The sequence below is a fragment of the Conger conger genome, chromosome 9 (genome assembly GCF_963514075.1).
Source record: "Conger conger chromosome 9, fConCon1.1, whole genome shotgun sequence".
Taxonomy (NCBI): Eukaryota; Metazoa; Chordata; class Actinopteri; order Anguilliformes; family Congridae; genus Conger; species Conger conger.
Window position 1 is genome coordinate 56,785,709 of NC_083768.1, and position 72,089 is coordinate 56,857,797.

The following is a 72,089-nucleotide window of genomic DNA, read 5'->3' on the forward strand; positions in this document are numbered from 1 at the left end:
CCTATGGTCCTAGCGGTCACCAGCCACTAGACTCACTCACTGAACTGAAACCTGGACATAATCAAAAAGGGTTTATGTATTGTATGTGTTATTATCCATATTCTAAAGGTTTGTACAGGGGGGCTTGCTTAGATTACTTTTAGATTTTTTTTTACAGATTAGATTTCTATTCTGGAAAGTTATGCAAATTAACACATATTTTAAGTAGATAATGCATCATTTGCATATTTAAACATAAAAATTCAGAAAACTTTTAATACAAAATATAATAGTCTTTATGTAAGTAACCAACTGAGGAAGTTTTATGGTGATATCTATTAGGTAAAATGTTTTACCCTTTTTAACTTTTCTGGTGGAGCCAAAAAAAGTCCCCTGCTATATTTTGCTCCCCTTCGCCTTATTTGCTCGTAGCTCGGGCTGTGGTTGGGCTGTAGTTCATAGAGACATGTTCTTTATGCGCCTGAGTCTCCTGAACACGGAGAGACCAACCCCAAGTCGATCAGAGCTTCCTACGCTGAGCTATGGTAACTTTCCCGCACCTACCGCACAATACCTCCGGAAAACCGCAAAAATGAGGCATTCACCGGTAGGGGGTAGGTGCGGAAAAGTGACTCAGGCGCATAACAATAACTGCGGGCTCATGTCTCTAGCACCCCCACAGCCCGACCCACAAGCGAATCATGCGAAGGGGAGCAAAATATGGCAGGGGACTTTTTTTGGCAAAACCGGTTTTGAACGAAAGCAGTCCATACCTTTAGGAGGTGATAACCACTAATAAGCTGCCAAACCCAAAAGGTCTATCATATCAAAACATAATCTAGGGATGTATAGGACTAAAAAAATCACATCTAGAATTTGTCCACCCAGATGGTACTGAAAAATGGTTTGGCCCAAGGACTAATTAAATAATTTCCTTATTTCCCTCTTCTTTATTCTAGATTACTTCCTAGGTTCAATGAAAAAGACGTTGATACTTTATTCTATTTGAGCGTGTAGCTGATACTTTGTTCGAAGAACACTGATGCTTCAGTGTATTTTTACTGGGAAGGCTCAGGAAGCGTATTCAGCACTAACATCTGAACAGTGCTCTAACTATAACATCGTCAAATCTGCTGTTCTAAAATCCTATGAATTAGTTCCTGAGGCTTATCGCCAAAAATTTAGGAATTATGAGAAAGGTGCAGGGCAAACGCACGTTGAATTCGCTAGGGAGTCATTAAGTTTTATTTATTTATTTATTTTTATTTTTTTGACCGCTGGATTAAAGCATCCACTGTTACTACATTTGAACAATTACGTGATTTACTGGTACTTGAGTAGTTTAAGAGTTCTGTTCCCGACCGCGTTGCTACTTATGTTAATGAGCACAGTGCAGACGGCAGCGGACGCGGCTGTGCTTGCTGATGAATTTGTGCTGACGCATAAAAGTGGGTTTGGAGACCACCGTTTTCGTAGCAATGCTTGTAACAAAATTGACTTGTCAATCTCAATCAGAAGATTCTTCTGGTATTGGTAATGATGCAAATGCAGTTGAGAAAAAGATTGATCGTAAATCAACTGGGAAAGAGCATAATGGGGTTTGTGCCTATTGTAAACAAAAAGGACACTGGATTAGTGATTGCCCGGTTCTTAAAGCCAAAAATAAGTCCGCTCAATTTAGGGTTGTTGCTTTAGCAGCCCCTGTGCCATGCTCAAGTAATTTTATTGACACTCCTAAGGTGACCCATTGGAAAATTCAGGATCCTGCTCATCTATAGAGGTTACTCCATGTATAGAGTTTTCTCCATTTCTCACTAAAGGTTTTGTATCTCTTGATGGTAACCCAGTGAAGCAGGCTGTTACAATACTGAGGGATACAGGGGCAACTCAGTAATTTCTTTTGGAGGGTATTTTGCCCCTTTCATCAAACTGATATTGGACGCAGTGTGTTGATACAGGGCATTGAATTAACCTATGTGAACGTTCCATTACATGAAATTAATCTATCTTCTGATTTGGTCAATGGCAAGGTTGTAGTGGGTGTGCGCCTCTCCCTGCCAGTCGAGTTACTTTCCTTTTAGGAAATGATTTGGCTGGTGGAGCTGTGTGGAAAGATGTACAGCACCCTCTAGAGTTTGTCTCTGTCCCATGCATGTTTACGGAGGTGGATGTGAATGCGCGGAGGTACCCAGAAGTGTTTTCGGCTTGTGCCATTACTCGGGCTATGAGCCGTAACAGCATTAAGGCCCCTGTTGACCATTTAAAAAAGGAGTATCCCTGTTCATTGATTGATCTAAGTGAGACCTTTCTGGTAGACCCAGTGGAAGCAGTTTCACCTGTGGACAAAGCCTGAAAGAGCGAGAACTGATCTGGTAATCAGTCCCCTGTCTGTTTCTTCTCAGGAGTTTCTCTGATCAGAAAGCCAATTCCTCATTGGCTGTCTTGTTCGGCAAAGTTTTTTTCTGAGGATGAGTTGAATTCTAGCTCCCAGGGGTATTTTTTTCCAAGATGCCATTTTGATGCGGAAATGGAGTCGGCCAGGCTTTTCTGATGAGACAATTAATCAAATTGTAATTCCTTCTAAATTCCGAGAACAGATTTAGAAAATTTCCCATGACGGCCTTGCGGGTCATCTAGGTGTTAGAAAAACGTATGACTGCATTTTACGGCATTTTTTTTTTGGCCAGGGTTAAAAAGGATGTAGCCTTTTTCTGTAAGACCTGTCACACATCCCAAGTTACTGGTAAGCCTAATCAATCTACTAAGCCAGCACCTTTGTATCCTATTCCTACAGTAGGTAAACCTTTTGAGCACCTAATTACTGACTGCATTGGACCTGTCCCATGTTCAAAATCTGGCAGTGCAGCTTGCTAACTGTGATGTGCCAAGCCACTAGATATCTGAAGCCTATCCGTTGCGTAATATCACCTCTAGGTCTGTAATGAAGGCTTTGATCAAGTTCTTGACCACTTTTGGCATACCTAAGGTGATCCAAAGTGAAAGTTAGGAAGGCTTGCCTTGGTTGATGGCTGCCAGGGAGGTTTCACAGGAGAGCACAGGTTTCAGTCCAAATGAGCTTGTGTTTGGGCATATTGTTCGTGGTCCTTTGGTCCTTTCCCTCTTGGCTGGCCTCCCAGCGTCCGCCATCAGACCCCTCCAACTTATCCAGAATGCAGCAGCTCGTCTGGTCTTCAACCTTCCCAAATACTCACGTCACCCCCCTGCTTACTTCCCTCCACTGGCTGCCTGTCATGGCTCGCATCAAATTCAAAACATTGGTGCTAGCCTTCCAAGCAGTTAAGGGGTCTTCCCCAGCTTATCTACAAAAAAATCATCAGACCCTACACCCCTGCCAGACTTCTTCGTTCAGCCTCCACAGGCCGCTTGGCACCTCCCCCTCTCCGAACCTCCACCTCACGCTCACGACTACTGTCTGTTCTGGCTCCACGGTGGTGGAACGAACTCCCCGTTGAGGTCAGAACTGTAGAATCTCTCCCCACCTTCAAGCGCAAGCTGAAGACACACCTCTTCAAGCAGCACCTCTCCCCATCCCTCCCTACCTCCCTGTGAACCTTAATTGTTGTCTCTGTGACTTGCTTTGTGTATCGGTATTTTTAGTTGGCTAGGTAAGCAGTGTTTGGATAGTTAACTTTGGTCACTTTTGCTCTGTTTGTTTCTTTGTTACGCAAAAAAAAGAAAAAAAAAAACCTTCCCGTAATTGGTTCTGCTTTTCAGGCAAAATTTGTTGTTCCGTATATTATTGACCGCTGTGTTTCAGATCTGGATTATTTGATTCTAACCCCAGATGGATAAAAGAAAAAACAGCTTTGTTACATCAATTTATTGAAGCCCTATTATCAATTTATTTTTGGGGTCTACAGATGGTCTTCATGCCCCCATCATGTGCATCTACGTGGGTTTACTGGTTGGCAAACGCAATATGAGCTCAGAGAACGGGAATATAGGAGGACCTGACTACACCACTAAAGCCACACGGGAGGGAACGATTCCCAACCTTGAGCGAGACGTGCAGGGTGCAGAGGCAGTAAAGATCAAGCGGACCGGGAGGTCTCACTGTCTGCTCGAGGCATTGAGGGTGAGAACGAGAAGTAAAAGTGTGGAGAGATACATCAGGATGTGGCTGATGAAGCAAAATAAATGTGTGGAGGACTGTGTCATGTGATCTGTTATACTCTGTAAAGTGTCTTCTGTGGAAAAAATACCACATTAAAGGAATATTGTAAATCATGCTGTACCTTAACCTTCATAATTTGTTAGAAAGTCACGAACACCTTTTGTGTTGGTGGGTTGAATTTGTTCCAATACTGTTTCTTACCTCATACTGTAATTAACTTATATCCATTCATAACCCTACAATCACTTCCTAAACCATGTGCCTTACAATATACCACTCATTTTTAGGAAGAAAAGTAAAAAAAAAAAAAAAATAGGCCCTGGTCCTTATCTTTGTTGTACAGGTAGCAGTTGAAATTGTACTTCCCTCTAGGGCACAGGTGTCAAAATCCAGTCCTGGAGGGCCGTAGTGTCTGCTGGTTTTTGGGGTGTTCTGGGTCCATTCAAGTCATTGAATGGTTAAAGTATCCACACGCCTTGTTCTCAAGGCCTTAATTGGCAGCTGATTGAAAGGAAACCACAAAAACCCACAGACACTGCGGCCCCCTGGGGATTCAGTTTGACACCCCTGCTTTAGGGTCTTTATAGAATATTTTCCCTAGTTATTCTATGTTTACCTTATTAATCAGTATGCTTATCTTTTGTTATTCTATGTATCAGTATCTGTACTACTTTGCACTAACACAACATTGAAGAAGTACACTGAAGTATGATATTTGCACTGTATTGTATTCTTTTTTCTATATTCCCAGCATTGATATTTGCACTGTATTGTATTCTTTTTTATATATTCCCAGCATTGAAGTACACTGCACTGAATTTGTATTATTTCTGCTGACACTGAAAATCCAGCAGCATATCTGGAGAATCAGCTCAAAAGATGACACACAATGACATTACATTACATTACATTATTGGCATTTGGCAGACGCTCTTATCCAGAGCGACGTATAACAAAGTGCATACCCATAACCAGGGATAAGTTCGCTGAAAGACCCTAGAGGTAAGTACAATTTCAACTGCTACCTGTACAACAAAGATAAGGACAAGGGGCTTTTTTTTTTTTTTGAACAAACAAACAAACAGAGCAAAAGTCACCAAAGTTAACTATCCAAACACTGCTTACCTAGCCAACTAAAAATACCGATACAATGACAAAGGGAGATTACACAAGACTTCATCATGTTGACCATTTGCTCTGCCATGTGGCCATGCTCCCTCCTGTGAAACCGCAAAAAGAGGAAAAGAAACAAGAGACAAAAAGACCAAAAAAAAGAACTCCAGCGAAAGCTGTTGTAGCTGCAGCTGGAGGAACTGAAAAAGAAAATAAGCACCAGTGATGGCAGATTTCATGTTTGAAGAAATGCCACCGCCTATGCCCCGGAACCAGGGAAAGGGGGGTGGAGATGGACCTGTGTCCAGCCTCATCTACAACATTTTAGGAATGCCACCTGCATTTTTACAGGGGCAGCCCCCAGGGGGTCTAAATTGGGGAGGGCAGCAGGCCCAGGGGGGACGGCCCTACCAGCTGGGACAAGGAGGTAATAAAGGGAATCAAGGCAACAAGAACCAGAACCAGAACCAGAACCAGGGACACAGAGGGGCAGGCCAGGGAGGGTCTCCAGTGTGTTGGGGCTGCAACCAGCCAGGACACACCAGAAGAAACTGCCCAACAAATCCCTGGGAAGAACAAAATCAAGGAGGAGCCCCACAACAAGGGAGTGGAGGAGGTCCGATGAATTATCAAGGCACACAATAGGGGTGCCCAGAGAACCTGAAGGAGGTAGGACAACATGTGCTGATGACAAACAATTCCGCTCAAGAGCCAATTATAAATGTAAACATTACTGGAAATTGGGTGCCCATGATGATAGACACTGGAGCCACATGCACGTGTATAAGATCACAACATGCTGATGACCTGCCTGTCACATGTCAGGAAAATATGTTAAAACAGTAGGGTTCTCAGGAAAAGCACAACTGACACCAATGACACCTCCAGTGTCTGTCCAAATAGGAGACAAAGTGACAAACATCCCGTTGCTGGTGACGCACAATGCACCAGTGAATTTGTTAGGTAGGGATGCAATACTTGCATTAGGTATTAAGGCTGGAGTGTACAGAGAGAGGGATAGACCTAACAAATTTTAATAGCCAAATGCCAGTGTTGAATCAAAGTGACGCAAAGTGAGGCTCACAAATAGAAAAAACATGGGCAGAATGGGGAAAATATGTTGAAGCACAAATACCAGAAGCCTACTGGCCCCAATCAGAATTGCATTGCACTATGAGATTTGATCCAGAGCTAAACAAGAAGAGAGAAGAAAAATGGCTCAAAGAAGCAAAGGGCCCACAACAGGTGAGGTCCAATGCGCTGATAATAGGGCCTGAAGGAGCTGCCCTTGTGGTGCACAAAACAGACTGGATGAAAAAGTGGCACCAAGTTCCAGGAGCATCTCCTCATGTCACACTCAAGATCAATCCAGGATACCAGTCGAAGGATTTGGGTCCAATGACCAAAAGAGCAGAGACTACAGAATTCCTGAAAACAGACAATCTGAGAATCTGGCTGTCCAAAGATGGAAGCATGATAAAAAATATACACGGACACAGAAATGACAGGAACACCAAAAGAAGTGCAAGTCAAAAATCAGGAAAACAGAGAAAGTAAAGACTATTACAATGCCAAGCTGCAGAAAGTGATGAACTTAAGTGCAGGAAAGACAAAGGCAGAGGATAGGGACCTATCCTCAGTACCAGAAGTGCTCTGGTCACAGCATGACACTGATGTAGGAAGGGTAAAGTCAGCTAACCCAATTGTAGTGAAATTAAGAAAGGGCTGCAAAGGGGCTTGGTGACCGCAGTATCCATGGAAAAAGGAGGCAGTTGAGGGAATAAGACCGACAATTGAGGGACTGTTGGAGGCAGGGGTATTAAGAGAAACAAAGAGCAATTGTAATACTCCATTGTTGCCGGTGTTAAAAGCAGATAAAACAAAATGGAGATTGGTACATGATTTGAGGGCAGTCAATGAAGTAGTGGAGGATTTTGGGGTGCCTGACCCCCATACGTTATTGACAAATATACCAGCCCAAGCAGAATATTTCTCTGTGATTGACTTGTGCTCAGCCTTTTTCAGTGTACACCTGGACCCCAAGAGTCAGGAACTATTTGCATTCCAGTATGGAGGTAAGCAATACACTTACACTAGAATGCCACAGGGATTTAAACACCCACCACATGTGTTTAATCAGGTGTTAAAAGATGATTTGGACGGCTTAGAAGCTGAAAGTACAATCTTACAATATGTAGATGATTTGCTAGTATGTTCTGAAACCAAAGAACAATGTGAGAGGGACACAATTAAGTTCAAACAAAAATTGCAAAATTGTCAACCAAAAGTAGAGTATCTGGGTAGGGAGATCGAGAAAGGTAAAAAGGGAATAGCGAAACACCAAAGAGAAGCAATAGTCAAAGGGCCCAAACCACAAACAGTAGGGCAGATGATGACCTTCTTAGGAATGACGGGCTTTAGCTCAGATTGGATAGAGAGCTACGCAGAAAAAATAGCGCCACTCTGAAAAATAATGAAAGAAGCAGGGCACACAGAGTTGAAAAATGTTTTAAAATGGGATGAAGATGCTACAGTGGCGTTTGAAGGGATAAAAAAGGAGCTGGTGATGGCACCGACCCTAGCTCTATCAAATTATGAGAAAGAGTTCCATTTGTATGTGTCAAATAGGGAAAATGGATTTGCAGCAGTGATATTGTTACAGGAAACATGTAAGTGGAGAAAGAAGCAGCCAATTTCTTATTATAGCACTAAATTGGACGACGTGGCACAAGGGTACCCACCATGCTACCAGGGGTTGGCAGCAGCGTACTATGCATATGAAAAGGCAGCTACAATAACTATGGGTTATCCTGTAACAATATACACACATCACAAGATAAGTGAACTAATTGAGCAGGGAATGTTTGTATTGACACCAGCAAGAATAAGCAATTATCGACTGTTGTTGACGTACCCAGACATGACCATAAAGGAATGTGCTACAAACAATAGAGCAGATTCCATGCCACTCCCACATGAGGGAGAGCCCCATGATTGTGTTGCTGAGTCAAAAGCGTTCTCCAAATAGAAAAGACTTGAAGTCTGAACCATGGAAACGAGTGACAAAAGAACTCTGTTTGTGGATGGATCATGCTATAGGGATCAAAGAGGCAATCATGCAGGGTATGCAGTGGTAGAAAAAGTTGGCAACAGAATTATACCTTTGTTGGCAAATAGGTGTGAACAGCCATGTTCAGCACAGCTGGCAGAATTGAAAGCACTAACACAGGCATGTGAGGCAGCAGAAGGCCAGCAGGTAGACATATATACTGATTCAGCGCATGGAGTGTGTCATTTGTTTGGAGCAGTAAGGAAGCAGAGAGGATTTAAGAAAAGCAATGGAGAGCCAATTCAACATAAAGAGCAGATATTGGATTTAATAATGGCAATGCTAAAACCAAAGTCATTGGCTATTATTACGTGTCAGGCACACAAAAAGGGAAATGACATGGTAACTGAGGGAAACAAAGCAGCAGATGAGCTTAACAGGCCTCTCTTAATCACTCACTCACTCACTCACCATCTGATGCACACAATTTCTCACACACACACACACACACACACACACACACGAGGAAAAGGGAAGTGAATGGAGAATGTTCACTTGGTCTCCTGTTGTGACTATAAAAGAGACACACGAGCGTGCTTCTTCATCTTGGGAATGTAGACAAACTGACGCACACAGGTGAGAATGTGGCTTTGCACAATTTCTCTTCATTCTGAATGCATTAGGTAGCTACCAGATCGATGTTACTGATCGGTTGCTTCACATTATCAAGAGAAGTTTAGTTAAAAACAAAACTTATTCATATTCACAGTTGTGAATCTCTATTTTGCCTACCCTTGTAGCTAGCTGGTTTTGCAAGTCAAGTTTTTTTTAATCTCCTCAGCACTGAACCCATGTTTTGTACGCAGGTTTCCCAGAGGCTCCAGAGCACTTTCCTCTGCCTCCTTGGATTCCTTCCTTTTTCCAGACAGACAGACGGCGAGTGTCTGAGAGATTTCTGCGTTCAGTGTACATCAGTCGGGTTTATATTGTCAAAATAACTGAATATCGCTCAATTTATTTTTGGGGTCTACAGATGGTCTTCATGCCCCCATCATGTGCATCTACGTGGGTTTACTGGTTGGCAAACGCAATGTGAGCTCAGAGAATTGGAATATAGGAGGACCTGACTACACCACTAAAGGCACACAGGAGGGAACGATGCCCAACCTTGAGCGTGACGTGCAGGGTGCAGAGGCAGTGAAGATCAAGCGGACCGGGAGGTCTCACTGTCTGCTGAAGGCATTGAGGGTGAGAGAGAGAAGTAAAAGTATGGAGAGATGCATTAGCATGTAGCTGATGAAGCAAAAGGAACTTGTGGAGGACTGTGTCATGTGATCTGTTATACTCTGTAAAGTGTCTTCTGTGGAAAAAATACCATAGTAAAGGAATATTGTAAATCACGCTGTATCTTAACCTTCCTAATTTGTTAGAAAATCACACACCTTTTGTGTTGGTGGGTTGAATTTATTCCAATACTGTTTTTTACCTCATACTGTAATTAACTTATATCTATTCATAACCCTACAATCACTTCCTAAACCATGTGTCTTACAATATACCACTCATTTTTAAAAACTGTAAAAACTGTACAAAATTCCAATGATCAAATAGGCCCTGGTCCTTATCTTAGTTGTACAGGTAGCAGTTGAAATTGTACTTCCCTCTAGGGTCTTTCAGCGCACTTATGTATTTCTAACTGCAATAAAACAACTAAAAAGTGAAGCTATAGGTATCTTATGTGTGAATCTTGAGTGATCTAAACAAATGTTCCTATAGTATTTCACAATTACTTGAACCAATGAGTTTGGAAATGCTTCTTTGGTGTGTTGGGCTTATGCACGTACGGACAATTCCAAGTTGATTTTGGCTTTATAAAAGGAAATTGTGCACCGGTAGGTGTACGCAAGGTTTTATGAATCAGAATATTTTTTTAGCGTACACATACTTCCTCATTTCGACGTACGTCAATATATAGTATGGAGTTTTATGAATGAGGCCCCTGGGCTTAGGAGTTCAGTCCACAATTTTAAACAGCTGAACTCAAGCAGCCTGGTCTGGAGGCTCCAGGTGCAACAGAGGGACGGAACATTCTATCAAAACACCTTTGCAAGGGGGGGGGGGCTCAAGCTAGGTTCTGAAACAGGTGGTAGCTGGTTGACCAATTAGACCAGCTCTATACTCAATACGCAGTAAGAGCAGTCGTCTGGCAGTCGGAAACTGACCCGCAAAAGCCCCTTCAACCCTGGTTACCAGTTGAGGTGGAGTTACAGCAATACCTGTTGTGCAAGATCATCCCCTGGTCAGAGGCCCTGGTGACTAGGAATAGCAGTCAAGTGGGTGCCCGTAGTCATATATACACTCAATGAGCACTTTACTAGGTGTTTTTTAGACTTCTCCTGCTGTAGCCTATCCACTTAGATGCGTTGTGTGTTCAGAGATGCTCTATCTGCATACCACTGTTGTCATGTGTGGTTACTGCCACCTTCCTGTCAGCGTTGGCCAGTCTGGCCATTCTCCTCTGACGTCTCTCATTAACAATGTGTTTCTGTCAGCAAACTGTCTTTGCAAACTCTAGAGACTAGCGTGCGTGAAAATCCCAGAACAGCAGTTTCTGAGACAAACAACAACAACAGACAACAAACCCCGAAGAACAACAACACGCAGTGATTAAAATAGGGCCCAACTGAGGCACAAGTGAAGGGCAGCGCACCTGACCTCAGGTAGACGCTGGAGCCAGGTGCGGGTGTCGTTCCAGGATCAGGTGAAGCAGCGGAGTAAAACGATCTCTTCCCTGTCCACAACACCGACCACGTCACGGCGCCCGGTCACGACTCCTCGCCTCGTAGGTTTAACGGCTCCCCAAAACCCGGGCCGGCAAGGGGAGGAGGGCAGCGTGCAAGCTCCTCGTTCTCGCCCAAAGACGCGCGCGCTCCACCGCCATCTCTTACCCCCAAAACGCACTGCTTACACCTCGGAGAACACAGACGCCGAATCCAAACTTCCCCTTTTTTCTCCGGCTCTGAAGGTTTCTGAGTTCTCGGACCGGGAGTCCTGGGAGCGTTTGCATCGCCACGGCGACTCGGCCGTCGTGCCAAGGCCCAGTCCCGCCCGACTCACCTGCTGGGGGCCGGCGGGTCGGTCCGGTCGGGGTACGGGCCTGGTGTTCGAGCTCCTCTGCCGGGATGTGGTCAGCTGACCGAGCCTCAGTATCCACTGCTCCCTTCACGGGCGGGTGCACTGGTCGCTTCAGACTGACTAATGGGAGGAGTGACTCACGTTGTGTGTGTGTGTGTGTGTGTGTGTGTGTGTGTGTGCGTGCGTGCGTGTGTGTGGGTGGGTGCGACCTCGCCCTCCCCTGTCTGTTCCTGACAAGTTCTCCGGTTCCTGCTGGATACCTGCCTGCATGTCGGGGCTGCTCCCTGATTGGCTGGACACACCTGTGCAGTCTTGCTCGCTCACCACCACACCTGAGAGAGAGAGAGAGAGAGAGAGAGAGAGAGAGAGAGAGAGAGAGAGAGAGAGAGAGAGAGTGAAAGAGGGGGGGTAGGGTGCAGAAAAGGAAAAAGGGATAGAGGGAAAAGAGGAGAGGGGAGGGGAGAGAGAAGGGAAAAGGAGAGGGGGATAGAGGGAGGTTGGGGAGAGAGGAAAAGGGAGGGGAAGGGTGTGTTCTGCATTTGGCGTCCACATGGTCCTAAAGCCTGACCTGGGGCCTTGATTGACAGCAGGAACATGCATTCTTCTTCTGTAGTATTTTTTTTTCCTTTACTGTTGATACAGGTGCCATGACGTTGATTTAGGAGCTTACAGAAGTGTCCATCATGTGTCCCAAGGTTAGTAAATAGGCCATATGTTCTTTAATTCACAGGCAACGCTCCAAAGCTCTGCTCACAACACAGCACACAGAGTGCCAGTGATGAATTCTCTTTGCTGACCGAACACTGTCATTAGCATGACTAAAGATTAAATGTCAGGATAGACTGGGGTTAGACTGCCTTACCCCGTTCGAGTTCTAAAAGAGGCCGAATGTACCTGCCTTTGGGATAAATTATTTATTTTATTATTTTATCCCTATATTTTGTGTGGTGTATGTGAATTCCTTGGATCCAAACTGTTACATTTTTTTTATTTTTTATAAAACTGTCACTGTAAATGTTTTCTTGTAATCAGGGCTCCCCCGAAAAAGAGACCTTGGTCTCAGTGGGACATCTCAGCAATAAAGGTTTCTGTCCATCTTCTATCTAAAGACTCAGGATCTCCACCCTGGACTGCAGAAAGAAAGGGGTTAAAAAAGTGGGGCATGGGCCTGGAAGTCCACACAAGGGTGCTTCTGTACTGGGAGGAGTGGGAATTCTGAAATGGTCATTAGCATCCGGCATTCCGACAGTGGGAATTCTATACAGGGCAACGATGGGAGGTAGTCAATGAAGAATGATAAATTACACTTAGGCATTTGGAAGCAGACCTGGGTCAAATACGTCATTGTTTTGGATTCAAATACTTCTCGGTGCTTGGTTGATCTTGCCTGGCACAGCTGAGCCAACCAAGAGGTTGCTCCACAGGTTCCAATATGCCAGACCAGCTCAGTAAAGTACGGAATCCAAGTCAATGATGTATTTCACCCAGGTCGTTGCAGAAGTGACTTGCAGAGTGACTTACACTGAAAGCATCACATAGGAAGCAAGCTAAGCAAGGAACACAGAAAATGCGAGAAAAAATACGATTTATACATCCGTTCCCTAAAAATATGCACCGGATAGGAAAGTCGCAATGTGGAGTTAGGCTTGCATCTGCCAGATATCTAGATAGTACACAATTTATAGGGAACACCAATAGGTTGAGAAAGAACAACACATTGCATCTGCGTGCGTGCAGAGCCTGCCCCCTTGTGGCCACGTAGGAAAATAACCACTCGATCTATTTTGCGTAAAGCATGATTTCACCGTTTGGATTCACACAGAGCGGCAACGTTTTAGGTGTAAAAGGCAAATTAACAATGCAAAGGGACTACTGGAGATATGGGCCTACATTATGCCTCGATTATTTGATTTCAGAAATACTAAAATTAGTAAGTCGTAGGCTAATATGTAAAGCAAACAAGGACATAAAACAAACACATCACAAGCATACTGCAAATCAGGAACGACAAACATGTTCAAATACACTTTTTTTATTTTATAGAACTGTGCTTCTAAACATTTTTATTGGCCTTGCATTCCCATGTACAGGAACAACCAACACGTACAATTAAGAACGGATTCATTTTGATTGTCCTGGGTCACGTAAACCAAAAACTCAACTGGAGTCCCAGCTACCCTGTTCAATACACCTTACCGCCCTTCATTATGGGGGGGACCACTAATCCACGAAAACGACGGTGGGGATGGGGGGGTTGTGAACAACGTGCCAATATAATATCCGTGTTGTTGACAAAACACGAGAAACCTGACGTTTCCAAACCGTCGATATTTGCGACGAAGATTCCAGATTTTGTTTTTTGTAAACCCTATGCTGAGGATGTGAAGGAAGAATGTTTTCAGCTATCTGGCAACCCGACCTAAAAGCACGCTCGCTTGAACGTGCAGTAGGAGATTCAGACCGAGATTCAGATCAAAGGAGTTATCAAGCGGGGTGATGTCGTATTTGGAAGACGTGTACACTGGTATGGTGATTTTTGGTACACATAAATATTTGGTTAACGACACATCAAAACGATACATCCATGTACGTAAATTTGAACTACAGTATCTGATAGTGACAAAGTGAACAATGAACATAGTTTTTTTTTTTTTATAATTTGAAAAATCAAACAAAACCGACTTGGGATAATTACCATGCGAACATGCTAATGCGTCCCATTGGTTCCAAATCAGGCACATTAAATCGTACACTTCAAATCCGTACCAGTTCATTAAACTATAGAGATATTCATCAATAAAATAAAATGCCAATAAAAAAATAAACCATATTATTATCATCTTATATTTTCATCTAAATATCAAGTTCGTATGTAATAATATTCAGGATTATCAAACAGATCAGTTATTTACACAAGAGAGCTGATACAATGTAAGCATGACGTGGAAATTCTTGTGAGACAAATTCAGAGACAGATTCCATGAACTATTTCCATTTTAGTTTCATTCTGGAACAGCAATGAAACTAAAATGTAGGCTATGTTAGCGGTTAGAGGGAACATATATGAGATCACTGGCAGCTGGTTGTTAACCAAGCAGTTACATGGGTGTTCCCTGTCCTTCGACAGAGCCAAAATGGCTGTCCTGATGACACCATTGCGGCTCAGCAGTTTCCTCAAGATTGTGTGTCCTTCCCGGGCTGGTCCACTCCCAGGGACACCCTGGCACAGATAATACGCTTCACAGTAGCTGCTAAGAAATTCAGACAGTAATTGGGGGGGGGGCTTTTGGTGGAGGGAGGGGTGGGTCATACAACAGGAGGGCTCAGGGGCGAGCGGTAGATCCGAGGGCACCGATTGGCCGATTTATGGGCTGCTGGAGGGCATTCAATAAAAAGGAGGAGGGGGCAATCAGAGCTCTCCCATTGGGTGGTTCAGATGGGGGCGGAGTTTGCGCCGTTATAAAAGGGGGCGTGGTATTGCACGGTATTGGGGGCGGGATCAGAGTGCCCCCGGGGTCCCCCCCTCCCCCTCCCCCTCCCCCTCGGCGGAGGCGGCCATCTTGTTGAACTTCTCCAGCAGGGCCTGGGCGCTGATGCGCGGCACACCGTTGTCCAATGGGCAGCCCTCCACCAGGCTGTTCATGGGTGTGGGCGGGACCAAGCCCCCACACCCCTCCTCCTCCTCCTCCTCCTCCTCCGTGAGTCCGCCCACCCCACGCCGTCGCCGTGGCAGCGGCTGGGCCTCGTCGGGACCTTCGTCCGGCTGCTCCCCCTCCTCCTCCCCCTCCTCCTCCTCCTCCTCCTGCAGGTCCCTCCCCTCCGGGCCTCCCGGAGCTCACGGTCCCGCAGGAAGTCCTTGAGGAGGGGGAGGAGCTTCTTGCGCGAGGCGAGCGTGTTCCGCTGCAGGTAGGCCCGCACGTCTGCGTACGGGCTGCTCACGGGCGCCAGGCTGAGGCTGGGAGTCTGGGCCTGCTCCAGGGCCCGACTCACCTGCAGCCACACACACACAGGGTCACACACACACACACACACACACACTCACACACACACACACACACTCACACACACACTCACACACACACACACACACACACACACACAGAGTCACACACACACACACACAGGGTCACACACTCACACACACACACACTCACACACACAGGGTCACACACACAGGGACACACACACAGGGTCACACACACACACACACACACACACTCACACACACGCACACACACACACACACAGAGTCACACACACACACACAGGGTCACACACACACTCACACACACACACTCACACACACACACACACACACAGAGTCACACACACACACACACAGGGTCACACACACACACACACAGGGTCACACACACACACACACACAGACACACACACACAGGGTCACACACACACTCACACACAGGGTCACACACACAGGGACACACACACACTCACACACACACAGGGTCACACACACACACACACAGGGTCACACACACACACACACAGGGTCACACACACACAGGGTCACACACACAGGGTCACACACACACAGGGTCACACACACACACACACACAGGGTCACACACACACACACACACACACACAGGGTCACACACACACACACACACACACACACACAGGGTCACTCACACAGGGTCACACACACAGGGTCACACACACAGGGTCACACACACAGGGTCACACACACACACACACAGGGTCACACACACACACACACACACACAGGGTCACACACACAGGGTCACACACACACACACACACACACAGGGTCACACACACAGGGTCACACACACAGGGTCACTCACACAGTCACACACACACACAGGGTCACACACACAGTCACACACACACAGGGTCACACACACAGGGTCACACACACACTCACACACACACACACACACACTACTGGGGACTCTCTCTCACACACACACACACACACACACTACTGGGGACTCTCTCTCTCACTCTCACACACACACACACACTACTGGGGACTCTCTCTCTCTCACACACACACACACACACACACTACTGGGGACTCTCTCTCTCACTCTCACACACACACACACACACACTACTGGGGACTCTCACACACACACACACACACACACACACACTACTGGGGACTCTCACACACACACACACACACACACACACACACACACACACACACACTACTGGGGACTCAAACACACACACACACACACACACACTACTGGGGAATCTCACACACACATACACTCTCACTAACTCACCCACATTTAACAGGCTGATTCTCCACAAGGGGGAGCCATTAGCACTCATGTATGACCGCAGGTGAAATACCAGAGGTGCTACACAAGAGTGGTGCTTTGAATCAATGACAGTGTTTTCATCGTAAACAGATTCCGAAATAAATAGGAAAATGCTAGTCTTGAGAGTGGGAAATCCTTCATTCAAGGCAAGCGCTCAAAACTAACAGTTACGAGTTTATACTCGTAAAGACGTGACTCGTGGGACGATGCTAATTATCTCGTTAGCGCCCCGTCTGATTGGGCATCTGTGACAGGGTAATAACGAGCATTATCCCTAACGAGCGCCGCACAGTCGTAAGAGAGCCAACATCACTCTGAAGAGTGGAACGGAGCCCAAGCCAAGGGCGGGACAGTTGATAAGGCCGGGTTTAGCAGGCTAGCGTGGGCCTACATTCAAAACTCAAAATTAACTCAAAATTAACATCAAGCTCCAGTTAGATATTCTTATTTAGGCATGCAGTGATGTCACTGTCTGAGTTAAAATAACATCATGGCTCCAGGCCCCAGAGTCCAATGATTATTATTTAACAACAGCAATTTTACAAGCCGCCCCCCTGGCCTGTTTTTGCCTTCTAGAGAATACCCTGAACACCACACAAGGCCACACCCGAAAAAGAACCAGGAGGTTATGTATTTAAATGGCGGCCAGGCTGCAGTTCATACCTCCTCCCTGTAGAGGGAGCTGGAGCTGTAGACGGCCAGCTGGCGGAAAGGCTCGTTGCTCTGGCTGAAGGAGATTGTCATGGCGACCAGCAGGTTGAAGCGGTGCTTGTGACAGAACTCGCAGAGCTCCTGTTGAAGACCCCGTCGCTGGAGAAAAGCCTGAAGGGGGGACGGGGGGCAGGATTAAAAACCAACGGACACACACCTCTCCTTTCTGCCGGCCGCCGGCACGGAGTCGCTCCAGATGGCGGCAACGCGAGACGCGGCTTTGACTCCCGCAGGGGAACGCAGCTTCACACGTGACCTGCGGAGAGGCATTTCCTGATTTAAATCAGGCTGTACTATGTGTGCAGACGCTGGAGGTCTCAGCTAGAGGCGGAAGGGTTTGGGTTTCTCATAGGAGCACACAACGAGAGCTTTTACACATCTTTTCAGGGGAAAAAAAATCATATCCCTGTATGATTTAAACTTGCAAGAAGCTAATGTCAGAACTAAAATTACTACTGCCGATGTGGCTTTTACAGAGAGAGAGAGACAGAGAGAGAGCAAGGAAGAGGTTCACAGACACACACACACGGCATTAAGGACGGCAAACTCACGTCCAGGGTCATGTACACCACACTGACGGCCAGCTTCAGATCCCCTCCAGACACCGCCTTCATGTCCTTCAGCAGCATCTGCTCTGTCGTGAGGCCTGAGACACACACAGCCGGGAATTTCACCTGCTTGTGGGGACTCTCCCCTGCCTACCAGAGCTCCCAATGACACACACACACACACACACACACACACACACACACACACACACGCAGCCGGGAATTTCACATGCTTGTGGGGACGCTCCCGACTCCTAAATCTCCCGATCAAATGTCAAACACTCTGTAGGTTGGCAGTGTGCTCTATGCTTCACAGCTGTCACAGACACACACACACACACACACATACACACAGACAGAGACACACACACACACACACACACGCAGAGACAGAGACACACACACACGCAGAGACAGACAGACACACAGACACACACAGGTTGAGCTGGTACCGGAGATGTCGAGCTTGGCGCTGTGCAGGGCCTGGAAGAGGGGGGTGCGGGGCGGCAGGGCGGGGCAGAGGGACTCCAGCAGGCGGGCGAACTGGCTGTCCTTGGGCGTCACCTTCCCCGCCTCAGGAGCCATGTTCACACAGTCCAGGATTATGGAGCCTGCAATCACACACACACACACCCACACACACACACACACCTGTGAGCCTGCAGTCACATATGCACACACACACACACACACACACCTGTGAGCCTGCAATCACACACACACACACACACCTGTGAGCCTGCTGTCACACACACACACACACACACACACACACCTGTGAGCCTGCAGTCTCACACACACACACACACACACACACACCTGTTGGCCTGCCGTCTCACACACACACACACACACCTGTAAGCCACACACACACACACACACATACACACACACACACGCATACACATACACATACACACACACACACACACACACACACACATACACACACACACCTGTAAGCCTGCAGTCACACACACACACACACACACACACACACACTCACACACACACACACACACACACACACACACACACACACACCTGTGAGCCTGCAGTCACACACACACACACACACACTTGCTTGCTTGCTGCTGTCCATCGTTGCCGAAGATGACGTCACTTCCTTGGGGTGAGTGGTGGAGTGTTGTGGCTACCGCTGCTGACGGCGGTGCCATTGAAGACGGCTATGAAGCCCAATCCTCGATCCACATGCCCTGCCACAGCTGGGGCACGTGAGGGCTGAGTCTAGTGATGCTAGGGGTTGTTGCGCATGGTGATGCCTGCGCTGTCGTTGTGCTTCTCTCTGGAATGTGCGTTTTGATTCTAGTAGGGCGACGGTAGTAGGGAGGTAGTCCAGACATGGCGGTCCATAGCAGTTGCTTCAAGATCCCCTGGCTTTATTCCGCATTTCTTGAGCATGTCCTTGAGATGATCTTTGAACCTCCGTTTTTGTCCTCCAGGGTTCCTGCTGTCCATACAGGGTTTGTCTTGGGAGGCGATGTTCAGGCATCCTAATTACATGCCCGACCCAGCGGAATTGGCGCTGTACTAAGGCTGCTTCCACACTGACTGTCTGGGTGAGTTGAAGGATGGTTGTATGGGGTATTCGGTCCTGCCATGTGACTTTTAGGATGCGCTGGAGGCACTTTATATTAAATGCCTCCAGTTGGCATATGTGACGTCGGTAGGGGGTCCATGTATCAGCACCATACAGTAAGGTGGAAACACAGACTGCTTGGTAGACTGCTACCTCAGTTGGTAACTTTAGGTTGTTGTTCTCGAAGACCCGAGAGCGCAGTCTGCCATAGGAAGATGAAGCACGATTGATTCGTGCTTGGATGTCATTGTCAATTTGGCAGTTTGATGCAAGGATGCTGCCGAGGTAGCAGAATTGGTGGACCACTTTTAGTGGTGAACCGTGGATATTGAACACTGGGGGGGTGGGTACAGGAGCTGCAGACTGGACAATAATTTCCGTCTTTTGGGTGTTGATTTGAAGGCCAACAGCACAGTAAATTTCTGTTATTGTGTCCAGTGCATGTTGCACTGCGGCAGGGGTGTGAGCGATGAGGGCACAGTCATCTGCATATTGTAGCTTGTGTATAGTGATGGTTGTAGTCTTGGTGAAGGCTTGTAGACGGTGGAGGTTGAAAAGGTTGCCATCAAGGCGGAACTGAAGCTGGATCCCATCGCCATCGGCTTGGAGAGACTTATGCGCAAGGAGAGTTACTGCTGCCAGAAAGAGGTTGAAAATCACTGGAGCAAGTACACAACCTTGCTTTACCCCTACCTGAACGGGGAAGGGTGGGGATTTTTGTCCACCGATGAACACACAGGCTTGCATGCCAAAGTGTAGCTGTTGAAGGATACTCAAAAATTTGGGTGGAACCCCAAACTTTGTGAGGATGCTCCAGAGTGCCTGCCGGTCAACTGTGTCGAAGGCTTTGGCTAGGTCCAGGAATGTACAGGTTTTGATTTTGCTCTCTAGCCTTCTCTTGGATCTGCCTAGCGATGAAGATCATGTCACTAGTGCTACGGCTTTTCCTGAATCCACATTGGGTTTCAGGAAGAATGTTTTCTGTGATGTGCTGGGTCAAGCGGAACAGCATGACCCGTGCTAGCACCTTCCCAGCCACAGACAGGAGCGAAATGCCACGGCTGTTCCCACAGATGGCTTTATCTACTTTCTTTTCATGGATTGTGATTATGTTTGCGTCTTTCCAGGTTTGGGGGACAGTTTCTTGAGACCATATTGCTTGTATGAGTTTGTGTAGGTTAGATGTGAGGAAGTAGCCACCTTTCTTTAGGAACTCGGCAGGGAGCTCATCGGGGCCAGCACTTTTATTGTTTTTGAGGCCTCTTACTGCTGCAAGGACCTCAGAGAAGGTGGGCGGATCATCCAGTTCTTGTACTGGTGGGAGATTTGGAAGTTTGGCTATGATAGAGTGGTCTGAGGGGTATTGTTGGTTAAGGAGGCCATTGAAGTGTTCGGCCCAGCGTTCAATAATTCGTTTTTTGTCCTTATAAAGTGTCGAGCCATCAGTGGACCTTACTGGGGAGATGGCATGTCTTTGTGGTCCATAAAGTGACTTGACTGCTTGGTAGAAGGCGTGTGTGTTATTGGAGTCTGCAAAGGCTTGGATCTCATGAGCCTTTTTGAGCCACCATTAATTCTCCATGGTTCGGAGCTGCCTCTGGGTCTCCGCACAGATGGCTTTCCACCGTGAGAGGAGGGAGGAGGACTGTGGGTTTGAGATATGGGAAGTATAAGCCTTACGTTTTGTTTCCAAGAGATGTTGAATTTCAGCAGAGTTGCTGTCAAACCAGTCCTGATGGTGTTTTTTGGTGAGGCCTAGTGATTCATATGCAGCTGTGTGTATGGCTGAGCTGAGGTTAGCCCAGGCACGCTCAATGTTGAGGGTGTTGCTGCAGGGGTTGCTAGCTTGGGGGGTGGAGAGACCTTCGTAGAGTTTCCAGCGGTAACTCTATTTTTCGGCGGGAGGGTTATTTTGGGCGGTGAGGGCGGATCTTTAACTGGAATTTTGAGCGGATTAGACGATGGTCTGTCCAACACTCAGCGCCACGCATGGCCTGAGTTTTGGACACGTCATGCTGGTTCTGTTGACGAGTGATTATGTAGTCGAGTAGATGCCAGTGTTTAGATCATGCGTGCATCCATGATGTTTTATGCTTGTTTTTCAGCTGGAATATGGTATTGGTGATGATCAATTGATGTTCAGCACAGAGTGAGAAAAGCCTTAGGCCATTGCTGTTTGAGTTGCCTATGCCATGTTTTCCAATAATTCCTTGCCAGAGTAGATTGTCGGTGCCCACTCTGGCATTGAAGTCTCCCATAAGGATGATTTTGTCGGAGGAAGGTGTCATTAGGTCATTAGTCTTTCGCTGATTCCCTGGGGTGATTCTGGGATGTTACGAAGGAGTTCGGTTTTTACGGCAAAGCCAACTCCGTGTAGTCATCGGGTGTCTTCTGGAAGGCCCTTCCAAAAGAAGGTGTATCCTTTCCCAACTTCTGTGAGCGAGTCCTCTCCTGAGAAACGGGTCTCGCTCAGGGCAGCAATGTCGATGTTGTATTTGCCAAGCTCGTGGGCAACAAGTGCGGTGCGCCTGTGGGGTCTTGAAGCGTCATCCAACATATCCAAGAGAGTTTGTACGTTCCAGGTTGCTAAGTTGAGATTCATTATAATTTTGGTTTTGCGACCGCGGTAAGGGATGCCTTGACGACTGCGGTTTGCCGTCCCGGTCAGGGGGGAACAGACAATGTTTAGGTCGCCTTTTCTGGACCCGTCCCCTTTCAAGGGGTATGCAGTGTGGACCCTGAAAAGGGCTGCTCAGTCGCACAGGTAGCTGCCGAAGTAGGATGCTGTTCTCAAATCCCATCCATACAGCGACCATCTTGCCTGTGCCGCCTCTGTGCAAGGCTCGAGCTAGAGGCTACCAGTCTTCATCCACGACCTGCCCCCACCGCTCTGCCTAGTCGCCAGAGGACTTTACAGTGGAAGTGATAGCTTGCGCAAAAGAAAGTGTGTGTGTGTGTGTGTGTGTAATATCACAGGGTGCTGTGATGCGTCTAGTGCAGCATGCTAGTGAGCCGTTGCATGTAGGGAAGCATGTGACCCCCCCTCCCTTAGCCCCTGCCGCTGGCCAACCCAGCCTTGGGTAAAGGAAGCCGAGTACGTAAGTGTTCCGAGGCCAGTACATAGCCTCTCCTGCACCAAGACTCCTACCATGCCTCCTCGTGGCAGCACACGGTAACTGGCAGTCTCGTGACTCCAGGCTAAATAGGTAGGGGATCTCGGAGCAGCAGTGGGCCCCAGAGGTGAGGTGTACAGGCCCACAGCCATGTGGACACGCCCTGGCACCCACCAGCCACTGCCCCACTGCCATGTGGGTTAACCCGGGAGGGTGTATGGCTATGGGAGTTAACCCCAAAAGAAAACATCTGTGTCCGGGAGCACACAAAAGGCAGGATCGACAAAAGCTTTGGAGACAGGGACTGCGCACCCCTCCTTCACGTTAAATCCATTCACACACACACACACACACACACACCTGTGGGCGGCTGTTAGCCAAAGGCAGCGTAACATAATAGTTAGGGAATTTGAAGTCAAAGTTTGTGGATATATTATAGTGGAGAACATAGTTGAATCTCTTCAGTAGCCATCCAGCCGATGTTGATTGTTTGTAAAAGTGTACCAGATCATCGGTAAAGGTGTCGTAGTTCATTTTCAACGGTCATACCAGTGAGGGAACAATGAGCAGGCTACTAGTCTTTTATAGATAAACCAGCTAAACAGTCCCGAAATGAGCATAGTTGAAGCAACTCTTTCCCACAATGCAACGCAAACCTGCAAACAGGTTTCCGGCATTGTTTGGAGACCCAACAAAGTGTTCTCCTTCAGTTTCCGTTTCCTCCACGCCCCTGGGACAGGAGTGTTATTTCGAGACGAAGAAATATTTCCCGAAACGCACGAGCCAAAGCAGCCCCGAAACACGTCGCCGTGGTTACCGTAGAGAAGCAGGGCCACCTGTCCGTCCACAATTTCCGGAGCCTTCTGCACGATGCGTTCGGCGACCAGGGTGGCGCAGGAGCCCACGGTCTCTATGGTTACGGGGCAAGAGGGGGAGGGCACCCTCTCCTGGAGGTGGTGGTCAATCACCTCCACTACTGCCCCCTCCAGGTCACTGTCAGTACTGCAGAGGGAGAGAAACATTAGCAGGGGGGCAGTGGGAATTGCACAGTATCTGGCCCGATTCTGATCTCTATATTTCAATGTCATTAATTAGTTCATTTGACAAGGTCACTGCACCTTAATAGCATTTCTGTAAATGCGGCTGTTAGCCAAGGGAGGTTTGTTTCCATTTGTAGACCTTTGGCTACACATCTCTGGATTAGTGGAGGAAACCCGTGCACACCTCCGCAGCGTGGTGACGTATCGCGACGTGTCACTTCTAAAAGCACACTTTCCGAACCCAGCTTTCCTACCGCTGCCCAAAAGAAAAGCAGGTCTGCGAAAATACCATTTTGTCGGCTTGCTCGTCTCGGGAAAGGTCTAAGCAATGTACCCACTATGTATAGGCAACTCAAATGGCTACTGCCGCTCCTATTTTGCCATTTTTTAGCGTGGGCTGCACTCTACACTGCGGTTGTACTTTCAGTGCTTGATTACTAGTCTATAGCAAAAGTGAGATGTCACGGTACGTCACTAGGCAACAGAGATCCGCAAGGACCCTGAGCAGATCCTTCAGGCGATCGCAGACCGACACCGGGACTGAAACCCAGAACCTCCTTCTCGCAACGTGTAGGATCTCAAATATGTGACTAGAGCAATCTCAACTGAGCATTCTAGCACTGATGTCACAATCACTACCGGCGTTCTAGAACACAGACTTGAAACGTTCCAAGAACGAAAAAAATAAAAGAAAATCATGATGATGCTTATTAATGACAGTGTCCATTAACTGGAGGCATAAGGTGAAGACATGAACTGGGGCGTGACATCACGGGCGTGACCTTTGACCTGGGCAGCACGTCGTGGTCCACCAGGGTGAGGGCCAGCCGCCCGGCGCGGTGCAGCCGCGGGAGGTCCACCTCGTCCCGGAACACCAGGTCCTGCTGCGCCAGCCCGCTCTCCCGGAGCAGGAACACGCTGTCCGTCCGCAGCGGGAAGTCCGCCCGCGGGATGTTCAGCACGGGCACCGGAGTCCTCCCGGCCGAGCCGGACGTCTGGAGCGAGGGCCGGAGGTTAGACATTCTACAGACGCGGTTCAGCCCAATCACATTACCGTTATTTAGCCCACGCTTTTCATCCAAAGCGACAAACAGTCGGTTAGACGGAGCAGGGGCCAATCCCTCCGGGAGCAATGCGGGGTTAAGGGCCCTGCTCAAGGGCGCAACAGCTGCACAGTGTGCCAATCAAGCAGTAGGTCATAGGTTGCCCCAAAAGGATTTTAACACGTGCGAAACCTTTTAGCACACGCAAAACCAATAACACGACCATTGGTCATGGTATTTGTTCGCAACCAATCAATGGTTGTGCCATTAGTTGTGCGCGTGCTAAAAGTCTGAGTAAGTCTGGCCCTTAAGGTGCAGCAGAACCCGTTGAACCTGGCTTCTGCAGACACGGGTTCGACCCAGTTTGGGTTCTCCTTCCAAGGGCGTTTCACTGTGTCGCTCTCCCCAGCGGGATCTCAAGTTATCCGGGGTCTCATGAATACTTAACGAGGCCAGAATGTAATGCGCTGTGATTAGTGGACTTAATGGGCACGTATCCATGGCGATAGGCTGGAAGGGGATCTCTCCTCATAATTCCGGAGTGAATTTTAGGAAAACGGGTCTGTGTTGGGTCTCCGCAGGGACGGAAATATTTCACAGCAACAACAACGAAAGCGTTTCAGCTGGGGGAAAAAAATCCTTTTAATTGTTTTTTTTTTTTTTAGGTACACAAGGCACAGATACAGTGCCCCAAACTCCTCCCTCTCCCCAAAGTCAACGTCCTGTTCTTCTGATCCCGTCAACAAAAACAAAACTCTTTGCAGTCTTATTCCAGCTGAACAGAGATTTGCTCTTCGTGAAGTTTAAACTGTTGTCGACAAATTTGAAGCTTCGCTCCTTGTCACCCATATTGGCTGCTCCCTGGTAGTTCAATCACTAAGACCACCATCTAATTCTAATTTTAAAACACTTGTGGTTTCCTAATCTTCTTAATGTTATTTACCCTCACATTCCCAGAATGCACTGCTCCGTCTCCCCGTCATGTGGATCTATTCTACTCATCTTAGTTTCCCTTTCACAAGAAGGCTTTTAACATTATATCCATCGCAGCTCTAGCGCTCATGCAAACAGGCAGAGCAAGTAGAATGAGCTTCCCAATGCATTCTGGGAATTGTAGGCAGACGGAAGACAGGAAGTGAAAAGCATTAGTGTGCGACATTCAAAGTGAAACGGAGAACAGTATTAAATTATTAATGAAAACTAAATTTGGAGGAAATAATGAGATAGGAAGTTCCTGCTTTGCCATGAAGCCATCTTTAAATCATTGTGCAGTGAGCCAAACCCACCTTAAAACAGGAAGTAAGCAAAGGAGAGAGTGGAGACCATGGAGTCGACATCACAAGCCTCGTTTCCAAGGACGACGTGGAATCCAGAGTGATCCTCTGCACTGCGCTGTGGAGGGGAGAGAGAGAGGGAGAGAGAGAGAGAGAGAGAGAGAGGAAGAGAGGAAAGGAGATAGATGGGCAGACAGGGGAGAATATTACATTACATTATTGCCATTTGGCAGACACTCTTATCCAGAGCGAAGTACAATTTATTAGACTAAGCAGGAGACAATCCTCCCCTGGAGCAATGCAGGGTTAAGGGCCTTGCTCAAGGGCCCAGCGGCTGTGCGGATATTATTGTGGCTACACCGGGATTAGAACCACCGACCTTGCGTGTCCCAGTCATTTACCTTAACCACTACGCTACAGGCCGCCCATAGAGAGAAGAGGAGAGAAGAGTGCTCCGTGTCACTTTGTCTTTAGTTTCGGCACCTCAGGGCGCAGCTCTGTCACAATGAGTCGCCTTCAACTTCAGCTCCACTGCATTCCATCCCACCCAGCCCAGCTCAGCCCAGCTCAGCCTAACCCAGCCAGGCTTAACTCAACCCAGCTCAACTCAGCCCAGCCCAACTCAGCTCAACCCAACTCAGCTCAGCCCAGCTCAGCCCAGCCCAGCCCAGCTCAGCCTAACTCAACTCAGCCCAGCTCAGCCTAACCCAGCCTAACTCAGCCTAGCTCAGCCCAGCTCAGCCTAACCCAGCCCAGCCTAACTCAACCCAGCACAGCTGTACATAAAATGTACAGAGCATAAACATAACGCAGAAACCTGTCTCTTTCTCTGCTACTCTCAGTTTCAGTTGTGGTTCAATCAGTTCTGTTTGCTTTTTAGTCACACATATTGTGACCACATATTGGCCACAGTAAACTTTTGTTTTGGTCATGTGGATATTGGAATGACGGCATATTTACAGTCCACAGATGAGAAATGTTTTTTTTGTTTTTTTTTTTATTTAAGAGAACACCAGTTTGTAAGACCCGACATTAGAGGGAAACCTACTTTAGAGACTGAGTTAAACCTGCAATTGATGTTTGAGATAACAGTATCTGAGCGGAGTCCGAGAGTTTGCACCAGGATGTGTGGAGGGTTTCTCAGAACCCATAACAGTGTGGATCAGATAGCAGGATCAGAACCCATAACAGTGTGGATCGGATAGAGGGATCAGAACCCATGACAGTGTAGATCGGATAGCGGGATCAAACCCATCAGAGTGTAGATTGGATAGCAGGATCAGAACCCATAACAGTGTGGATCGGATAGCAGGATCAGAACCCATAACAGTGTGGATCAGATAGCGGGATCAGAACCCATAACAGTGTAGATCGGATAGCAGGATCAGAACCCATAACAGTGTGGATCGGATAGCGGGATCAGAACCCATAACAGTGTGGATCGGATAGTGGGATCAGAACCCATAACAGTGTGGATCAGATAGCGGGATCAGAACCCATAACAGTGTGGATCAGATAGCGGGATCAGAACCCATAACAGTGTGGTTCGGATAGCGGGATAAAAAAAAATCACTGTTTATTAAAAATGCAACATGAATCAGACACATTGCTCACAGAGAGTCAGAGTCAGGCCCTGTTCCTCTCTCACAGAGAGTCAGAGTCAAGTTGTAAACGGAGATTGTTAAAGGTACAATAGGTAAGATTTTTGTGTTAAAACATTGTAGCAAGACCATTGTAAATCCCTTCCTATCATTGAAAAAGCCTCACTGACGTGTTGACTCACCCTCTGCCTGTGTTTATAGTCCTTAAATTTGGGTTTCAAAATATACAGTTGACGGCCCGACACTCTGTACCAAAACAGTGTATAACTGTACAACAGTTGAAGCTCATTGGTTGAAAATTGGTTCTAATTGCCACAGCCAATGGTGTTTCAACGTCAGCACGTTTACCGAGAAGGGGGAAGGATAAACAGTGTTGTGGTTTGAAGGAGTTTGTTGTTGCTATTCCTCGCTTGACTGTTAGAAGTCAGAGATGACCTACAGTCAGGTCCATAAATATTGGGACATCGACACAATTCTCATCTTTTTGGCTCTATACACCACCACAATGGATTTGTAATGAAAGGGACAAGATGTGCTTTAACTGCAGACTTTCAGCTTTAATTTGAGGGTATTTACATCCAAATCAGGTGAACGGTGTAGGAATTACAACAGTTTCTATATGTGCCTCCCACTTTTTAAGGGACCAAAAGTAATGGGACAAACTAACAATCATAAATCAAACTTTCACTTTTTAATACTTGGTTACAAATCCTTTGCAGTCAATTACAGCCTGAAGTCTGGAATGCATATACATCACCAGACACTGGGTTTCATCCCTGGTGATGCTCTGCCAGGCCTCTACTGCAACTGTCTTCAGTTCCTGCTTGTTCTTGGGGCATTTTCCCTTCAGTTTTGTCTCCAGCAAGTGAAATACATGTTCAATCGGATTCAGGTCAGGTGATTGACTTGGCCATTGCATAACATTCCATTTCTTTGCCTTAAAAAACTCAGTGGTTGCTTTCGCAGTAAGCTTCAGGTCATTGTCCATCTGTACTGTGAAGTGCCGTCCAATGAGTTCTGAAGCATTTGGCTGAATATGAGCAGATAATATTGCCCAAAACACTTCAGAATTCATCCTGCTGCTTTTGTCAGCAGTCACATCATCAATAAATACAAGGGAACCAGTTCCATTGGCAGCCATACATGCCCACGCCATGACACTACCACCACCATGCTTCACTGATGAGGTGGTATGTTTTGGATCATGAGCAGTTCCTTTCCTTCTCCATACTGTTCTCTTCCCATCATTCTGGTACAAGTTGATCTTTGTCTCATCTGTCCATAGGATGTTGTTCCAGGACTGTAAAGGCTTTTTTAGATGTTGTTTGGCAAACTCTGGTTTACATCTTGTGATGAACCCTCTGTATTCACTCTGGTGAAGTCTTCTCTTGATTGTTGACTTTGACACACATACACCTACCTCCTGGAGAGTGTTCTTGATCTGGCCAACTGTGGCCCGTGGTATTCCGGGTCTTTTGGTGTTGCTGAGCTCACCGGTGCTTTCTTTCTTTTTAAGAATGTTCCAAACAGATTTGGCCACACCTAATGTTTTTGCTATCTCTCTGATGGGTTTGTTTGGATCTCATTTTGAGAGTTGACAGCAACAGATTCCAAATGCAAATTGCACACTTGAAATGAAATCTAGACCTTTTATCTGCTCCTTGTAAATAAGATAATGAGGGAATAACACACACCTGGCCATGGAACAGCTGAGCAGCCAATTGTCCTATTACTTTTGGTCCCTTAAAAAGTGGGAGGCACATATAGAAACTGTTGTAATTCCTACACCGTTCACCTGATTTGGATGTAAATACCCTCAAATTAAAGCTGAAAGTCTGCAGTTAAAACATATCTTGTTCGTTTCATTTCAAATCCATTGTGGTGGTGTCTAGAGCCAAAAGGAGGAGAATTTTGTCGATGTCCCAATATTTATGGACCTGACTGTATTTAAATTCGAGAGATGTGCCCTCTTGCCTCATCCCCTCCTGTTTCGGACATGTCGGTACACTTGTCGCTTGTCGCTGACCTATTTTCAGAAAAACGGAAGTGAAAGAGTTGTTTAGAATCCTATCGCCAATTGTCTGCACACCCTGCTGTGACTATAAGAGTCTGCAGACGCCCAATATCGTTCTGTTCTTGGGAATGTAGACAGCTTATGCGTGTACGGACAATTCCAAGTTGATTTGGGATTTATAACAGGAAATTGTGCAGGTGTACGCAAGTTTTTATAAATCAGAATATTTTTTTAGTGCACACACATTTCCTCATTTCTACGTACGTCAATATATAGTATGGATTTTCCGCAGAGTTTTATGAATGAGGCCCCTGGGCTTAGGAGTTCAGTCGACAATTTTAAACAGCTGAACCCAACCAGCCTGGTCCAATTTGTTAAAAAGTCACCACACACCTTTTGTGTTGGAGGGTTGAATTTGTTCCAATACTGTTTCTTACCTCATACTGTAATTAACTTATATCCATTCATAACCCTACAATCACTTCCTAAACCATGTGCCTTACAATATACCACTCATTTTTAGGAAGAAAAGTTAAAAAAAAAACTGTAAAAACTGTACAAAATTCCAATGATCAAATAGGCCCTGGTCCTTATCTTTGTTGTCTCACAAGCAGCAGATGTACATCCCGCTCAATTGGGTCCAAATATAACTGCAATTTTGAGTCATGTGCCCCCTTATGGGCAACACCCTACTAGATCGAAGGCCCTGTTGTACAGTTACTATATGAGATTAATACGAGCCTCAGAGACAATTGGGGATGGGGGAATAGTAGCCACAACCTTAGCAGGAAGTGGGAATTTCGGTGGCAGTAGTAAAGACAGCTTAGAGGCATTAATGGGGGTGGCTCAGGCTATCAATTTCAATTCCATCAGTTCCCCGGTGTTCCTGATAATATGGAATCGCGCCGAGGATGAAATGGGGAGGTTGTATCGAGGCTGTAAACCATATCGTATGCCTTCTCAATACGCAATGCAAGCTGAGTACTTTGAAAAAGGCACTGAACCGACAGATAAAATAGAAAGAAAATTGTTAAATGAAATCTGGGATATGGCCTATCCAGGCCTATCCAGGCCTATCCAGGCCTAGGAGGGCCAGGCGATTCCAGAAGGGCCGGAGGCCGGAGGAGGGACTCCTTGATTTCTATGACAGGGCTCAGAGAAGACCTTGAAGACTGGGATGGAATAGCCCCTTCGGCGCCTCTTCCTGATCGGTCTGAACATCCCCCTGGTTGGGAGGGGATTCCCTGGCATTCACTCATACAAGGAAGGAGGAGCCGCATAAATCCTACCAGCACGGTTGGAGGAGCACAAGAATCTGACCCCGTCGGAGATGAGTGGGATGAGGATCCTCAGCTAGGCCCCTGCAGATTGCAGCCTGGGGCCTTAGTAAGGCCAGGGACTCCATATCCAGGACCGGCACCATCGGCGTTAGGGCCTGAAGGGCAACCTCACCCCAAACCACCAGTCCTACCTAAGCCTAGGGGCATACCCGTACTACCACTACTACCACCACCCCCTCCATTTAATCCTCCCCCTGATGATCCAAACGACGGATTAACATGTCCACAACCTTTACCTGACACAGTGAACAGGCAATTAGAATCCCTACTACCCTTCACACCCCTAAATCCGAACTCAAGAGGCCCTGAATCCCTACAAAGACCAAACCAAACCAAACCAAACCCACATACAGATGAAGAGGAGGACTCCGAGCCAGAACTGACTAACGTGTGGCAAACAATCCCTGTTCAGCGGATGAAGGGCCGAATTAGACCCAGAAAATCATATGATTTAGGTGAAGCTAGTAGACCCTATGCGGCTGAGCCTGAACCAGGACCAATTTTAGCAGAAGGGGGAAGCTTTATGTACCCTCTCCGAACCCAGCGAAGATGTGGCTATCCCGAAGACCACCCTATCAGGAGCGTAGGCCCACTTTCCCGGGTGACAGGGAAAATAGTAGTCCTTCAGACACAGGCCCTACAGCTTATGTGTTTACCTGAGCAGGAAGACATGTGACTGGCCGGCTACACTGATAGGGTAATAAGAACTGCAGTCGAAGGAGGATACAGCCACCTGAGAGGAGTAGTTAGAGACGCCATGGATAACCCAATCATAGAGGAAAGAGATTCAGATGGAAGATATAGCAGGCAACGCCTACCTTCTGATATTCAAGAAAGGGAGTATGACAATGATCCAAGTCCCCCTGAACCTCCTAGCGAGAGAATATGGAAAGGACCTGAAACCAGATCAAGAACAAGAGAAAGAACGAGGGTAGGATTCCTAGATCCAGTCGAAATACCTAGTAGGGAATTTTTAGGCCCAAACGAAAAGGAAAAAGAATACCGACACTCTACACCTCAGGGAATTCAGATGAGCAAGTTTGCCCCTTTTCAAACTGGTGAGTTGTTGAGTCAGATAGACAACTGCACCAATGTACTTAATGAAATCAAAGCTTTAAAAGCAGAAAAGGGAGGGACAGCAAACCCCTCTGCACCCAGAACTCTGTCAAACCCAATACCTGAACATCTCAGGAGAAGGGAAGATTCCTCACCCGCTCAGGCTAGATCAGACCCAGGGTCAAAAAGAACGCAATATCAAAAATACTCTGACGAGGAGTGGGCTGCTCTTACAGTGGAGAAGAGAGCGGAAATCCGGGCCCAGAGACAAGCAGCTTTAGAAAAACGCCGGCAGACGGCCCCCCAATAGGAAATTGACAAGGGCATGAGCCTCCCTGAGAAAGAGATCAAACATTACACAATAGTTGAGAAAGATAATCTACCCTATGTACAGATTGATGGAGTTGAGTACCTAATCGATACTGGTTTTATGAATGTAACTATGTGAGAGGGCATGTCCCTGATTATAAAGCACGAGCTCAACCCATTTACAAAGTGCCCAACCCATTTACAAAGTGCTCAACCCATTTACAAAGTGCTCAACCCATTTACAAACTGCTACAGCGAGATCCATTTGAATGGAAGGCAGAGGACCAGGAAAATTTAGAGAGACTGGTCAAAGGTATCAGCCAAGCCAAAATCACCGTGGCTAGAGATCCCACATTGAAACTCAGAGTAGAGCTGAGAGCAGGGATAAAAATAGGGTCTGTAATTCTAGCAAATGATGGAGGCGAGATCATTTCGTATTACACCTCTGCCTTCTCACCGACAGAAATAAAATATACTGCAGAAGAAAAGATACTAACTCTTATGAGAAAATATCAGCTTGAGATAATGACCATAGCTCAAGGAGCTAAGACGGTAATAGTTACCTCGTTACCCGCAATAAAAGGAATTATGAAAAAGGACATTGAAACTGCCCGAGCTTATAACTCCAGATGGGATGCCTGGTCTGCAATGTTGGTAAACACAGATTGGGAATATGAGACAGAAGAATTACCAGAACTGTATATAGAGGATCAAGAAACGATTCCCCAATATCCTCAATTTGAAGGAAAAAGGATAACTATATTTTCAGATGGAAGTAAGACTCAACAAATGGGTGATCAGGCGCGAGCAGAATATATAATTAAAAGCGATACAGAGGAACTCGACAGGAAAGCTTTTTCTGTGATAGGAACTGCACAGAAAGCTGAAGTAGCAGCAGCCGTTGCTGGAGTAAAAGCAGCTGTACAGATGGGGCATAGGAAGTTGCGATTGTGTACAGACAGTAAGTACGTACAGACCACGATCGAGGTCGATCTAGACATATGGGCAATTTGTGGTTGGACTAATATGAGACGAAAAGATGTCAAACATGAATCACTGTGGAAAGAATTCTTTGAACTAAGAAAAGATTTAGACATAGAGGTCACACATGTCAAAGCACATACATCAGGACAGATGTGGGAGGAGCAGGGTAACAGAGAAGTTGATGAGCTCGCTAGAAAGGGAGAAAGTGCTCAAGTTAACCTGCTTATATTACCTAATAAAGAATGGCCCATAGTAGGGATTAAACAAGTCGTGCCTCCAACAGAGGGAGAGGCATTGGTTCGGAAAATACATGAAGAGAATGGACATTTCTCTTCTTATGTAATTAAGAACCAGTTGAAACAGAATAGGTTACATATACCCAAGCTGAAAGAGGTAGTGAAGGGAGTAGTTGAGAACTGCTCACAATGCCAGATGATTAATACACCACACGGCCTGTGGAGTGCAGGATTAACTATAAGGTCGGGAGTACCCTGGGGAAGTATTTGCATGGACGTGGCCGGTCCTGTAGTACGATCCACAGGGGGGCACCGATACTTACTGATAATAGTTGATTCGTGCACTGGGTACACCCTTATCCATCCTCTGCGGCAAGGTACGGGGAGACAGATTCTAGCCAGGCTAGAAAGCACAGTAATAGCAATAGGAAAACCCAAAGAAATTAGATCAGACAATGGAGCTCATTTCAAGAATACCATTATCAATAAATGGTGTATCAAAAACAATATAGAAAGAATATTCTCCCCACCCTATCATCCCCAAGCAAATGGGATAGTAGAGAGGAAGATACAAACAGTGAAGAGATTGATAGCTAAAACTTGTAATAGCAAGGATTGGGATCAGAACCTCATAAAATTACATGAGCAGATAAATGACTATGACACTACGGGGGGGAATATGAAACCAAAGAAACAGGGAGACCAGTAGTAAATACCACTCCTCTGTGCCCCCTACAGGTAGGAGATCAAGTCAGAACTAAAAATCAAGGCCCACAACCAGGTGTCCCTGTAAAGGTGAGGTTTGGACCAATAGAAAAAGTGTTAGATAAAAATACGGTAGAATTGGAAAAGGGAGGAATTACCTCAGTAGCACAGTGTAAGAAAATATAATGGAGGTAGGACCACATAAATGTTTACTGCCTAAAAGCTTGTTCCCTAAAGTCTGTGTCAAGGTGGTCAGACAGACAGATGGAACATTTAGAGTTTTAACAGCTAGAAAAGGTCATGACCTGGCACAAAATGGAGGCCAGAAATTAATAAAACCTTGTCCAGTGCTGGAAGATATTAAAGGACCAGGCTGTTGCATCATGTGTTCATGTAATGAGTTAAGGCCAGGATATCAGGGACCTGGTGGGGCAAGAGTACCCCCAAAAATAGAGGGGTTACCAGGGGAAGCCCTATGGGGAATGACAACCCAGACAGGGCATTCTCCAGTAGTGAGGATGCACAGATTAGTGGTCTGTGGACAATGCAGAATTAGCATTGCGACAAATACCACTTTCCTCATGGCCAGAGAGATATGGCCTGAGAAGGGGGGGGCTGCCTAGGAAAAAGGGGAAGGGGAACTTGTTACATGTAATGAGTGCAGAGAACTCACTTTCGAGGGATCAGTGCAACTTTGCACTTTGTTGTATGTAATGTATTTCTAACTGCAATATTTAAGTATTGTAAAAACAACTAAAAAGTGAAGCTGTAGGTATCTTATGTGTGAGTGATCTAAACAAATGTTCCTATAGTATTTCACAATTACTTGAACCAATGAGTTTGGAAATGCTTCTTTGGAAAAGATTTCTTCAAAGACATGAATGCGCAATGCATGTTTTGAACAGGAGAACAGGCTGTGTTGCAAGTGCTTACCTTTTTGAGTCTTGTGGTTTTATGAATCAGAATATTTTTTTAGTGCACACACATTTCCTCATTTCTACTATTGCTTCACTACTGCGTTCAACTTCTCAAAGTCTTGCAGGGAACATGGCGGAGCATTGCAGACGATGGCAACCTGAGCAGGGTGGTTTCCGGGAACACGCTCTGCACACGACACGCGCAATAACCTCTCGCTGCGATGACCGCCAGTGTGTCAGCATGCTGGAGACGGGTTCAATCCGAGCTCCTCTCCCCCCCCCCTTCCCCCAGAGCATTCGACACAATGATGAAAACTTGCTATTAGCTAATATGGGTGACGAGCAGAGACATCACAGGCAGCCTGTGGCCTCGTGGCTAAGGTGCTTCACTGGGACAAGGAGGTTTTGTCGTTCAAGCGCCAGTGTAGCCACAATAAAATCAGTGCAATTCTTGGGCCCTTGAGCAAGGCCTTTAACCCCACATTGCACCAGGGGAAACAAAAGCATCAGCTAAATCATTGTCATGGAATGTAACATACTAGGAAAAGGCATCAACTCCCAATTAGCCAATGACAGTGGAAACAAACAGAGAAATGAAACGGGAGCTAGCCCCGGAGCCGGGAGGCTCAATGGGAGCTTTGTGTGCTTTATTTATCCCCCCCCCCCCCTCCCTCTCCAGGCTGCTGAGCGCTTTACAGGAACTGGTCCACGTGACGGTCTGGCGTTCCACGTTGCGTAAACAGCGAGAGAGAGAGGCCGTGCACGCGGTCCAGGCACCGCCGCTTTGCATTGTGGGTAATGAATGAGCAGGTAACTGTGTAGGGGCAACATGGCTCAGGCAGTAAGAGCAGTCGTCTGGCAGTCGGAGGGTTGCCGGTTAGATCCCCCGCCCGGGCTGTGTCGAAGTGTCCCTGAGCAAGACACCTAACCCCTAAATGCTCCTGACGAGCTGGTCAGCGCCTTGCATGGCAGCCAATCGCCGTTGGTGTGTGAGTGTGTGTATGAATGGGTGAATGAGAAGCATCAATTGTACAGGGCTTTGGATAAAGGCGCTATATAAATGCTATCCATTTACATGGTTTGACCAGCTCAAGCTATGTTTTAAAACTGTTGGTAGCTGGTATTTCAAGCTGGTTATAGCTGGATTTTACACCAGGGCTCATAAGCTTTTTTTTTAGAACAGGCGCACACCAAAAAAGCTTTATGCAACTCATGGGTCACAGGAGCAACTGAACATCTGAGAAGAAAAGACTTACACTCTCACACTCACTCACACACACACACTCACACACTCACTCACACACACACACACACACACACATTTTCATGGCTCAATAAATGACCATGATTGTCTTTGGAGCACGGAGTGAGTGCAAGTCTTTTCTCTTCTAGCTTTATAAACACGGTCCTGATGCACATACAGACAGCCGTTTGAAACCCAGCAAAAGAAAAAGAGGAAGCCATGGTGTCATTTTGTCATGGTGTCATTTTGTGACTTGCCTACCACTGTCAGGACAGCAGAATCCCTTCAATGCAAACTAAAAACACACCTTTTCAAACTGTACCTTAGTCTTCCCTCCTTCCCTTCCCTTCCCCCGCCCCCCTTTCTGATATCCCTATCCCTCTTGTCTAACCCCCCCACTGTGTGCACTCACTCACCGTCTGATGCACACAATGTGACACACACTCACACACACACACGAAGAAGTTGGTTAGACGGAGCAGGGGCCAATCCCTCCTGGAGCAATGCGGGGTTAAGGGCCTTGCTCAAGGGCCCAACAGCTGCACAGTGTGCCAATCAAGCAGTAGGTCATAGGTTGCCCCAAAAGGATTTTAACACGTGCAAAACCTTTTAGCACACGCAAAACCAATAACAGGACCATTGGTCATGGTATTTGTTCGCACCGATCAATGGTTGTGTCATTAGTTGTGCGCGTGCTAAAAGTCTGAGTAAGTCTGGCCCTTAATTAAGGTGCAGCAGAACCCGTTGAACCTGGCTTCTGCAGACACGGGTTCCACCCAGTTTGGTTTCCTCTCTTCTCTCCTCTTCTCTCTATGGGCGGCCTGTAGCGTAGTGGTTAAGGTAAATGACTGGGACACGCCAGGTCGGTGGTTCTAATCCTGGTGTAGCCACAATAAGATCCGCACAGCCATTGGGCCCTTGAGCAAGGCCCTTAACCCTGCATTGCTCCAGGAGTGGATTGTCTCCTGCTTAGTCTAATCAATTGTACGTCGCTTACTTGCCGTCGCACAGCTCGTTCTCCTTCAGTGGTGTATTGATCCTCGATCGGGCCACAACATGTATAAACCAAGGAACAGTAAAAGGGAAGTAAAAAGTTGTTGTGTCCAATCTCCACACCCTGCTGTGACTATAAGAGTCTGGAGACGTCCAATATCATTCTGTTCTTGGGACTGTAGACAGCTTATATGCACGTACGGACAATTCCAAGTTGATTTTGGCTTTATAAAAGGAAATTGTGCACCGGTACGTGTATGCAAGTTTTTATGAATCAGAATATTTTTTTAGCGTACCGAGACGCCTAGACGGGCTCCTGCGTGGCTCTCTCCAAGGTGCCGGTCCCTTAAATACGTACGCGGGAAATATTCACCGTGAATCACTTGCCGTCACACAGCCCGCTCTCCTCCAGTGATGTGCTGATCCTCGATCGGGCCACAACATGTAGAAACCTATTTCAGGAACAGTAAAGTGGAAGTGAAAGAGTTGTGTCCAATCAGTCTCCACACCCTGCTGTGACTATAAGAGTCTGGAGACGTCCAACGTCGTTTCTGTTCTTGGGAATGTAGACGACCTGACAAACACAGGTGAGAATGTGGCTTTGTACGATTTCTCTTCATTCTGAATGCATTATTTAGCTGTTCACGGTTTCATGCTCATTCATAATTATACTACCAGATCGATGTTACTGAACGGTCGCTTCACATTATCAAGAGAAGTTTAGTTAAAAACAAAACTTATTCATACTCAGTTGTGAATCTCTATTTTGCCTACCCGTGTAGCTAGCTGGTTTTGCAAGTCTAGTTTTTAAAAAAATCTCCTCATGTTTTGTACGCAGGGTTCCCAGAGGCTCCAGAGCACTTTCCTCTGCCTCCTTGGATTCCTTCCTTTTCCCAGACAGGCAGGCGGTGAGTGTCTGAGAGATTTCTGCGTTCGTACTGGTGGGAACACAATATGAGCTCAGAGAACAGGAATATAGGAGGACCTGACTACACCACCGAAACCACACGGGAGGGAACAATGCCCAACCTTGAGCGAGATGTGCAGGGTGCAGAGGCAGTGAAGATCAAGCGGACTGGGAGGTGTCACTGTCTGCTCGAGGCATTGAGCGTGAGAGAGAGATGTCACAGTATGGGGAGATTAATCTACATGTAGCTGATAAAGCAAAATAAACTTGCGGAAGACTGTGTCATGTCACGATCTGTTCACGCTCACGGTCCCACGGTGGTGGAATGACCTCCCGGTGGATGTCAGAACGGCAGAGTCTCTGACCTCCTTCAAGGGCAACTGAAGACCCATCTCTTCAGGCGACACCTTTCCCTCCCCAATCACCATGATTAGCCTTAGACTGTAATGGCACTTATGTATAGATATCCTTACTTGTATAGGTATTGCTGTTTTCATTGGCTGTTGTATTGTTGTATTCTAGCTGCCAACTGTGGTATGCTAGTTTGAAAGTTGATTGTACTCTTCAAGGGTTCTGATTTTCTGTATGTTTACGCTAGGACTCGGAACTATACTGTCCTCTCGGGTCCTCTTGGCACTTGTTCTTGTGTTTGATTTGCACTTTGTTGTACGTCGCTCTGCATAAGTACGTCTGCTAAATGCCACGTAATGTAATGTAATGTAATGTTACACTCTGTAAAGTGTCTCATAAAAAATGCTAAATGAAAGGAATACTTCTTTTGTATCTATAGTGGCATCTGTGGTGTTATGGGTCAAAACTGACTTTTGTTAGGAAAAAAGGTCAAACCTTTATTTTGTTCAAAATAACACATTCAAATTGAAATTGTCATGGTGTCTGTAGCTTTGTCTGTAGCTTTGTCATGGGGTCTGTAGGTTTGTCTGTAGCTTTGTCATGGTGTCTGTAGCTTTGTCATGGTGTCTGTATCTGTCTGTGTGTGCTTTGTCATGGTGTCTGTAGCTTTGCCTGTAGCTTTGTTATGGTGCCTGTAGCTTTGTCTGTAGCTTTGTCATGGTGCCTGTAGCTTTGTCTTTAGCTTTGTCATGGTGTCTGTATCTTTGTCTATAGCTTTGTCATGGGATCTGTAGGTTTGTCTGTAGCTTTATCATGGTGTCTGTATCTGTGTGTGCTTTGTCGTGGTGTCTGTAGCTTTGTCTGTAACTGTCATTGGGTCTGTATCTTTGTAGCTTTGTCATGGTGTCTGTAGCTTTGTCTGTAACTTTGTCATGGTGTCTGTATCTTTGTCTGTAGCTTTGTTATGGTGTCTGTAGCTTTGTCTGTAGCTTTGTCATGGTGTCTGTAGCTTTGTCTGTAGCTTTGTCATGGGGTCTGTAGGTTTGTCTGTAGCTTTGTCATGGTGTCTGTATCTGTCTGTGTGTGCTTTGTCGTGGTGTCTGTAGCTTTGTCTGTAACTGTCATGGGGTCTGTATCTTTGTAGCTTTGTCATGGTGTCTGTAGCTTTGTCTGTAACTTTGTCATGGTGTCTGTATCTTTGTCTGTAGCTTTGTTATGGTGTCTGTAGCTTTGTCTGTAGCTTTGTCATGGTGTCTGTATCTTTGTCTGTAGCTTTGTGATGGTGTCTGCATCTCCATTAAGCGCCAAACGGAGTTCTTGTATGATGCTCTGCACGTGCACTTAGTCAGCACTAAGGCTCTTTCAGAAGCAAATACACGGACGACTGCACTGCGACTGCCCTCACTCTCTCACTCTCTCACTCTCTCTCTCTCTCTCTCTCTCTCACTCACTCACTCACGTTTGGTGGTTTGTGTGAGAAGGAGCAGCTGTCTGGCACTGCAGTACTATAAGGAGCAGCTGTCTGGCAGTGCAGTGTGAGAAGGAGCAGCTGTCTGGCAGTCTATCCGCACCCTCAAGAGATAAGACACAACCAGAGGAGAGGGTGAGAAGCTAGAGTGAACATGGCCCTCTTCTGGCTGAAAAATAGAATTGCACCTGTGAAAGGAACTAATGAGACTTGGTTCACCCATTAACACACGCACGCGCACACGCACACGCACACACACACGCACACGGACAAGGACACGGACACGGACACACACACACACACACACACACACACCAAAGGCAATAGGCTGCCATGCAAGGCAGTAATCAGCTCATCAGGACCATTTGGGGCTTAGGTGTCTTGCTTAGGGACACTTTAACACACCCACGGGCAGGGTACCGAACTAACAACTATCCGACTGCCTGACTGCTGCAGTGAAACACACTCCAGCATGGTGAGGTGTGTTACCTCCTGTCGATGGTGGTGTAACACTGCCTGAGCAAGGTGAGGTGTGTTACCTCCTGTCGATGGTGGTGTAGCACTGCCTGAGCAAGGTGAGGTGTGTTACCTCCTGTCGATGGTGGTGTAGCACTGCCTGAGCAAGGTGAGGTGTGTTACCTCCTGTCGATGGTGGTGTAACACTGCCTGAGCAAGGTGAGGTGTGTTACCTCCTGTCGATGGTGGTGTAACACTGCCTGAGCAAGGCGAGGTGTGTTACCTCCTGTCGATGGTGGTGTAGCACTGCCTGAGCAAGGTGAGGTGTGTTACCTCCTGTCGATGGTGGTGTAACACTGCCTGAGCAAGGTGAGGTGTGTTACCTCCTGTCGATGGTGGTGTAGCACTGCCTGAGCATGGCGAGGTGTGTTACCTCCTGTCGATGGTGGTGTAACACTGCCTGAGTATGGCGAGGTGTGTTACCTCCTGTCGATGGTGGTGTAGCACTGCCTGAGTCACTTGACGCTGGGCAGTTTGGTCCGAGGAGCCATGCTGCACAGGTACACGATGACGTAGTTCTCCGACACCATCAGCTCCAGGGTCCCCACGATGTACCTGAGAGCAGGTGAGTGCAGGTGAGTACAGGTGAGTGCAGGTGAGTGCAGGGTGAGTACAGGTGAGTACAGGTGAGTGCAGGTGAGTGCAGGTGAGAGCAGGTGAGAGCAGGCGAGTACAGGGTGAGTGCAGGTGAGTGCAGGTGAGTACAGGTGAGTGCAGGGTGAGTGCAGGTGAGTGCAGGTGAGTGCAGGTGAGTGCAGGTGAGTGCAGGGTGAGTGCAGGTGAGTGCAGGGTGAGTGCAGGTGAGTGCAGGTTAAAGCCACACTGCAGCAGTCTGAACCCCAGTTAGCAGGTACTCTACCTGAAGAGGTTGTCCATGACGTACTGGTAGTTCTCAATGGTGTTCTCCAGGAGATAGCAGGAGGAGAACAAGATGATGGCGTTCAGGCCGTCGCCATAGTAACCTGGAACAATGGGAGACATTCCTTTATGACGTCATAGTTATCATCATCTTCCCTCAACCCAAAGGAATTCTTCTGGTCATGGGGTATGACTGGAAGCTTCTTTTTTTTCTACTCTAAGTGGAAAATGTTTTATCTGTCAATCTGTCCTATATTGGAAGGAGTGTCTTTTTAAAACCCAAATTGGTTTATGCACACAGTCTACAACTTTTTTTGAACACCACACTTTTACATTTCCAGGCATTCTCTAGAAAAATCGAGCTCATACCCTAAGCAGGAGAGTCATGCCAGAACCTCTGACCCCAGACTCACACCCGTGTGAGCCGTGACCTTTCACCCCAGACCCAGCCCAGTGTGAGCCGTGACCTCTGACCCCAGACTCACCCCCATGTGAGCCGTGACCTCTGACCCCGTGTGAGCCATGAAATGCTCTCATAAAGAGCACCCTCCATCTTCTGGTCCTCTTGGTCGGCTCAATTTCAAAATGACTACGTGTTTGAGCCAGATCTCGTCACAAATGCAGGAGTTCTTCCAATGCGTGTCTTGTGAGGACCACGGAATACTCCCACGGAAATCATGGCGTAAAACGAAATAAAAAATGCAGCGGCCAAAAGCTCTGAAGATTTCGGGAAACTAACAAGGGAGCACGATAAATGCTACACACTCCAGCCCTGCGATTCTGCCTGTATTCTGCCTGTATTCTACCTGTATTCTGCCTGTATTCTGCCTGTATTCTGCCTGTGGTGACAGTGACCAAGAAGGTTCCTTCCTTGCACATCACCGTCAGGAAAAGGACCTGTGTTCAGAGCAGTAATTAACGGGCCTCGATGTGACTTCCATTCCACACAGGCCAAGTCCTTAATTAACAGCCAAGGACGCATCCCGGAATAGTCCTTAATTAGCAGTGTAATTATGCAAACGCCTGCCTTCTAATTGGCAATATAAATGACGGATGCACTTGCATTCCAGAGGAGACTTCCTGTTTGTGCTTTTCAAACCCAGGAAATAAAAACAAGGTCTGTTCTTTGCCCTTTGAGATCTGTGCTGCACCAACATGGGGACCCGAATATCAGGTCTGGGTCAGTGCAGGAGGCCATTCCCTCCACGCAGCTGAACCGGGGACAAGCCCTGGCCCGTGTGAGAGTGTGAGACAGAGCGGACACAGGTGGTGGGGTGGCTTGGTGGACTTTCTGTAGGCCAGGTGGAAGTGGACTACAACTCCCATGATTCCTCCCCCACGCATTCACACCAGTTAAAAAAAAAACAGGAAAACACATTTTTGTCTCGATTGGACAAAATCACGGCAGCCTTTAGGCCATGAATGAAATACCAGAACAGCAGTTTCTGAGACAAACAACAACAACAGACAACAAACCCCAAACAACAACACGCAGTGATTAAAATAGGGCCCAACTGAGGGACAAGTGAAGGGCAGCGCACCTGACCTCAGGTAGACGCTGGAGCCAGGTGTGGGTGTCGTTCCAGGATCAGGTGAAGCAGCGGAGTAAAACGATCTCCTCCCTGTCCACAACACCGACCACGTCACGGCGCCCGGTCACGACTCCTCGCCTCGCAGGTTTAACGGCTCCCTAAAACCCGGGCCGGCGAGGGGAGGAGGGCAGCGTGCAAGCTCCTCGTTCTCGCCCAAAGACGCGCGCGCTCCACCGCCATCTCTTACCCCCAAAACGCACCCCTTACACCTCGGAGAACACAGACACCGAATCCAAACTTCCCCTTTTTCCTCCGGCTCTGAAGCCGGACGGTTTCTGAGTTCTCGGACCGGGAGTCCTGGGAGCGTTTGCATCGCCACGGCGACCCGGCCGTCGAGCCGAGGCCCGGTCCCGCCCGACTCACCTGCTGGGGGCCGGCGGGTCGGTCCGGTCGGGGTACGGGCCCGGCGTTCGTGCTCCTCTGCCGGGATGTGGTCAGCTGACCGAGCCTCAGTATCCACTGCTCCCTTCACGGGCGGGTGCACTGGTCGCTTCAGCCTGACTAATGGGAGGAGTGACTCACGGTGTGTGTGTGTGTGTGTGTGTGTGTGTGTGTGTGTGTGGGTGGGTGCGACCTCGCCCTCCCCTGTCTGTTCCTGACAAGTTCTCCGGTTCCTGCTGGATACCTGCCTGCATGTCGGGGCTGCTCCCTGATTGGCTGGACACACCTGTGCAGTCTTGCTCGCTCACCACCACACCTGTGAGAGAGAGAGAGAGAGAGAGAGAGAGAGAGAGAGAGAGAGAGAGAGAGAGAGAGAGGAAGAGGGGGGGTAGGGTGCAGAAAAGCAAAAAGGGATAGAGGGAAAAGAGGAGAGGGAGAGGGGGAGAGGGGAGAGAGACAGGAAAAGGAGAGGGGGATAGAGGGAGGTTGGGGAGAGAGGAAAAGGGAGGGGAAGGGTGTGTTCTGCATTTGGCGTCCACATGGTCCTAAAGCCTGACCTGGGGCCTTGATTGACAGCAGGAACATGCGTTCTTCTTCTGTAGTATTTTTCTTTCCTTTACCGTTGATATAGGAGCTTACAGAGGTGTCTATCATGTGTCCCAAGGTTAGTAAATAGGCCATATGTTCTTTAATTCACAGGCAACGCTCCAAAGCTCTGTGACAACACAGCACACAGAGTGCCAGTGATGAATTCTCTTTGCTGACCGAACACTGTCATTAGCATGACTAAAGATTAAATGTCAGGATAGACTGAGGTTAGACTGCCTTAGCCCGTTCAAGTTCAAAAAGAGGCCAAATGTACCTGCCTTTGGGATAAATTATTTATTTTATTATTTTATCCCTATATTTTGCGTGGTGTATTGTGAATTCATTGGATCCAAACTGTAAATTTTGTTTTTTTATAAAACTGTCACTGTAAATGTTTTCTTGTAATCAGGGCTCCCCTGAAAAAGAGACCTTGGTCTCAGTGGGACATCCCAGCAATAAAGGTTTCTGTCCATCTTCTATCTAAAGACTCAGGATCTCCACCCTGGACTGCGGAAAGGAAGGGGTTAAAAAAGTGGGGCACGGGCCTGGAAGTCCACACAAGGGTGCCTCTGTACTGGGAGGAGTGGGAATTCTGAAATGGTCATTAGCATCCGGCATTCCGACAGTGGGAATTCTATACAGGGCAAGGATGGGAGGTAGTCAATGAAGAATGATAAATTACACTTAGGCATTTGGAAGCAGACCTGGGTCAAATACGTCATTGTTTTGGATTCAAATACTTCTCGGTGCTCGGTTGATCTGGCCTGGCACAGCTGAGCCAACCAAGAGGTTGCTCCATAGGTTCCAATATGCCAGACCAGCTCAGAAAAGTGCGGAATCCAAGTCAATGATGTATTTCACCCAGGTCTTTGCAGAAGGGACTTGCAGAGTGACTTACACTGAAAGAATCACTTAGGAAGCAAGCTAAGCAAGGAACACAGAAAATGCGAGAAAAAATACGATTTATACATCCGTTCTGCTAGATAACTAGATAGTACACACTTTATAGGGAACACCAATAGGTTGAGAAAGAACACACTGCATCTGCGTGCGTGCAGAGCCTGCCCCCTTGTGGCCACGTAGGAAAATAACCACTCGATCTATTTTGCGTAAAGCATGATTTCACCGTTTGGATTCACACAGAGCGGCAACGTTTTAGGTGTAAAAGGCAAATTAACAACGCAAAGGGACTACTGGAGATATGGGCCTACATTATGCCTCGATTATTTGATTTCAGAAATACTAAAATTAGTACGTAAGCTAATATGTAAAGCAAACAAGGACATAAAACAAACACATCACAAGCATACTGCAAATCAGGAACGACAAACATGTTCAAATACACTTTTTTTAATAGAACTGTGCTTCTAAACATTTTTATTGGCATTCCCAGGTACAGGAACAACCAACACGTACAATTAAGAACGGATTCATTTTGATTGTCCTGGGTCACGTAAACCAAAAACTCAATTGGAGTCCCAGCTACCCTGTTCAATACACCTTACCGTCCTTCATTATGGGGGGACCACTAATCCACGAAAACAACTGGCTACGGTGGGGATGAGGGGGGTTGTGAACAACGCGCCAATATAATATCCGTGTTGTTGACAAAACACGAGAAACTTGACGTTTCCAAACCGTCGATATTTGCGACGAAGATTCCAGATTTTGTTTTTGTAAACCCTATGCTGAAGATGTGAACGAAGGATGATTTCAGCTATCTGGCAACCCTACCTAAAAGCACGCTCGCTTGAACGTGCAGTAGGAGATTCAGACCGAAATTCAGACAGATCAAAGGAGTTTTCAAGCGGGGTGATGTCGTATTTGGAAGACGTGTACACTGGTATGGTGATTTTTGGTACACATAAATATTTGGTTAACGACACATCAAAACGATACATCCATGTACGTAAATTTGAACTACAGTATCTGATAGTGACAAAGTGAACAATGAACATAGTTTTTTATTTTTTTTATTTGAAAAATCAAACAAAACCGACTTGGGATAATTACCACGCGAACATGCTAATGCGTCCCATTGGTTCCAAATCAGGCACATTAAATCGTACACTTCAAATCCGTACCAGTTCATTAAACTATAGAGATATTCATCAATAAAATAAAGTGCAAATAAAAAAATAAACCATATTATTATCATCTTATATTTTCATCTAAATATCAAGTTCGTATGTAATAATATTCAGGATTATCAAACAGATCAGTTATTTACACAAGAGAGCTGATACAATGTAAGCATAACGTGGAAATTCTTGTGAGACAAATCCAGAGACAGATTGCGTGAACTATTTCCATTTTAGTTTCATTCTGGAACAGCAATGAAACTAAAATGTAGGCTATGTTAGCGGTTAGAGGGAACATATATGTTGAATTCACTTTTGTGTGAGGACTTTCTGCTTTCTGTTAAGATAACCTGTTCTGGGGTGCAGCGTATTCCCCCCCTCAATTAAATATTTATTTTGTTCACAAGATGATAACAGGGGTGTTAACTTAGTGGAGTCCACAGGTCCGGAGATCAAAAGTAAAGGAAATTGATTCGGTTTGATTCCAGAAATGGAATCAATTCAAAACCGACACTGTACGTAGCCTAGTCAAAAAAAAATATGAAATGTAATTGTTTGCCAAACACTTCATCTTTTTCTTCTTTTTGAAAATCTGAATTAACTTCATGAATCTGTCCAGATATTAAATTGTGTTGATTCAACCTCAGCGATGTATGCAATCTTGCGTTTAAGATAATGATACTTCTATACGTTTACAGTTAATGACACAAGTTCTTTCACAGACGGGACGATGATATAATGATGTGGGAAGTGTGGTGAGACATATAATTTAAATAAACCGCAGTGATGCCGACTAGTACCCAACCCGAGATGAGCAATACAAAAAAGAAAATCTTCTCATGAACACTTATGCCACGATTCGCACATGCAATATGCGAACATACAAAAACATGACAGTATCAACAGCAGTAACTGCAGCAAAAAAACAAAAACACGAAACAGTGAGATTACACAGGAATGAAAAGAACGCATTTAAAACTCCTTTCAGCCAGAAACACAACAGTGGCTGTTACCATGGCGATTGAATCCCCTCCGTCAGGACAGAGGGAAGTTCAAGAACACAGACTTATCATTTTTGAGGAAAAAAAAAAAAGATTTATTTTTTATGTTTTTCCGCCGGGTCTCTGGAGTATAACATCATAAACTAATGGACAATTTATAAAAACAAATGCTAAGCAAATTTATATAAGCCACACATCTCCCTGGGCAAGGCTGTCAGCCAAAACACAACAGCGAGAAAAAAAGAAAAAAAAAGATAGTATACGCGATGAGGTGATTAGCACTTAGGCGAAAGATTGGCACTGAATCAGCGGAGTTCACCGTTTCACCAAAGTACACAAAGCTGCCAGATTCCAGTCCAGTCTCATTTTACCTGAGCACCAGAACACTTACCACGGTGACCAAAGGTGTTTTTCGTGTGCACGTGTATTTTATTATCCATTACTTATTATTTAAATCCAGGGCGAAGCTGCAGTCGGCAACCAATCACGTGCAGCCGTTTGATTAGTCAGAACACTGAAGGGGATGGCCTATGAGCTCCTATGAGGCCTATGAGTTCATGCTGATTAACTGAAGTTTGAGTAAACCTGAACACTTACCAGGAGAAGTATGGAGCATGATACAGCTCTGATTTCAGCACACCTGATACTTTAAACTCTGCCACCAGCAACACGTTCATTGTACCTGAAGTATTCAATGTCTTGTCCCTTCCTCATGACCCGATAAACACACTGAAAGGCCTGATGCGATAGAGGACTGATATACACTACTTCCTCCCCCTCTCCCCAAATCGACGAGCATCAACAGAGACCGCTAAAGCCCCCGCTTAACTCAGAGCTGAGGAGAGAAAGAAATGTTTAAAAGACACAAAGAAACTTGACTGAGGCTCAGGTTTTTGCCACACGGTGCATAGGAACATGAGAGATCACTGGCAGCTGGTTGTTAACCAAGCAGTTACATGGGTGTTCCCTGTCCTTCGACAGAGCCAAAATGGCTGTCCTCATGACACCATTGCGGCTCAGCAGTTTCCTCAAGATTGTGTGTCCTTCCCGGGCTGCTCCACTCCCAGGGACACCCTGGCACAGATAATACGCTTCACAGTAGCTGCTAAGAAATTCAGACAGTAATTGGGGGGGCTTTTGTTGGAGGGAGGGGTGGGTCATACAAGAGGAGGGCGAGCGGTAGATCCGAGGCCACCGATTGGCCGATTTATGGGCTGCTGGAGGGCATTCAATAAAAAGGGGGAGGGGTCAACAGGGGGAGGGGTTGCAATCAGAGCTCTCCCATTGGGTGGTTCAGAGGGGGCGGAGTTTGAGCGGTTATAAAAGAGGGCGTGGTATTGCACGGTATTGGGGGCGGGATCAGAGTGCCCCCGGGGTCTCCTCCCCCCCTCCCCCTCGGCGGAGGCGGCCATCTTGTTGAACTTCTCCAGCAGGGCCTGGGCGCTGATGCGCGGCACACCGTTGTCCAATGGGCAGCCCTCCACCAGGCTGTGCATGGGCGTGGGCGGGACCAAGCCCCCACACTCCTCCTCCTCCTCCTCCTCCTCCTGCAGGTCCTCGCCGTCCCCGGCCCCTCCCCTCCGGGCCTCCCGGAGCTCACGGTCCCGCAGGAAGTCCTTGAGGAGGGGGAGGAGCTTCTTGCGCGAGGCGAGCGTGTTCCGCTGCAGGTAGGCCCGCACGTCTGCGTACGGGCTGCTCACGGGCGCCAGGCTGAGGCTGGGAGTCTGGGCCTGCTCCAGGGCCCGACTCACCTGCAGCCACACACACAGGGTCACACACACACACACACACACACAGGGTCACACACACACACAGGGTCACACACACATACACTCACACACACACACACACACACACACACACACACAGGGTCACACACACACAGGGTCACACACACACACACACACACACACAGGGTCACACACACACAGGGTCACACACACACACTCACACACACACACACACACACACACAGGGTCACACACACATACACTCACACACACACACACACACACACACACACACACAGGGTCACACACACACAGGGTCACACACACACACACACACACACACAGGGTCACACACACACAGGGTCACACACACACACACACACAGGGTCACACACACACACACACACAGGGTCACACACACACACACACACACACACACACTCACACACACACACACACACAGGGTCACACACACACACACACACACAGGGTCACACACACACACACACACACACTCACACACACACACACACACAGGGTCACACACACACACACACACACAGGGTCACACACACACACACACACACACACACACACACACACACAGGGTCACACACACACAGGGTCACACACACACACACACAGGGTCACACACACACAGGGTCACACACACACACACACACAGGGTCACACACACACACACACAGGGTCACACACACACACACAGGGTCACACACACACACACACACACACATAGGGTCACACACACACACACACACACACTCACACACACACACTCACACACACAGGGTCACACACACAGGGTCACACACACACACACACACACACACACACACAGGGTCACACACACAGGGTCACACACACAGGGTCACACACACACATACACACTCACAGGGTCACACACACAGGGTCACACACACAGGGTCACACACACACACACACACACACACACAGGGTCACACACACAGGGTCACACACACACACACACACACTCACACACACACACACACACTCACACACACACACTCACACACACACACAGGGTCACACACACACACACACACACAGGGTCACTCTCACACACACACACAGGGTCACACACACACACACACACACAGGGTCACACACACTCACACACACACACACACACACAGGGTCACACACACAGGGTCACACACACACACACACACACACACAGGGTCACACACACAGGGTCACACACACACACACACACAGGGTCACACACACAGGGTCACACACACAGGGACACACACACAGGGTCACACACACAGGGTCACACACACAGGGCCACACACACACAGGGTCACACACACAGGGTCACACACACACAGGGTCACACACACACACATACACACTCACAGGGTCACACACACAGGGTCACACACACACACACACACAGGGTCACACACACAGGGTCACACACACACACACACACACACACAGGGTCACACACACAGGGTCACACACACAGGGACACACACACAGGGTCACACACACAGGGTCACACACACAGGGTCACACACACACACACACAGGGTCACACACACAGGGTCACACACACAGGGTCACACACACAGGGCCACACACACACAGGGTCACACACACAGGGTCACACACACACAGGGTCACACACACAGGGTCACACACACACACATACACACTCACAGGGTCACACACACAGGGTCACACACACACACACACACAGGGTCACACACACAGGGTCACACACACACACACACACAGGGTCACACACACAGGGTCACACACACACAGGGTCACACACACACACACACACACACACACAGGGTCACACACACAGGGTCACACACCAGCCGCTCAGGCCCCGGGGTGTGAGGATTCCAAGCACACACACACACACACACACTCACACACACACACACACACAGGGTCACACACACAGGGTCACACACACACACTCACACACACAGGGTCTCACACACACACACACAGAGGGTCACACACACAGGGTAACACACACACACACATACACACTCACAGGGTCACACACACAGGGTCACACACACAGGGTCACACACACACACATACACACTCACAGGGTCACACACACAGGGTCACACACACAGGGTCACACACACACACACACACACACACAGGGTCACACACACAGGGTCACACACACACACACACACACACACAGGGTCACACACACAGGGTCACACACACACACACACACACACACAGGGTCACACACACAGGGTCACACACACAGGGTCACACACACAGGGACACACACACAGGGTCACTCACACAGGGTCACACACACACACACACACACTCACACACTACTGGGGACTCTCTCTCTCACCCACACACACACACACACACACTACTGGGGACTCTCTCTCTCTCTCACACACACACACACACACACACTACTGGGGACTCTCTCACACACACACACACACACTACTGGGGACTCTCTCACACACACACACACACACACTACTGGGGACTCACACACACACACACACACACACACACACACTACTGGGGAATCTCACACACGTACACTCTCACTAACTCACCCACATTTAGCAGGCTGATTCTCCACAAGGGGGAGCCATTAGCACTCATGTATGACCGCAGGTGAAATACCAGAGGTGCTACACAAGAGTGGTGCTTTGAATCAATGACAGTGTGTTCTTGTTTATCTTTGTAAAATTGGACATACATTTTGTGTTAACAGCATCTAAAAAGCATTTACACATTTGAAAGTCAAGCAATTTAAAACCGTATTGTTTGTTTCCTTGTTCATATTTATTATTATTTTTCCAATGGCCCTGGTCCTTATCTTTGTTGTGCAGGTAGCAGTTGAAACTGTACTTCCCTCTAGGGTCTTTCAGCGCACTTATCCCTGGTTATGGGTATGCACTTTGCACTTTGTTGTATGTAATGTATTTCTAACTGCAATATTTAAGTATTGTAAAAACAACTAAAAAGTGAAGCTATAGGTATCTTATGTGTGAGTGATCTAAACAAATGTTCCTATAGTATTTCACAATTATTTGAACCAACGAGTCGTCTGGCCGATGGGGGGTTGCCGGTTTGATCCCCCGCCTGGGCTGTGTCAAAGTGTCCCTGAGCAAGACACCTAACCCCCGAATGCTCCTGACGAGCTGGTTGGTGCCTTGAATGGCAGCCAATTGCCATTGGTGTGTGAGTGTGTGTGTGAATGAGTGAATGGAAAGCATCAATTGTACAGCACTTGTAAAGGCGCTATATAAATGCCAACCACTTACCATCTCACTCAAGTACTTATAGGCACATACTTCCAAGTGAACTCAAAGGTCTGTGCTACCCGAGAATGCAAGGGGCAGAAAGTGGACTATGGGTTGTAGGTGCTGGCTTTGCAGAGTCACCCGCGGCTTCCGTACTCTCTCACTTCCTCTGTCCACCCGGCCGTCTGTGACAACGGCACTCTTTCCCCTTCTCCACTTCCCCCTGCTCCACTTCCTGACTCAGCAGTTATATAACCTGACCCACATATAGACAATTACAGAACCCACAGTCACAGTACCAGGGATGTTCCTGTTCTGGGATGGGAGGGGGCGGGGGAAGGGGTACACATCCAGCTAGTTTCGTTCTATATTCAATTTCAGGGGCCCGAAAGTGCACATTTACTCTGCAGGATGCAAAGCAAATACAAACAATAACTCCACGGCACAGTTACAGACTCCATGCAGAGACTCGCTGCTTTGCACTTATCAGTCTGACTAAACCACTTCCTTCTTCATTTCAGTCTGAGCCACGCTGCAAAAACCCAAAAATAAGTCGTCGTGAATTGAACTGATGCAGTTGGCGACATGAATTTGTGATGGACAGATACCCTAACAGGGCTGTACAGATTAACTTCTTAGTTAGTCAATGTAACAACTGCATAAGTTTATGCCAATTCAAGGAACCTTATTGTCGAATTACTCTTTTGCCAGATAAGACAAATAGATTTCCAATTTGCCAACTGGATTTCAAGATTTGCCTCTGCTTGAGAGAAAACATATTTTAAGTCTCATTAAAAAAACACACTAAAGATCAATACTCATGTTCGGTTTGTGTATTTAACTGTCTGCTAGTGCTGGTATGTATGCCCAGAAAGAGGTTTGCCACATTTGGCTCACTATATATGAGTTCTTTGTGACAATTATCGTGGTCTCAATATCAATATGATGTGTCCTGCTTAGAACAATTATATTGGCGCCACTCAAAATTAAATTGATCAATCGTACGACTGATTGGTTGATTTATTTATTTCTCGGATTGGGTGGTTGATTCATTGATTGACTGGTTGGTTGGTTTAGTGATTTGTTTATCGCTGTTGGTATAATGCAATGTTTATCTGCTGAGCTTGTTTGTCAGGTAATTATGTTGAGCTACAGATGACTGTGGTGGTAGGTGGTAATTTCGCATGGTAGTCACATCACCGCGCTTTCAGACCTGGCAACGTGTGAATACGCTGGAAGACAAGAGAACATTCCGGGGCCGAAATCCACACGGCGGAAAAGTCACACATTAATTCCTCAGGTGTGTCCTGACTACCAGTAACCACATGAGACAAGAATGCGGCTCAACGCAGTGGTGACACGTCAATCGAAGTTCCGCAGGCCTTGCGGTGAAGACTATAATACCTTCTGAACCAATCAGAGCTGAGGAATGTGCCACACCGTCTCTGATTGTGCAGCCAAAGCAGGAAGCGCTTTGCTTAAAAATAAAATTATTTTATAATCCCAACTGTCGAACCAATAACAGAAACTGCCACCTAAAGACCTGTATATTGTGTTTATATTGAGTTTAACCATCTGGTCAAATAGTGGGACACACAGAAAGAAAATAACGAAAGAAACACATTAAGACACTGGACGGAAATAGACCGGGGGACCTGGCCTGCACGTTCAGCTTAGCGTATCGTCTTACATGACTAGAATTTCAGCTTTGCTAAGCTTCTGCAGGGTATTAAAACGCAATTCTATTTGGGGATCTGATGGGATTATTTTATCTCTCCTTATTTTCTCAGAGCTGGTCAGTTAATATCAGCATCCAATGATGTGCCACTGTAATTGTGATGTGCAAGCCAATGAACAGCCGGGATGCAAGCGAATAAACAAATGATCATTATTAAAATAAAATATTAAACTTTTAAAATATAAAAATTCTCTCTTGTGATTTCATATTTAGCTGACGCTTCTATCCAAAGGGACTGACCGTTGATTAGACTAAGCAGGGGACAATCCTCCCCTGGAGCAATGCAGGGTTAAGGGCCTTGCTCAAGGACCCAACGGCTGTGTGGATCTTATCGTGGCCACACCGGGGCTTGAAGCACAAAACGTCCGGGTCCCAGTTCTGCACCTTAGCCACCCGGCTACGGTCTGGCGTTCCACGTGACGGTCTGGCGTTCCACGTTGCGTAAACAGCGAGAGAGAGAGGCCATGCACGTGGCCCAGGCACCGCAGCTTTTGCACCAGAGGAGGAAGGCCGTCTTCAGGTCACAAAAATGATCAGTCGGGACGTGACCCGTGGCGGTCACTCTCCGCGGTACAGTGAGGGTGGAGGCCGGCCTTCCGGCCGTGAACTCTGTCAGGGACGCAAACTCTCCAACCTCTCCGATTCCCGAGCTTCTCGTTAGCGCACTTATCTGACACTCCACAGTCAGCCCGTTTGGATTTATGGCCTTTACGAATTCGGCGGAGACGTAGACTTCCGTCTGATGTACGCACTGCCCGGAGAGACAGCCCCTGATGCAGGCTGTGTGGAGGAGGGGGGGGGTGAGAGGCACATCTAACGCACAGATCTGGAGGGAGGGGGGGTGAGCAGGCTGTGTGGAGGAGGGAGGGGGGGTGAGCAGGCTGTGTGGAGGAGGGGGGGGGGGTGAGCAGGCTGTGTGGAGGGGGGGGGGTGAGCAGGCTGTGTGGAGGAGGGGGAGTGAGCAGGCTGTGTGGAGGAGGGAGGGGGGGTGAGCAGGCTGTGTGGAGGAGGGGGGGGGGGTGAGCAGGCTGTGTGGAGGAGGGGGGGGGTGAGCAGGCTGTGTGGAGGAGGGGGGGTGAGCAGGCTGTGTGGAGGAGGGAGGGGGGGTGAGCAGGCTGTGTGGAGGAGGGGGGGGGGGGGTGAGAGGCACTTCTAACGCACAGATCTGAGCTCCGCCTGACCTCATCTACACCCCTGGACACGGCCTGCTCTTATTGAAGTGTAATCGGTTTGCGGGTCACGTCCTTTGATCAGCTAATTACTGGAACAATTAAGGTTAGGGGGCACGGACCTGTTCCACCTTCCTCCCAAGCTGCTCACCCTCCAGTCTCAGGCCTCCAGTCTCAGGCCTCCAGTGTTCAGGTTCGAGTTAAAAAGTCTGGATAGGCTTAGTACCCACTGTCCATGGAAAAAAATACATCTTTCTTTTCAGACAGACACACACAGACACACACACACACACACACACACACAGGTTGAGCTGGTACCGGAGATGTCGAGCTTGGCGCTGTGCAGGGCCTGGAAGAGGGGGGTGCGGGGCGGCAGGGCGGGGCAGAGGGACTCCAGCAGGCGGGCGAACTGGCTATCCTTGGGCGTCACCTTCCCCGCCATGTTCACACAGTCCAGGATTATGGAGCCTGTAATCACACACACACACACACACACACACACACACACACCTGTGAGCCTGCAGTCACACACACACAGACACACACACACACAGACACACACACACACACCTGTGAGCCTGCAGTCACACACACACAAACCTGTGAGCGGCTGTTAGCCAAAGGCAGCGTAACATAATAGTTAGGGAATTTGAAGTCAAAGTTTGTGGATATATTATAGTAGAGAACATAGTTGAATCTCTTCAGTAGCCATCCAGCCGATGTTGATTGTTTGTAAAAGTCACCAGATCATCGGTAAAGGTGTCGTAGTTCATTTTCATACCAGTCAGGGAACAATGAGCAGGCTACTAGTCTTTTATTGATAAACCTAACCGACAACTGCTCTGCCAGCTAAACAGTCCCGAAATTAGCATAGTTGAAGCAACTCTTTCCCACAATGCAACGCAAACCTGCAAACAGGTTTCCGGCATCGCACGGTGTTTGGAGACCCAGCAAAGTGTTCTCCTTCAGTTTCCGTTTCCTCCACGCCCCTGGGACAGGAGTGTTATTTCGAGACGAAGAAATATTTCCCGAAACGCACGAGCCAAAGCAGCCCCGAAACACGTCGCCGTGGTTACCGTAGAGAAGCAGGGCCACCTGTCCGTCCACAATTTCCGGAGCCTTCTGCACGATGCGTTCGGCGACCAGGGTGGCACAGGAGCCCACGGTCTCTATGGTTACGGGGCAAGAGGGGGAGGGCACCCTCTCCTGGAGGTGGTGGTCAATCACCTCCACTACTGCCCCCTCCAGGTCACTGTCAGTACTGCAGGGGGAGAGAAACATTAGCAGGGGGGCACATTATCTGGCCCGATTCTGATCTCTATATTTCAATGTCATTAATTAGTTCATTTGACAAGGTCACTGCACCGTCATAGCATTTCTGTAAATGCGGCTGTTAGCCAAGGGAGGTTTGTTTCCATTTGTAGACCTTTGGCTACACATCTCTGGATTAGTGGAGGAAACCCGTGCAAACATCCAAACTCCACACAGAGAGGACTGGGGCTCGCCTCAGTGATCTGCTCGGGGTCCTTGCACACCTCCGCAGCGTGGTGACGTATTGCGACGTGTCACTTCTAAAAGCACACTTTCCGAACCCAGCTTTCCTACCGCTGCCCAAAAGAAAAGCAGGTCTGCGAAAATACCATTTTGTCGGCTTGCTCGTCTCGGGAAAGGTCTAAGCAATGCACCCACTATGTATAGGCAACTAAAATGGCTACTGCCGCTCCTATTTTGCCATTTTTTAGCATGGGCTGCACTCTACACTGCGGTTGTACTTTCAGTGCTTGATTACCAGCCTATAGCAATCAAAAGTGAGACAAGTCACGGTACGTCACTAGGCAACAGAGATCCGCAAGGACCCTGAGCAGATCCTTCAGGCGATCGCAGACCGACACCGGGACTGAAACCCAGAACCTCCTTCTCGCGACGTGTAGGATCTCAAATATGTGACTAGAGCGATCTCAACTGAGCATTCTAGCACTGATGTCACAATCACTACCGGTGCCGGCGTTCTAGAACACAGACTTGAAACGTTCCAAGAAAATCATGATGATGCTTATTAATGACAGCGTCCATTAACTGGAGGCATAAGGTGAAGACTGGGGCGTGACATCACGGGCGTGACCTTTGACCTGGGCAGCACGTTGTGGTCCACCAGGGTGAGGGCCAGCCGCCCGGCGCGGTGCAGCCGCGGGAGGTCCACCTCGTCCCGGAACACCAGGTCCTGCTGCGCCAGCCCGCTCTCCCGGAGCAGGAACACGCTGTCCGTCCGCAGCGGGAAGTCCGCCCGCGGGATGTTCAGCACGGGCACCGGAGTCCTCCCGGCCGAGCCGGACGTCTGGAGCGAGGGCCGGAGGTTAGACATTCTACAGACGCGGTTCAGCCCAATCACATTACCGTTATTTAGCCCACGCTTTTCATCCAAAGCGACAAACAGTCGGTTAGACGGAGCAGGGGCCAATCCCTCCTGGAGCAATGCGGGGGTAAGGGCCCTGCTCAAGGGCCCAACAGCTGCACAGTGTGCCAATCAAGCAGTAGGTCATAGGTTGCCCCAAAAGGATTTTAACACGTGCGAAACCTTTTAGCACACGCAAAACCAATAACACGACCATTGGTCATGGCATTTGTTCGCACCAATCAATGGTTGTGCCATTAGTTGTGCGCGTGCTAAAAGTCTGAGTAAGTCTGGCCCTTAGTTAAGGTGCAGCAGAACCCGTTGAACCTGGCTTCTGCAGACACGGGTTCGACCCAGTTTGGTTTCTCTTTCCAAGGGCGTTTTACTGTGTCGCTCTCCCCAGCGGGATCTCAAGTTATCCGGGGTCTCATGAATACTTAACGAGGCCAGAATGTAATGCGCTGTGATTAGTGGACTTAATGGGCACGTATCCATGGCGATAGGCTGGAAGGGGATCTCTCCTCATAATTCCGGAGTGAATTTTAGGAAAACGGGTCTGCGTTGGTTCTCCGCAGGGACGGAAATATTTCACAGCAACAACAACGAAAGCGTTTCAGCTGGGGGAAAAAAATCCTTTTAATAGTTTTTTTTTTTTTTTGGTACACAAGGCACAGATACAGTGCCCCAAACTTCTCCCTCTCCCCAAAGTCAACGTCCTGTTCTTCTGATCCCGTCAACGAAAACAAAACTGTCATTTTGTGAGCAGCAGTAAGAGTAGGTCTTTGCAGTCTTATTCCAGCTGAACAGAGATTTGCGCTTTGTGAAGTTTAAACTGTTGTCGACAAATTTGAAGCTTCTCTCCTTGTCACCCATATTGGCTGCTCCCTGGTAGTTCAATCACTAAGACCACCATCTAATTCTAATTTTAAAACACTTGTGGTTTCCTAATCTTCTTAATGTTATTTACCCTCACATTCCCAGAATGCACTGCTCCGTCTCCCCGTCATGTGGATCTATTCTACTCATGTTAGTTTCCCTTTGACAAGAAGGCTTTTAACATTATATCCATCGCAGCTCTAGCGCTCATGCAAACAGGCAGAGCAAGTAGAATGAGCTTCCCAATGCATTCTGGGAATTGTAGGCAGACAGAAGACAGGAAGTGAAAAGCATTAGTGTGCGACATTCAAAGTGAAACGGAGAACAGTATTAAATTATTAATGAAAACTAAATTTGGAGGAAATAATGAGATAGGACGTTCCTGCTTTGCCATGAAGCCATCTTTAAATCATTGTGCAGTGAGGAAGGAGCCAAACCCACCTTAAACAGGAAGTAAGCAAAGGAGAGAGTGGAGACCATGGAGTCGACATCACAAGCCTCGTTTCCAAGGACGACGTGGAATCCAGAGTGATCCTCTGCACTGCGCTGTGGAGGGGAGAGAGAAAGGGAGAGAGAGAGAGAGGGAGAGGGAGAGGGAGGAAGAGAGGGGAAAGGAGATAGATGGGCAGACAGGGGAGAATATTACATTACATTATTGCCATTTGGCAGACACTCTTATCCAGAGCGAAGTACAATTTATTAGACTAAGCAGGAGACAATGCAGGGTTAAGGGCCTTGCTCAAGGGCCCAGCGGCTGTGCGGATCTTATTGTGGCTACACCGGGATTAGAACCACCAACCTTGCGTGTACCAGTCATTTACCTTAACCACAACGCTACAGGCCACCCATAGAGAGAAGAGGAGAGAAGAGAGGAAAGCCAAGGTCACAGAATGCTCCGTGTCGCTTTGTCTTTAGTCTCGGCACCTCAGGGCGCGGCTCTGTCACAATGAGTCGCCTTCAACTTCAGCTCCACTGCATTCCATCCCACCCAGCCCAGCTCAGCCCAGCTCAGCTCAGTCCGGCCCAACTCAGCTCAGCCTAACCCAACCCAACTCAACCCAGCCCAACTCAGCTCAGCCCAACTCAGCTCAACCCAACTCAGCTCAGCCCAGCTCAGCCCAGCCCAGCCCAGCTCAGCCTAACTCAACTCAGCCCAGCTCAGCCTAACCCAGCCTAACTCAGCCTAGCTCAGCCCAGCTCAGCCTAACCCAGCCCAGCCTAACTCAACCCAGCACAGCTGTACATAAAATGTACAGAGCAGAAACATAACGCAGAAACCTGTCTCTTTCTCTGCTACTCTCAGTTTCAGTTGTGGTTCAATCAGTTCTGTTTGCTTTTTAGTCACACATATTGTGACCACATATTGGCCACAGTAAACTTTTGTTTTGGTCATGTGGATATTGGAATGACGGCATATTTACAGTCCACAGATGAGAAATGTTTTTTTTGTTTTTTTTTATTATTTAAGAGAACACCAGTTTGTAAGACCCGACATTAGAGGGAAACCTACTTTAGAGACTGAGTTAAACCTGCAATTGATGTTTGAGATAACAGTATCTGAGCGGAGTCCGAGAGTTTGCACCAGGATGTGTGGAGGGTTTCTCAGAACCCATAACAGTGTGGATCAGATAGCAGGATCAGAACCCATAACAGTGTGGATCGGATAGAGGGATCAGAACCCATGACAGTGTAGATCGGATAGCGGGATCAAACCCATCAGAGTGTAGATTGGATAGCAGGATCAGAACCCATAACAGTGTGGATCGGATAGCCGGATCAGAACCCATAACAGTGTGGATCAGATAGCGGGATCAGAACCCATAACAGTGTAGATCAGATAGCAGGATCAGAACCCATAACAGTGTGGATCGGATAGCGGGATCAGAACCCATAACAGTGTGGATCGGATAGTGGGATCAGAACCCATAACAGTGTGGATCAGATAGCGGGATCAGAACCCATAACAGTGTGGATCAGATAGCGGGATCAGAACCCATAACAGTGTGGTTCGGATAGCGGGATAAAAAAAACACTGTTTATTAAAAACGCAACATGAATCAGACACATTGCTCACAGAGAGTCAGAGTCAGGCCCTGTTCCTCTCTCACAGAGAGTCAGAGTCAAGTTGTAAACGGAGATTGTTAAAGGTACAATAGGTAAGATTTTTGTGTTAAAACATTGTTGCAAGACCATTGTAAATCCCTTCCTATCATTGAAAAAGCCTCACTGACGTGTTGACTCACCCTCTGCCTGTGTTTATAGTCCTTAAATTTGGGTTTCAAAATATACAGTTGACGGCCCGACACTCTGTACCAAAACAGTGTATAACTGTACAACAGTTGAAGCTCATTGGTTGAAAATTGGTTCTAATTGCCACAGCCAATGGTGTTTCAACGTCAGCACGTTTACCGAGAAGGGGGAAGGATAAACAGTGTTGTGGTTTGAAGGAGTTTGTTGTTGCTTTTCCTCGCTTGACTGTTAGAAGTCAGAGATTACCTACAGTCAGGTCCATAAATATTGGGACATCGACACAATTCTCATCTTTTTGGCTCTATACACCACCACAATGGATTTGTAATGAAACGAACAAGATGTGCTTTAACTGCAGACTTTCAGCTTTAATTTGAGGGTATTTACATCCAAATCAGGTGAACGGTGTAGGAATTACAACAGTTTCTATATGTGCCTCCCACTTTTTAAGGGACCAAAAGTAATGGGACAAACTAACAATCATAAATCAAACTTTCACTTTTTAATACTTGGTTACAAATCCTTTGCAGTCAATTACAGCCTGAAGTCTGGAACGCATATACATCACCAGACACTGGGTTTCATCCCTGGTGATGCTCTGCCAGGCCTCTACTGCAACTGTCTTCAGTTCCTGCTTGTTCTTGGGGCATTTTCCCTTCAGTTTTGTCTCCAGCAAGTGACATACATGTTCAATCGGATTCAGGTCAGGTGATTGACTTGGCCATTGCATAACATTCCATTTCTTTGCCTTAAAAAACTCAGTGGTTGCTTTCGCAGTAAGCTTCAGGTCATTGTCCATCTGTACTGTGAAGTGCCGTCCAATGAGTTCTGAAGCATTTGGCTGAATATGAGCAGATAATATTGCCCAAAACACTTCAGAATTCATCCTGCTGCTTTTGTCAGCAGTCACATCATCAATAAATACAAGGGAACCAGTTCCATTGGCAGCCATACATGCCCACGCCATGACACTACCACCACTATGCTTCACTGATGAGGTGGTATGTTTTGGATCATGAGCAGTTCCTTTCCTTCTCCATACTGTTCTCTTCCCATCATTCTGGTACAAGTTGATCTTTGTCTCATCTGTCCATAGGATGTTGTTCCAGGACTGTAAAGGCTTTTTTAGATGTTGTTTGGCAAACTCTGGTTTACATCTTGTGATGAACCCTCTGTATTCACTCTGGTGAAGTCTTCTCTTGATTGTTGACTTTGACACACATACACCTACCTCCTGGAGAGTGTTCTTGATCTGGCCAACTGTGGCCCGTGGTATTCCGGGTCTTTTGGTGTTGCTGAGCTCACCGGTGCTTTCTTTCTTTTTAAGAATGTTCCAAACAGATTTGGCCACACCTAATGTTTTTGCTATCTCTCTGATGGGTTTGTTTGGATCTCATTTTGAGAGTTGACAGCAACAGATTCCAAATGCAAATTGCACACTTGAAATGAACTCTAGACCTTTTTTCTGCTCCTTGTAAATGAGATAATGAGGGAATAACACACACCTGGCCATGGAACAGCTGAGCAGCCAATTGTCCTATTACTTTTGGTCCCTTAAAAAGTGGGAGGCACATATAGAAACTGTTGTAATTCCTACACCGTTCACCTGATTTGGATGTAAATACCCTCAAATTAAAGCTGAAAGTCTGCAGTTAAAGCATATCTTGTTCGTTTCATTTCAAATCCATTGTGGTGGTGTATAGAGCCAAAAGGAGGAGAATTTAGTCGATGTCCCAATATTTATGGACCTGACTGTATTTAAATTCGAGAGATGTGCCTTCTTGCCTCATCCCCTCCTGTTTCGGACATGTCGGTACACTTGTCGCTTGTCGCTGACCTATTTTCAGAAAAACAGAAGTGAAAGAGTTGTTTAGAATCCTATCGCCAATTGTCTGCACACCCTGCTGTGACTATAAGAGTCTGCAGACGCCCAATATCGTTCTGTTCTTGGGAATGTAGACAGCTTATGCATGTACGGACAATTCCAAGTTGATTTGGGATTTATAAAAGGAAATTGTGCAGGTGTACGCAAGTTTGTATAAATCAGAATATTTTTTTAGTGCACACACATTTCCTCATTTCTACGTACGTCAATATATAGTATGGATTTTCCGCAGAGGTTTATAAATGAGGCCCCTGGGCTTAGGAGTTCAGTCCACAATTTTAAACAGCTGAACCCAACCAGCCTGGTCTGGAGGCTCCAGGTGCAACAGAGGGACGGAACATTCAAGCTAGGTTCTGAAACAGCTGGTAGCTGGTTGACCAATTAAACCAGCTCAAGCTAGGTTCTGAAACAGCTGGTAGCTGGTTTACCAGTTAGACCAGCTCTATACTCAACATGGGGCGACATGGCTCAGGCAGTAAGAGCAGTCGTCTGGCAGTCGGAGGGTTGCCGGTTCGATCCCCTGCCCGGGCTGTGTCGAAGTGTCCCTGAGCAAGAGACCTAACCCCCCAAATGCTCCTGACGAGCTGGTCGGCGCCTTGCATGGCAGCCAATCGCCATTGGTGTGTTAGTGTGTGTATGAATGGGTGAATGAGAACCATCAATTGTACATCTTCTGTGGAAAAAATACCATATATTGTAAATAATATTGTAAATAACGCTGTACCTTAACCTTCCTAATTTGTTAAAAAGTCACACACACACCTTTTGTGTTGGAGGGTTGAATTTGTTCCAATACTGTTTCTTACCTCATACTGTAATTAACTTATATCCATTCATAACCCTACAATCACTTCCTAAACCATGTGCCTTACAATATACCACTCAATTTTTAGGAAGAAAAGTAAAAAAAAAAACTAAAAACTGTACAAAATTCCAATGATCAAATAGGCCCTGGTCCTTATCTTTGTTGTCTCCCAAGCAGCAGATGTACATCCCACTCAATTGGGTCCAAATATAACTGCAATTTTGAGTCATGTGCCCCCTTATGGGCAACACCCTACTAGATCGAAGGCCCTGTTGTACAGTTACTATATGAGATTAATACGAGCCTCAGAGACAATTGGGGATGGGGGAATAGTAGCCACAACCTTAGCAGGAAGTGGGAATTTTGGTGGCAGTAGTAAAGACAGCTTAGAGGCATTAATGGGGGTGGCTCAGGCTATCAATGTCAATTCCATCGGTTCCCCGGTGTTCCTGATAATATGGAATCGCGCCGAGGATGAAATGGGGAGGTTGTATCGAGGCTGTAAACCATATCGTATGCCTTCTCAATACGCAATGCAAGCTGAGTACTTTGAAAAAGGCACTGAACCGACAGATAAAATAGAAAGAAAATTGTTTAATGAAATCTGGGATATGGCCTATCCAGGCCTAGGAGGGCCAGGCGATTCCAGAAGGGCTGGAGGCCGGAGGAGGGACTCCTTGATTTCTATGACAGGGCTCAGAGAAGACCTTGAAGACTGGGATGGAATAGCCCCTTCGGCGCCTCTTCCTGATCGGTCTGAACATCCCCCTGGTTGGGAGGGGATTCCCTGGCATTCACTCATACAAGGAAGGAGGAGCCGCATAAATCCTACCAGCACGGTTGGAGGAGCACAAGAATCTGACCCCATCGGAGATGAGTGGGATGAGGATCCTCAGCTAGGCCCCTGCAGATTGCAGCCTGGGGCCTTAGTAAGGCCAGGGACTCCATATCCAGGACCGGCACCATCGGCGTTAGGGCCTGAAGGGCAACCTCACCCCAAACCACCAGTCCTACCTAAGCCTAAGGGCATACCCGTACTACCACTACTACCACCACCCTCTCCATTTAATCCTCCCCCTGCTGATCCAAACGACGGATTAACATGTCCACAACCTTTACCTGACACCGTGAACAGGCAATTAGAATCCCTACTACCCTTCACACCCCTAAATCCGAACTCAAGAGGCCCTGAATCCCTACAAAGACCAAACCAAACCTCCTCCATACCCACATACAGATGAAGAGGAGGACTCCGAGCCAGAACTGACTAACGTGTGGCAAACAATCCCTGTTCAGCGGATGAAGGGCCGAATTAGACCCAGAAAATCATATGATTTAGGTGAAGCTAGTAGACCCTATGCGGCTGAGCCTGAACCAGGACCAATAATGGCAGAAGGGGGAAGCTTTATGTACCCTCTCCGAACCCAGCGAAGATGTTGCTATCCCGAAGACCACCCTATCAGGAGCGTAGGCCCACTTTCCCGGGTGACAGGGAAAATAGTAGTCCTTCAGACACAGGCCCTACAGCTTATGTGTTTACCTGAGCAGGAAGACATGTGACTGGCCGGCTACACTGATAGGGTAATAAGAACTGCAGTCGAAGGAGGATACAGCCACCTGAGAGGAGTAGTTAGAGACGCCATGGATAACCCAATCATAGAGGAAAGAGATTCAGATGGAAGATATAGCAGGCAACGCCTACCTTCTGATATTCAAGAAAGGGAGTATGACAATGATCCAAGTCCCCCTGAACCTCCTAGCGAGAGAATATGGAAAGGACCTGAAACCAGATCAAGAACAAGAGAAAGAACGAGGGTAGGATTCCTAGATCCAGTCGAAATACCTAGTAGGGAATTTTTAGGCCCAAACGAAAAGGAAAAAGAATACCGACACTCTACACCTCAGGGAATTCAGATGAGCAAGTTTGCCCCTTTTCAAACTGGTGAGTTGTTGAGTCAGATAGACAACTGCACCAATGTACTTAATGAAATCAAAGCTTTAAAAGCAGAAAAGGGAGGGACAGCAAACCCCTCTGCACCCAGAACTCTGTCAAACCCAATACCTGAACATCTCAGGAGAAGGGAAGATTCCTCACCCGCTCAGGCTAGATCAGACCCAGGGTCAAAAAGAACGCAATATCAAAAATACTCTGACGAGGAGTGGGCTGCTCTTACAGTGGAGAAGAGAGCGGAAATCCGGGCCCAGAGACAAGCAGCTTTAGAAAAACGCCGGCAGACGGCAGACTGAACCGCGTCACCGCACCAGATAGGAGACAAATGATTCACCCGTCAGCCAGTTTGAAAACGATACAACGATACAAGCACTAAAATACAAAACATGTCTAGATTTAGCTAATGGGTTCTGGAGTATACCAATCAATGAAGCTAGTCAAGCCAAAACAGCATTTACGTTTAAGAACACGGCATATGTGTGGACACGGCTCCCACAGGGTTTTTGTAATAGCCCAAATGTGTTTCAGGCAGAAATGATAAGAATCCTTGAAGGTATTGATTGTATGATATACATTGATGATATATTCTTCTCTCATGACACTGAAGAAGAGCATCTAGCAGCAATTGCGAAAATTCTCAAACGATTGAAGGAACATGGGTTACTGATATCCTAAAGAAAAGTCAAATAGGGCGAAACAAAGTCAACTATCTGGGATTTGAAATAGAGGAGGGACGAGCCCTAGCGGAAAGTTTCAAAAATACGATTAGTCAAATTGCACAACCCAAAAGCAAGCGACAGCTGCAACAAATTGTAAGATTATGTAACTATGTGAGAGGGCATGTCCCTGATTATCAAGCACGAGCTCAACCCATTTACAAAGTGCCCAACCCATTTACAAAGTGCTCAACCCATTTACAAAGTGCCCAACCCATTTACAAAGTGCTCAACCCATTTACAAAGTGCCCAACCCATTTACAAAGTGCTCAACCCATTTACAAAGTGCTCAACCCATTTACAAAGTGCTACAGCGAGATCCATTTGAATGGAAGGCAGAGGACCAGGAAAATTTAGAGAGACTGGTCAAAGGTATCAGCCAAGCCAAAATCACCGTGGCTAGAGATCCCACATTAAAACTCAGAGTAGAGCTGAGAGCAGGGATAAAAATAGGGTCTGTAATTCTAGCAAATGATGGAGGCGAGATCATTTCGTATTACACCTCTGCCTTCTCACCGACAGAAATAAAATATACTGCAGAAGAAAAGATACTAACTCTTATGAGAAAATATCAGCTTGAGATAATGACCATAGCTCAAGGAGCTAAGACGGTAATAGTTACCTCGTTACCCGCAATAAAAGGAATTATGAAAAAGGACATTGAAACTGCCCGAGCTTATAACTCCAGATGGGATGCCTGGTCTGCAATGTTGTTAAACACAGATTGGGAATATGAGACAGAAGAATTACCAGAACTGTATATAGAGGATCAAGAAACGATTCCCCAATATCCTCAATTTGAAGGAAAAAGGATAACTATATTTTCAGATGGAAGTAAGACTCAACAAATGGGTGATCAGGCGCGAGCAGAATATATAATTAAAAGCGATACAGAGGAACTCGACAGGAAAGCTTTTTCTGTGATAGGAACTGCACAGAAAGCTGAAGTAGCAGCAGCCGTTGCTGGAATAAAAGCAGCTGTACAGATGGGGCATAGGAAGTTGCGATTGTGTACAGACAGTAAGTACGTATAGACCACGATCGAGGTCGATCTAGACATATGGGCAATTTGTGGTTGGACTAATATGAGAGGAAAAGATGTCAAACACGAATCACTGTGGAAAAAATTCTTTGAACTAAGAAAAGATTTAGACATAGAGGTCACACATGTCAAAGCACATACATCAGGACAGATGTGGGAGGAGCAGGGTAACAGAGAAGTTGATGAGCTCGCTAGAAAGGGAGAGAGTGCTCAAGTTAACCTGCTTATATTACCTAATAAAGAATGGCCCATAGTAGGGATTAAACAAGTCGTGCCTCCGACAGAGGGAGAGGCATTGGTTTGGAAAATACATGAAGAGAATGGACATTTCTCTTCTTATGTAATTAAGAACCAGTTGAAACAGAATAGGTTACATATACCCAAGCTGAAAGAGGTAGTGAAGGGAGTAGTTGAGAACTGCTCACAATGCCAGATGATTAATACACCACACGGCCTGTGGAGTGCTGGATTAACTATAAGGTCGGGAGTACCCTGGGGAAGTATTTGCATGGACGTGGCCGGTCCTGTAGTACGATCCACAGGGGGGCACCGATACTTACTGATAATAGTTGATTCGTGCACTGGGTACACCCTTATCCATCCTCTGCGGCAAGGTACGGGGAGACAGATTCTAGCCAGGCTAGAAAGCACAGTAATAGCAATAGGAAAACCCAAAGAAATTAGATCAGACAATGGAGCTCATTTCAAGAATACCATTATCAATAAATGGTGTATCAAAAACAATAGAGAAAGAATATTCTCCCCACCCTATCATCCCCAAGCAAATGGGATAGTAGAGAGGAAGATACAAACAGTGAAGAGATTGATAGCTAAAACTTGTAATAGCAAGGATTGGGATCAGAACCTCATAAAATTACATGAGCAGATAAATGACTATGACACTACGGGGGGGAATATGAAACCAAAGAAACAGGGAGACCAGTAGTAAATACCGCTCCTCTGTGCAGGTAGGAGATCAAGTCAGAATAGATAGGGTAGAAAAAGTGTTAGATAAAAATACGGTAGAATTGGAAAAGGGAGGAATAACCTCAGTAGCACAGTGTAAGAAAATATAATGGAGGTAGGACCACATAAATGTTTACTGCCTAAAAGCTTGTTCCCTAAAGTCTGTGTCAAGGTGGTCAGACAGACAGATGGAACATTTAGAGTTTTAACAGCTAGAAAAGGTCATGACCTGGCACAAAATGGAGGCCAGAAATTAATAAAACCTTGTCCAGTGCTGGAAGATATTAAAGGACCAGGCTGTTGCATCATGTGTTCATGTAATGAGTTAAGGCCAGGATATCAGGGACCTGGTGGGGCAAGAGTACCCCCAAAAATAGAGGGGTTACCAGGGGAAGCCCTATGGGGAATGACAACCCAGACAGGGCATTCTCCAGTAGTGAGGATGCACAGATTAGTGGTCTGTGGACAATGCAGAATTAGCATTGCGACAAATACCACTTTCCTCATGGCCAGAGAGATATGGCCTGAGAAGGGGGGGCAGCCTAGGAAAAAGGGGAAGGGGAACTTGTTACATGTAATGAGTGCAGAGAACTCACTTTCGAGGGATCAGTTGTAGCAGCAGGCCTCACTCATGCAACTTTGCACTTTGTTGTATGTAATGTATTTCTAACTGCAATATTTAAGTATTGTAAAAACAACTAAAAAGTGAAGCTGTAGGTATCTTATGTGTGAGTGATCTAAACAAATGTTCCTATAGTATTTCACAATTACTTGAACCAATGAGTTTGGAAATGCTTCTTTGGAAAAGATTTCTTCAAAGACATGAATGCGCAATGCATGTTTTGAACAGGCGAACAGGCTGTGTTGCAAGTGCTTACCTTTTTGAGTCTTGTGGTTTTATAAATCAGAATATTTTTTTAGTGCACACACATTTCCTCATTTCTACTATTGCTTCACTATTGCGTTCAACTTCTCAAATTCTTGCAGGGAACATGGCGGAGCATTGCAGACGATGGCAACCTGAGCAGGGTGGTTTCCGGGAACACGCTCTGCACACGACACGCGCAATAACCTCTCGCTGCGATGACCGCCAGTGTGTCAGCATGCTGGAGACGGGTTCAATCCGAGCTCCTCTCCCCCCCCCCCTTCCCCCAGAGCATTCGACACAATGATGAAAACTTGCTATTAGCTAATATGGGTGACGAGCAGAGACATCACAGGCAGCCTGTGGCCTCGTGGCTAAGGTGCTTCACTGGGACAAGGAGGTTTTGTCGTTCAAGCGCCAGTGTAGCCACAATAAAATCAGTGCAATTCTTGGGCCCTTGAGCAAGGCCTTTAACCCCACATTGCACCAGGGGAAACAAAAGCATCAGCTAAATCATTGTCATGGAATGTAACATACTAGGAAAAGGCATCAACTCCCAATTAGCCAATAACAGTGGAAACAAACAGAGAAATGAAACGGGAGCTAGCGCCGGAGCCGGGAGGCTCAATGGGAGCTTTGTGTGCTTTATTTATCCCCGCCTGCCCCTCTCCCCCCCCCTCCCTCTCCAGGCTGCTGAGCGCTTTACTGGAACTGGTCCACGTGACGGTCTGGCGTTCCACGTTGCGTAAACAGCGAGAGAGAGAGGCCATGCACGCGGTCCAGGCACCGCCGCTTTGCATTGTGGGTAATGAATGAGCAGGTAACTGTGTAGGGGCAACATGGCTCAGGCAGTAAGAGCAGTCGTCTGGCAGTCGGAGGGTTGCCGGTTAGATCCCCCGCCCGGGCTGTGTCGAAGTGTCCCTGAGCAAGACACCTAACCCCCAAATGCTCCTGACGAGCTGGTCAGCGCCTTGCATGGCAGCCAATCGCCGTTGGTGTGTGAGTGTGTGTATGAATGGGTGAATGAGAAGCATCAATTGTACAGCGCTTTGGATAAAGGCGCTATATAAATGCTAACCATTTACATGGTTTGACCAGCTCAAGCTATGTTTTAAAACTGTTGGTAGCTGGTATTTCAAGCTGGTTATAGCTGGATTTTACACCAGGGCTTTTTTTTTTAGAACAGGCGCACACCAAAAAAGCTTTACGCAACTCATGGGTCACAGGAGCAACTGAACATCTGAGAAGAAAAGACTTACACACTCACACTCACTCACACACACACACTCACACACTCACACACACTCACACCCACATTTTCATGGCTCAATAAATGATCCTGATTGTCTTTGGAGCACGGAGTGAGTGCAAGTCTTTTCTCTTCTAGCTTTGTCCTGATCCACATACAGACGGCCGTTTGAAACCCAGCAAAAGAAAAAGAGGAAGCCATGGTGTCATTTCGTAATGGTGTCATTTTGCCAACCACTGTCAAGACAGCAAAATCCCTTCAACGCAAACTAAAAACACACCTTTTCAAACTGTACCTTAGTCTTCCCTCCTGATTTCCCCTGCCCCCCTTTCTGATATCCCTATCCCTCTTGTCTAACCCCCCCCCCCCCCATTGTGTGCACTCACTCACCGTCTGATGCACACAATGTGACACACACACACACACACACACACTCACTCACACACACACACGAAGAAGTTGGTTAGACGGAGCAGGGGCCAATCCCTCCTAGAGCAATGCGGGGTTAAGGGCCCTGCTCAAGGGCACAACAGCTGCAATCAAGCAGTAGGTCATAGGTTGCCCCAAAAGGATTTTAACATGTGCAAAACCTTTTAGCACACGCAAAACCAATAACACGACCATTGGTCATGGTATTTGTTCGCACCAATCACTGGTTGTGCCATTAGTTGTGCGCGTGCTAAAAGTCTGAGTAAGTCTGGCCCTTAGTTAAGGTGCAACAGAACCCGTTGAACCTGGCTTCTGCAGACACGGGTTCGACCCAGTTTGGTTTCCTCTCTTCTCTCCTCTTCTCTCTATGGGCGGCCTGTAGCGTAGTGGTTAAGGTAAATGACTGGGACACGCAAGGTCGGTGGTTCTAATCCTGGTGTAGCCACAATAAGATCCGCACAGCCGCTGGGCCCTTGAGCAAGGCCCTTAACCCTGCATTGCTCCAGGAGTGGATTGTCTCGATTGGGCCACCACAACATGTATAAACCAAGGAACAGTAAAAGGGAAGTGAAAAAGTTGTTGTGTCCAATCTGCCTCCACACCCTGCTCTGCTGTGACTATAAGAGTCTGGAGACGTCCAATATCATTCTGTTCTTGGGACTGTAGACAGCTTATATGCATGTATGGAAAATTCCAAGTTGATTTTGGCTTTATAAAAGGAAATTGTGCACCGGTATGTGTACGCAAGTTTTTATGAATCAGAATATTTTTTTAGCGTACCGAGACGCCTAGGCAGGCTCCTGCGCGGCTCTCTCCAAGGTGCCGGTCCCTTAAATACGTACGCAGGAAATATTCACCGTGAATTACTTGCCGTCACACAGCCCACTCTCCTCCAGTGATGTGCTGATCCTCGATCGGGCCACAACATGTAGAAACCTATTTGAGGAACAGTAAAGTGGAAGTGAAAGATTTGTTGTGTCCAATCTGCCTCGCTGTGACTATAAGAGTCTGGAGACGTCCAACGTCGTTCTGTTCTTGGGAATGTAGACGACCTGACAAACACTGGTGAGAATGTGGCTTTGTACGGTTTCTCTTCATTCTGAATGCATTATTTAGCTGTTCACGGTTTCATGCTCATTCATAATTATACTACCAGATCGATGTTACTGAACGGTCGCTTCACATTATCAAGAGAAGTTTAGTTAAAAACAAAACTTATTCATACTCAGCTGTGAATCTCTATTTTGCCTACCCTTGTAGCTAGCTGGTTTTGCAAGTCTAGTTTTTAAAAAATCTCCTGAGCACTGAAACCATGTTTTGTACGCAGGTTTCCCAGAGGCTCCAGAGCACTTTCCTCTGCCTCCTTGGATTCCTTCCTTTTTCCAGACAGGAAGACGGTGAGTGTCTGAGAGATTTCTGCGTTCGTACTGGCAGGAACACAATATGAGCTCAGAGAACAGGAAAATAGGAGGACCTGACTACACCACCGAAACCACACAGGAGAGAACGATGCCCAACCTTG

The 72,089-nt window shown here is 47.1% G+C and overlaps 1 protein-coding gene, 2 long non-coding RNA genes and 1 pseudogene across 3 annotated transcripts in view; 2 read left to right on the top strand and 2 right to left on the bottom strand.

Moving 5' to 3' along the window:
• Window positions 1–14,734: 14,734 nt before the first annotated feature.
• On the bottom strand, window positions 14,735–29,660 carry LOC133137712 (exopolyphosphatase PRUNE1-like; annotated as a pseudogene).
• A 7,358-nt stretch (window positions 29,661–37,018) lies between these two features.
• Window positions 37,019–39,136, top strand: LOC133136651 (uncharacterized). The gene is made up of 2 exons (XR_009709549.1): window positions 37,019–38,046; window positions 38,298–39,136. It is a non-coding gene; the product is annotated as an uncharacterized LOC133136651 (long non-coding RNA).
• Window positions 39,137–48,359: 9,223 nt separating this feature from the next.
• LOC133137713 (exopolyphosphatase PRUNE1-like) lies at window positions 48,360–62,468 on the bottom strand. Its single transcript, XM_061256044.1, has 7 exons — window positions 62,445–62,468; window positions 58,851–58,955; window positions 57,271–57,476; window positions 56,218–56,402; window positions 55,445–55,609; window positions 54,470–54,752; window positions 48,360–48,975 (listed from the first exon to the last, which is right to left on the bottom strand). The coding sequence occupies exons 1-7, from the start codon at window positions 62,466–62,468 to the stop codon at window positions 48,360–48,362; spliced, it is 1,584 nt and encodes a 527-aa protein (XP_061112028.1).
• An 8,825-nt stretch (window positions 62,469–71,293) lies between these two features.
• LOC133136648 (uncharacterized) overlaps window positions 71,294–72,089 on the top strand; it is a 1,560-nt gene continuing 764 nt past the window's right edge. The window contains exons 1-2 of the long non-coding RNA XR_009709546.1: window positions 71,294–71,632; window positions 71,895–72,089. The exon at window positions 71,895–72,089 is cut by the window's right edge and continues 764 nt beyond it. This is a non-coding gene — a long non-coding RNA (uncharacterized LOC133136648). The remainder of the gene's footprint in view (window positions 71,633–71,894) is intronic.

Coding starts and splice junctions, on each gene's coding strand:
- LOC133137713 (XM_061256044.1), bottom strand. CDS start 62,468: ATGTCCGAAACAGGAGGGGATGAG. Junction 58,956..62,444: donor CCGAAACAGGAGGGGATGAG/GCAAGAAGGCAC, acceptor TCCCCTCCACAG/CGCAGTGCAGAGGATCACTC. Junction 56,403..57,270: donor GACCACAACGTGCTGCCCAG/GTCAAAGGTCAC, acceptor CTCCCCCTGCAG/TACTGACAGTGACCTGGAGG.